Here is a 70867-nt window from a genome sequence, read left to right on the forward strand (position 1 = left end):
GGCGTTAAGCAAAAGAGCTGAGAGACAGGGCCGAGTTCGAGCTCCAGGAGCAGCGCGCGCACACACAACTCGGATCGGTGCCCCGGGCAGGGACAGCGATCCCCTTTTCACCCGGTCACTCGCTCAGGGCGGGCGGCCCAGGCTGGGGCCGCTACTGCGCCCCAAGCTGGAGGAGGGAGGGGGTGGAGGGAGGTGAGAAAGAGGAGAGAGGAGGGAGGAAGAGGAAGGGTGAAGGCGAGTGGGGGTTTGCGGAGTCGGGCCCCGCCCGCGCCCGAAGCCCGCGCGTGCGCGATGGCCGCCTAAAGCGCGCGCCGGGCGGGGAGGGGAGAAAGGCAGGGGGTGGTGGTGGGAGGGAGAGGGCGTGGCCTCATCACTCGCAGGCGGGGGTAGGAGGAAGGGGCGTGGCCTCTGCGCTCGCAGGGTGGAGGGTGGAGGAAGGGGCGGGACCTCGCCGCTCGCAGGCAGGGGAGAAGGAAGGGACCGGGCCTGGCCGTTCGCAGGGTGGAGGAAGGAGGAAGGGGCGGGGCCTCGCCGCTCGCAGGGCGCCCCGCCCCCGCCCCCCGGCGTTCCGCGGTCGCCCTGACAACCGGAGCGGCGGCAACGGCGGCTGGCGCGCGGGAGTCCGGCGCCGCCTCCCGGCCGCCCCGCCGAGCCGGCAGCCTCCGCCCGGCTTCGGCGATCTCCCCGCCCCCGGCCCGCGCGGAGGGACGGCCCAGCTCTCGGCGGCTCGCGGGTCGCCGTCCGGGCGCGCGCAGCCAGAGGGCGCGACTATGCCAAGATGGTCCTGCAGGCACGGAGCAGGCACCGGGAGGCCGCCAAGCCGCCCCAGGCGCCGCCGCCGCCGCTGAGGGGGGCTCCGGACGCCGGGGAGCCGGGGCCGGGGCGCGCGCCGCCGTCCCCCGGGCGCAGGGGCGCGGCGGGCCGGAGGGGGCCCCGCGCGGAGCCCGGCGCGCCGCCCGCGGGGGGCGGCCTCGGGGGGCGCCTGGCGGCCGGGCTGCGCGGGGCGCTGGGCCTGCGGCGCGCGGGGCGCGGCCGGACCTGGAGCACGCTCGTGCTGGGTGAGCAGCGCCGCGGGACGGGGCTCGGGGCCCGCGCACGCCGTCCGCCCCCTTGCCTCCCCTGCCCTCCCTCCCTCAGCCTCCCCTCCCGTCCGCCCCGATCCCCGTCCCAGTCCCCGCCACTTCGCGCCCCGTCCGACTTTCTTCCCGGGACATCCCCAGCTCCGTCTCCTCCTCCCCCCCCCCCCCCACCGCTTCGTTTCCGCTCTCCGGTTCCCCTCTCCGCCGCTGGCTGCCTAGGCTTGGGGGAAAGAATGATCCTGAGTCCACCGGTGCCCGGTCCGGCCGCGCCGAGCCGCCGCTGACCGCCCGCCGCGCCGGCCACACGGCCCCGCCGAGCCGCCCAGCTCACCGCCGGGCCGCGCGCAGGGCGCCGGCTGCGCGGCCCCGGTCCTCCAAAGTTGCCAAACTTGTCAAGTCCCGGCGGGCTGCTGCCCTTGGCCCAACCACCGCCGCCGGTGGCGCCTCGAGATCGCCCTGGACCAGTCACTTTCCGGGTTCCGCCGGGCTCGGGACGTCCTCGCCACCTTCTCTCTCTTCTCCCTCCCTCTCCCCCCCCCCACCCACGTGGCCGGCCTGGGGTGTGCGACACCGAAAGTTGTAGCCAGGGTACTTAGGACCGACTTCCTTTGTTAGCTGACCGCGTCCCAGCGTGGGGAGTTGTGGCCGTTTGGGTGAGTGGTCTAGTTGTGCTAAGTCCACCCCAACCACGCGCCCGCCCTGCCTCGCGCGGAGATCGCCTTGAGGGGCTTTGGCCCCGGAACGAGTTCATTTGTAACGGGTCCTTCCTTCTCCATCTTTCGGACATCCCTCCCCCCGCGGACTTGAAGTTCCCTTAGGCCCCGAGTTCAGGCTGGCACAGAGCCGGCGGCCAGCCAGGGAGGGAGGTCGCAGCCTCTGCTGGAAGTCGCTGGACTCCAAAGGCCGGGAACTGGTGCCCTCAGGCTGGGTCCTTGTGCCTCCGGGACTGGGGGGATTGCCCCCGGGAAGGGGGGGCTTTCCTTCTGTAGAAAAACGGAGTCGTTTTAGCGCTTCCTGGGCCCCCTCCAGCGGCGAGCCGGCAGACCCACCGTTTGCTGCTTGAGTTCTCTGGGAGGCAGCACAAGACCAGGGATGAGGCCCAGCGGAGAAGGCTCGGCCTCGGAGCCATGCAGGGTGGTTTATATCTCAGGCTTCTGCCTTCCTTTCCTCCTCGTGTGGCCCGGTGGTCCTTTGCACTGACGAGTTTTAGTTGCCATCATAAAAGCAAAGGTGTAATCCTGATTTGAGATCTCGGCCCAGAGTGGCTACTGTGAATAGTGACTGTGCTTTAGATTGCTTCCCTGAGTGACCTTACTGGTCCAAGAATAACAATAGGGTGTCTGTTACCTTTTTGGCGTATTTTTCTTGTAACTGCATTTCCTTTGAATTTGCTTCTGTCAGTGGACACACATGTGGATTTAGCCATGTCCATACGGAGGTAGGATTCTGTGGCAGGGTGGCACTTGGCTTGCTTGTCTCTTCAGATGTAAGGAGGGTGGATGAACTTTCAGCCATGAGCTGGAGAATTCCTGCCCTAGCTGACCATCTATGGTGAGGACACAGGATATCTCACAGCTGGTCCTAGGTGCTTGTTCATCCCTGGGCCTGTCCCCCTGTAGGACCTGTTCCTTCCCCATCCCGTGCTTTTCAAAGCATCCAAGGAGACAAGGCTTTTTCCCTTTTTCCCTGTGGGAGTGAGGGCGAGGTGAGAGGTGAGCCAATACAGCATCCTGCCTCCTGGGTGGAGCGCTAAAGTGTATGTATGTGTGTGTTTGAATTTAATTAAGCCTGCTAGGTAGGTATTCTACTACTTAAGTACCGCCTTAGTCCTTTTTGCTTTCAGTAGTTTTTAAATAGGGTTTTACTATTTCCTGGGCTGGCCTGGACCATGACAGGCACACACCAGCACACACAGCTTTGTATTGATTGAGAAGGAATCTTTCAAATTTAATTTTTAAATTTAGATTGCTCAAGTTGGTCTGGAACTATGGGCCTTCTGATATCAGTCTCTGGAATAGGTAGGATTTTAGGCATGAGCCACTGCACCTGACTAGAAGCAGTTATTTCCAAGTGTTACACACTGTCTGAAGTTCTTTTCCACATGTGCTGGGCACTGGTAAATCACTTACCAAGGTGACCCTTTCCACTGCTGGGCAGTGAGAAGCATTGTTATAAAGGCTATTCTTACACTCGGACATTATTTAAGGGGAGCATTTACAAAGAGAGTTTCTTGAACTGCCTATTTTTAGACATTCCAACACAGGTACTCCCTGTGGTCTGCCAGAGGTGGCAGTGGTGTAGAAAGAGCATGGACAGTTTCTCAAACTTTGTGACTACAGCCCACAGTAAACAGTGCAGCCTCTCCTGCTTTAGTACCTGGGCATCTGTGTCCTCACCTGTGTGTCTGTGTTCCAGCAGGCAGCAGATTTAATAAGGGGCTCTTTGCAGAAGTGTGAGCAGGTGTGAGGAACCCCCAAGTGATATGGAAGCACCCCAGGATTTGCTGCCATGCCCTTGTCTGCACTGCAGAGAAGGCGTGTATGGGAGCAAGGTCATCCAAGAACTGCCTCAGATCAGTCTTCTGAGTAACCAGGATTACAGGCATGGCTTGGATGAATGTATGTGTACTATATGTGTTCATGCCTCTTAAATGTTAGTGACGTTGACATTTCATAGAGACTACAAACCCATGTATTTGTTTGCCAGTGGTGGGAGTGGGGATAGTTTTCCTGTGTCTCGGTACTAGTGGAAAGGTCTTTGATGCCACGGAGCTTTCCTGAGCAGGGTTCAGATGAATGGCCCATGTTCTCCAGTACCCTGGGTAAGGGTTGAGATCAAAGGTAAGGTCTCTTGGCATTATCGGCCTGTTAGGTTGGGAGTTCTAGATCTAAAATCTTTCAGTAGTCAAAAGTCCTGGTGATGTGAAGGCAACCTGTAACATTGGGAGGGGCCCTGGAGGGATGATGCCTGAGCACTGTGTGGGAGCATTCGCTTCCTCCATTGCTTATGGCTAACCTGTCAGTGTTTTGTCTTTGCATAAGTGATTTTTGTGTGTGTTGGTGTTGGGGCTTGAATTCAGGACCTGGGTGATGTACCTTAGGTACTTTGCTCAAAGCTGGCACTCCACTTGAGCTACAGCTCCATTTCCAGCTTTTTGCTGGTTAATTATAGAGAAGAGTCTCACAGACTTTCCTGCCCAGGCTGGCTTTGAACGGTGACCCTCAGATCTCAGCTTCTGGAGTGGCTAGGATTACGGTTGTGCAATACCAGCAGACAGCCAGAAATAATTTTTGAAAACTACAGATTCTGAATTTTAAAAATTGGGTTGGCTGATTTCTTGGCAATGCTATAAAAAGAATAAAAGAGTAACTAAATGTCACATTTTTCTTAATCATTTAAATTAAACAATAAGCAAGGGATGTTTGCAGTTGAGAGGGACATCTTAGTCCTGAGATTGGAGTGGTTTATGAGGACATGAGCGTGTTAGTGCATGCATGTATATCTTTTTCCCTCCATTGAGTGGACATCGCTTCCACACTTTCCAGGCATGTATTATTTTGGTTGTATATTTATCTGACTATTTGTTTTTAAAACACAGGCATTGCTTTCTTTTCCCAGTAAGGAGACATTACTTTATGAAAGTTATTGATGTGTGATACTCTTTGATTTAGAGTCATTTGTGTTCACAGCAAATAAAGCTGAGACTTAAAAGAATTAGAATTTATTGCTTTTAAAGCATGTTGGGTAATTGTATTGTGGCCTACTTTAATACTTGTACATAAATTTTTACATTTTTCTTACTCCTTACCTTCCTCTCTGGAAGCCTGGTTGTATTCTATATGGAGTACAGGCTCCTGTGCGCTGCTACTTTCCTGTTCACTTTGTCCTTGATATTGTGGCAATTTCTGAGGCATCTCCCTGTGCATCTGTGTGCTCTTTGGTGAACTGTAGTTAACAGTTATGCTTGAGCTCAGACAGGAAGTGGGACTCTTTCCACACGTGACCTCGTCTGACAGGAGAGAAAGGGCCTCAATCTTCCTCCACAGGAGTCCTGGGTCATTGCTGCTTAGAACCAGAAAATGCTGTTAGAAGATGTTAGCACCATGAGAATGAAGAGTTTCTCATTTTTCTCTTAACTGTTGTAAAGTACTGTTTTGCTCAATGACAGATTTTTGCAGGAGATTCCCATTCAGTGAAGTAAACCAGTTTCATGTAGACTTGTGAATTCTAAAAGTAATCCTGCTTCTTGGTTTGAAGCCCAAGATTTTTGTTAGGAAACTGAGTTCATTCCTCCCTCACCCTCCTGCTGATTACCAATTCTGGTGGGCTTGGGGGTGGGGCCAGGGGGTGTCCCCTTCCCTGTGTCCCAGGTCTGCCTGTCAATCTGCCCCTGGGCTCTGTCTCTGGGGACCTGGGGTCCAGGCTGGGCCAGGCTGGGGATCCCAGTGGAGAGCTGTCGTAAAGAGCACCAATGTTGTTGTAACTAGAAGCCTGTAGTCAGGTGCAGCTTGTGCTCGAGGAAACTTAACTGTGTACTCAGTAGTGCAGTGTTCCATGGGACGGTGAGATTGGTGATTTTTTTTTTTTTTGCATTGTGCCTCTTGAATTTAAAAATGAATAAGGTTTATTGTAAAAATTTAAGTAAAAAGTAGTATTTTCTTTCTACTTCTAGTCCTGTGGCATAAGCCACCAAATGATTTTTACTTTGAGTTCCACTTTGGTGTTGCTTCCAGTCTTCCCCTTCTAATGGCTCCTGTATGGTGTTTGGCAAATAAGAGGTCACTGATATTTTGCTGAGTGAGTATGAAGTTGCTGTTCAGTGTCTGCCCCGCCTGTGTTAGGTACTTGTTTCTAAACCCAGTGTCCTCTCGGTGGCTCAGGCTTGTAATCCTAGCTATTCAGAAGACAGCGGTTCAAAGCCAGCCTGGGTGGGAAAGTCCGTAAGACTCGTATCTCCAATTAAGCACCAGAAAACCAGAAGTGGTGCTGTGGCTCAAGTGGTAGAGTGCTAGCCTTGAGCTGAAGAGCTGAGGGACAGTGCCCAGGACCAGAATTAAAGCCCCATGACTGACAAACCAAAACCAAAAGAACAAAACACCCAGTGTCCTCCCAGGCTGTCACTTTAGCCCAGTGCTCCACACCTTATACTTTGGCATGCTTGTCTGTGGAGAGGCCTCTGTAAGGTGGGCATATTTCTTGATGCAGAATACTAACTTAAATTTCTGTTTTCTTACAGCTGCCTTTGCAGCCGTGTTGCACTGGTGAGATGATTTTTAAAAAAATGTATTTTGTTCATGTGTTTAAAATTTCCCATAGCTCTTACCCATCTGTTGGAAGAATGAGTGTGTATGACATGTAACATAATTGTCTGGAAAAGTAGTTTAATTGATATATCAGGGTCAGAATGATATAATTTTTTAATAAAAAAGATATTCATTATTAAAGAGGCTATATTTGATACTCTTAATTTGCTTAGCATTAATATAGTGTACATGTTGAGAGGAAGATTAATTTTTTTAATCTTTTGGATAGACATGAATTTCATTAAACAGGCATTTCTGAAATGGTAACTCAATGACATTTACAATTTAATTTATATTTTATTATATCCACTCACTCTGTCATTGCTCTGGTGCATTTTAATTTTAAAATTGGAATGTGTTTTCTTCTGAAGAGAAGTTTTAGTAGGGATGCTAAGACATAATGGGTGGAGAGCATACAGATACCCTTGTGTTTTACTTCTGTTGCAAAGTTATCTACCCATTTCTACATTTACTTTTGCTTTTAAAGTTGCATTCATAAGTTGATTTGCTATTGTAATTTTTCCAGGTGTCATATAACACACCTCTTTGAAAATGACCGTCATTTTTCTCACCTCTCAACACTGGAACGGGAGATGGCTTTTCGCACTGAAATGGTTAGTTTTCATGTGGTATTTTATTGTAGCATGAAGGGATTTTTTTCTTTCTTTCTGTTTGTGAGGAGAGTCTTGCTGTGTAGCTGAGGCTGGCCTCCAAATCGGTACTCTCCAGAAGGGTGGAACCATACATGTGTATCAACACATCCAGCAGGGGAATCTAAGATGTTTAAAGGCTTTTGTCATGGACATTTTCACAGGGTTTTTCCAAAGTAAAAGGAGTAGACAACTCTCCCCTACCTTCTTTCAGCTGAACACTGACAACCACACTCTTCCTCAGCCCTGTGGTCATCACATGTTGAAGGAAATCTGGATGTTACAAGACAGACTTTGGTTCACCACAATACCATTGTCATACTTAACAACCACCAGTATATATCTCAATATTATCAGATACAAATCAGTGTTTAAGTGACCTGATTGCCACATCAAAAAGTTGATTTGTCTAAATCAGGATCTAGTATCATCATGCTGCATTGACCTGACATATCGCTTAACTTGTTTAGTCTGAAAATACCTGTTCTGCCATTTATTCATGAAGAATCTAGGGATTTTTGTCTTCTACAATTAGCTAGAGTAATTCACATTGTTTATTATGTTCTTCTGCCTTGAAAACTGATGGATTCAGTTCCCGATAGCTGCAGATTTTACTTCCTTAGCAGGAACACTTCCTAGGTGGTAGTGTGCACTTTTGGTGGTGGCATTGCCAGGAGCCAGTGTCCTGCTTTCGGAAAGGTTGGTTTAAGCCATGGCTTTAGGAATAGTTTTGTCAGTCCTCCTTGGAGTCCAACCATCTAGGCTAGCTGCCTTGGCAGGATTGCCAGATGGTGATTATGTGTTCTGTTACTTTTTCTGCACTTATTGACTAATTCTATAAAGAACTCCCCTAGTAATTGTTTAGTTTTTCTCCAAGGCACACTTCTTATGGAAAGACAGGAAATGCTTCTTTCTTTTCATTTGCCACTTGTCAGAAAAGTGACCAGATCCTCTGGCATCTTGTAGTCAGAACCACTGGAATTGCTTCTGTTGTTACCCCTGGTAATTGAATGGCTTTTTCATCCTGTTGTAGTGGCACGAGTTCCCTGGTTGGTACTGCCTTGGGTGCTAGCTCACTAATGTTCCTGCAGCCACCTTGCTTTCCAGCCCTGTGAAATGCATCCTTTCCAGACCCTGCACAGTCAGTATCCCAGGACCCTTAACATCCTTCAGAGCAAATCTGTGGGTTAATTTAGGCCCCATGATTTAGTTGCTCCACAGTCTTAAGTTATCGCTGCTGGACTGGCCATTGTGCGTAGTCCTCTTTAGTGAACAGAATTAGGTAAATTGTTTTTCAGAGAAAATGAATCCTCTGTTTATACAGTAAGCCCACCTTAGTATTAGACTTTTGCCCTTGTCACTTTTTAGGCAGCAGGGAGAGCGTTGGGCAGGGTATTCAGTGGCCCTGGTAGCCCTTGCCACATAGCACATCAAACTGAACTAGAGCTGACTCACAGCTGATTTGCTGGGATGGAAAGTGATCTGAACAATTACATTGGGAATGAAATGTGTGCAGACCAGTGTATAGCCTTTTTGACACTGAAGAGTGTTGTATGTAAATCTGGAGGAAAAATGACAGAGGCCATTTTGGGTTAAGAGGGAGCAGCTTTTGGCTTGGGACATGTTCCTGATACCTGGAACATCTTAGCTCCATAATAAATCACTTTGTTATGAGGTAGGTTTTCCTTACACATTAGTGTGGATTATATAATTTTCTTACATGAAATACATGACACTGAGTTTTATATATGTACATATTTGAGTGTTGAAACTGTTTTTGAAGCTCTTTTGCATTTAATTATTTCAGTTAAAATGAGGCTATTCTCAAATACGTATTTTTTTGCAACATAAGAATTTATCAGTGATCACAGCCTATGAAATTAACTGTAGCTATTACTTGCTTGAGTGCCTTGGTTTTTTTTATTTTCATTTTTTAAATTTTCACAGTGTCTGTAAATATTTCTTCATCTAAAAACCTAACCATACATAGCTGTGTTGTAACTGGAGTGGCCTTGTTTCAGGGCCTGTATTACTCCTACTTCAAGACCATCGTGGAGGCGCCCTCCTTTCTGAATGGGGTTTGGATGGTTATGAATGACAGACTCACTGAGTTCCCCCTTGTCATTAACACGTTGAAAAGGTTCAACCTTTACCCTGAGGTAGGCCACTTTGCCAGTGGTGATTTTTTTCTGTCACTTTTTATAAACTTCTTTGTATATTAAATGCTGAGTCTGAGTCTACCTTGTAATTCAACCAACCTTCCCTACTTTTCCTCCCTCCCTCCCTTCCTCCCTTCCTTCCCTTTTTTCCCTCCCCCCCTTTCTCTTTCTCATTTTTTTCCCAAAGAAAATTGTGTCTGGGAGGAATATGGAAGGTCACTGTGATTGTGGGAGTTTCAGGGGACTGTGTGGGAATCATGATTGTGGTGGTGGTGAGTGGTGGTGGGGCTGGACTGGGTGTACAGCTAGCTCGGAGGGGAAATGGCCCTCCTAGGAGGTCAGGGAGGAACATGGAGAGAGCAGTCACCTTTTGGCTTTTTGATTCCTGCCCTGACTTTGTTTTTACACATCCTAAACATTCTCCAGGGCCTTGATGAAATGGGTAGCTAGGCAGTGGCCCCGTGACTGACTTCTTCTTCTCTGTCCCCTTCATGGCCTGCTATGGCACTGCAGTCCTCTGGCTGTGCCTATCTGGGCCTCTGCTTGGCGCTGCCCCTGTGGGCCCTCATCCATTTCCCACCCAGGGAGTGGAGTCCCCCTTCTATGTTCCCTAGGCCAAATGGATAACCAGGGTGTACACCTTCTCATGAAAGTATCATGCTGAGTATTTTTTTGTGAGCATATCCAAAGTGACTTTATATGTGGAACAGGAGGTGTGTAGTTTTCTATAGTCTTCTGTTTTTGAAGGCTATTTATAATATCATTTGGGTGCTGGTGGCCTAGGAGTCTGAGATCTAAGAATTGAGGCTCAAAACCAGCCCCGAGCAAACAAAACTGAGTACTTACCTCCAATTAACCAGCAAAAAAACCAGAACTGGACCTACAGCTTAAGTGGTAGATCACCAGCAAAAAAGCCTAGCAAGAATGTTAGTTCAAGCCCCAGTACCAGGGTGCATATGCACACATGTACACACATACACACAGTTTCTGACCCTCTTCCTGTGCCATCTCTGTGTCACTGCATCATTCTTTTTTTTTTTGGGGGTCCGGTCGTGGGGCCTGAACTCTGGGCCTGGGCTCTGTCTCTCAGCTCTTCAGCTCAAGGCTAGCGCTCTACCACTTGAGCCACAGCACCACTTCTGGCTTTTTTTCTTTTTGCTTGTATGGTACTGAGGAATCGAACCCAGGGCCTCATGCATGCAAGGCAAGCGCTCTACCACTGAGCCACCTTCCCAGCCCACACTGCATCATTCTTAATGTTTGCACTGTTCTGCCATTGCTCTATAGTCCACCTTTTATGGAAATTGTGCTAGGTTCTACCTTATAGTATCTTTGTTTTATTATAAATAGGTCATCTTGGCCAGCTGGTACCGAATTTATACCAAAGTCATGGATTTGATTGGTATTCAAACTAAGATCTGTTGGACAGTCACCCGAGGAGAAGGCCTGAGTCCCATCGAGAGCTGTGAAGGTAATATCCTCAGTCCTATACTGCAGCACAGTTTTCTCACCCTGCTTCAGTGATATGAACAACATTGTATTATGCTTATAGTTTTGGCAAGTCAGAAATCTGGGCAGCTACAAGGCTCATTTGTCTCTGTGATTTGAAGGCCTCTTCCAGGAAGATCTGCCTGGCTGGGCAGAGGGGGCTGAACCAGAGGCCACTTTACTCATTTTGTCCCTGAGGTTGAACTCAGATAGGACTGTCAGTTGGTGCAGCTCATGAGGCCTTTCCTTGGGTATTGGGTTTTGAGTAACTGTCAGGCTGTGCGAATATGGATGAGGACTGTGCTGGGTGTGGCTAATGCCTTTCACAGAAGGCTCTTGGTTTTGCTTCTGCTTTGTGCTGTTGCTTTATAACTAGACTCAGAACAGGCCTAGACTCCATGCAGCTACCCTCCTCTCCTCAGCTCTCTGCACAGAGTGTCCTGCCTTTATATGCCAACCAAGGCAGCCATTTGATTTATCTAACAACCATTTTCCAACTAGATTCCGTTTAATATGAATTGCAAGACACATAAAGACATTTGTGGCTAGAACATATGTTTTGTTTATTTTTAAAGGATTGGGAGATCCTGCTTGCTTTTATGTTGCTGTAATTTTTATTTTAAATGGACTAATGATGGCCTTATTCTTCATATATGGCACATATTTAAGGTAAGCATATTTTAGTACATATTTATGATATACTATAATAATAGAAACAGTTCATACTTAATAGCCATTAATAATTTAATGTTCTATTTTACAACACTATTCCTAAAATATCTATTTGTAGTTATAAAATTATTTTGCATTTGCCTAATTTTTAACACACTTAAAATGGTTTTAGAGGCTTAAATATAGCATATGGTGAGGTTATTTATATAAGTTTTAGCTGTTTGTTGGTATTTGGGCATAACCATTATGCATTATTTTCATGAAGACATAAGGGAAAACCACTTATTGCCAAATGATATTAATGGTATTAATGGCTCTTATCTTTCTAACATCAAGGAAGTCTGTTCTATATTAGTACTTATGTGACCTATTTACTTTACTGTTCAGCATTCCTAACACTGAAATAGACATCTTAAAGGCCTTACGTTTTTTGTTGACAATTTATCACACTGCCTTTGTTGCACTTCCTGATGCCTGGTAGTTCAGATGTAAGGGCATCTGGATTTGGTTTTCAAGTTGGGATAAGGTGAAAGTTTGAATTTGCCCTTCCCCCATTATCTTCTGTGTCATGGCACACCAGTTTCTCAAGAATCTGTTGTTGGTAGCTCAGAGTTGTGATACATAGCAGTTACTCTGTAAATGCTTCTCACCTAAGGAAGTGATCCAAGTAAAATACATCTCCATGTAGATTTAAAGATACTTTGGTGCCAATATTTCTGACTTGAGTATAAGAAAGCTCTTTTAATTATTAAATTGAGAGAATAAAGTGAAAATGCCAAGTTTGAAAGGTGATGTGGAAAGGTCTCTTTATGCAACCAGACACATAGAAGCACCTATTTACCCTCTGGAGAACGCCAGGCCTGCCTTGGGGGACAAGTTCTTTTGCTGAGGACTGCCATTGTTTGGGAGATTAGATTTCAAGTAACAGAAATTAAATCATGAAATAAAGTATCACTGAGAGACTGCTAACCTAGTTATGCTACTTTTTAACTGAAAGAATCTCTAAATACTTACCAAGTAATCCACACTGAGTCTAGGACTGGTATGGGGAACTTTGGCTTGCTGTCAGTATTGGCTATATGTGCATAATTGTGTAATCTCATTTCTTACTGTAGTTGTTGTGCTAAAAGAAGTGTGCAATTAGGTCAAGTACACATGGTATTCATGTATGGAAATAGTAGTGAAAGTTTTTTGTAGAATTAGTGTATGCTAATAGACAGTTTTGAAATCTACTGTTTGAATGGCAAGAGGGAGCATGTAGGTCTTTCTTACTGGCTGTCCAGACTCTGCTCCCTGTATCAGGGCCACTGGGCACAGCTGGCTTTAACTGGCACCTGCTGCTCTGGCCCCTTCTTGCTGCCTGCATCATAGCATGTGTCTTTATTTTCCCAACTTTACCTTTGTAGTTGGTGGGCTTTTTCTGAACCCCAAATAATCTCTAGCCCTAGCCAAAGGCAGCTCTGATGAAAGTGGAAAAGCAGATTCAGTTTCTCCTACTGTAGCTCCTGTTATACAAAATACACAAGACATCAATGACCACAGGTCATTGACAGGGGAATTCTCTCCACCGCAGCCACTCTATCTGCACTGGATACTAGCTGTGTCCCCTCAAGTCCATCCTGACACTACCCACCTGGAGATGGTGTTAGATGCCCCAAGTGGAGGGCTCAGACTCACAAGACTCCCCCAGTGCCAGTCCCAAGCCCCAAGTGGCCAGCCCTGTGCGTCAGACTCCCTGTGGCTATAATGAGAGTCCCCAAGACCTCCTTTTGGGGTTTATTAGGCTGCTCACAAACCTCCATGAAACCTGCTTATGTCCACCAGTTTATTTTATGATGTGACAAACGATGCAGGTCAGAGAGATGTGGGAGAGGCCTGAGGTTGGTGTGGAGCAGCCCTTCCCTCTTCCAGTGAACTGCTTCCAGAAACCTCTCTGTGGGTGTTCTCTCCATAGGTATCGATTCATCCATCACTGGCCATTGATGAACCATTTAGCCATGAGCCCCTCTTCCCTCCCTGGAGATGATGAAAAGTCCCAACCTTGTAACTGCTTCATCTTTCCTGTGACCAGTCCCCAGCCTGAAGTCACCTTGGGGCTGCCATCCACCAACCAGCTCATTAGAGTATAAAAGACTTGTCACTTTGGAGATGACACAGTATCACAGCACCTTCCCAGCACTCCCAGCAGAGCGTGGACGTGTGGGATATTGTGGGGTGCGTTTTCCAGAAGCTCTGCCTCTTCCCTTGGTCTCTGGGGGCAGAGTGGGCAGTGGTGTTAGTATGCAGCTCCTGGTGCGTGTATTATTCCTGCTCAGAGTTTCAGGCAAATAGACCTGGGAGAGAGGTGCCAGGTCAGGAATGTGAACTGTGAAGAGCATGACTGTGCATCAGCATTCCTCTGCCTCTGTGCCTGCCAGGCCTCACTTCTGCACAGGCTGTCCCCAGTGAGCCTGCAGGTGGGCCTGGACCTCATGCAGGGCTCTAATCAGGAGCTCAACACCTTAGGACATCCATTGGCAAGATCATAAGTCAGTCCAGTTAGTGGGAATGTGGTGTGGACAGTAGAAGTACCAGCCACAGCAGGACAGCCTCAGGCTCTGACTTCTCCACTGTGCATCTGGCTTTGAGAAGGAGCTTTGAGAGGGAACGTAAGGCTCCTGATTTATGTGAGCAGTCAGCATGTGGGGGCTGAGGTAAGATGAAGGGGAGAATGTGGCCCAGGCTTCCTCATGTGGGGACCTTAGCTGTGATAACTACATGGTGTGCACTGTCTGTCTGAGATGGCATCTACTGTCTACGATAGCATGAACTTTCTGTCTGCAGTGGTGCGCACTGTCACTGTCTGTGGTAGTGTGCATTGTCTGTGATAGTTTTGCACTGTCTGCAGTGATGTATACTGCCTGTCTACGATGGCATGCACTATGATGGTGTCCATTGTCTATCTGCAATGTTGTGCACTATCTGCAATGGTGTGCACATCTGTCTGATGTTATACACTCTGATGGCATGCACATCTGTGCAATGACATGCATGCAAGTCTGTCTGCAGTGATTTGCACTGTCTGTAGTGGTGTGCATGTTTGTCTGCAATGGCATGCACGTATGTCCTTGATGGTGTACACTGTCTGAGATGGCATGGACAGTTTTCTGTGATGGTGTTCATGTTTGTGATGGCATGCACATCTGTCTGGTGTGCACTGTCTATGATGGCATGAATGTCTGTGATGGCATACACATCTGTCTGTGATATTGTGCACTATCTGTGATGGTGCACATATCTTTGATGGCATGCACATCTGTCTGTGGTGTGCACTGTGCGATGGCATGAATGTCTATGATAGCATACACATCTGTCTGCAGTGGTGTGTATGTCTATGATGGGGTGCATGTCAGATGGCATGCACATCTGTCTGTGACAGTGTGCATTGTCTGCAATGGCATGCATATTCATGATGACATGTATATCTGTCTGTGATGGTGTGCACTGTCTGCAATGGTATGCATGTCTGATGGTATGCACATCTGTGATGATGTGCACTGTGCAATGGCATGTACATCTGTCTGCAATGGAGTGTATGTCTGGCATGCACATCTGTCTGATGGCATGCATGTCTGATGGTATACACATCTCTCTGTGATGGAATGCATGTCTGGTATGCACATCTGTTTGCAATGGTGTGTATATATGAAGGCGTGCACATCTGTCTGAGATGGCATGTACTATCTGTGATGGTGGACACTGCCTGCAATGGCGTACATGTCTGTGTGCAAAGGTGTGTATATCTGTACTCTTGATGTCTTCCTTCATTTGTCAATCAACTTCCATTGCTGTGATAAAATACCTGAGAGAAGCAACTTGCAAGGATGAAGGACTTTAAGTCTTTGCCTCACAGATTCAGACAGCTAGGGTTGCTGGCTTTGCCTCTTCAGGCCTGTGGCTGGCCAGAAAATCTGGAGGAGATTGTGGTAGAGCGAAGCTGCTCCTCATGGTGGTCAGGTCTCCAGTACTCCCAGGGCACACCCTCAACAACTTGACTTCCTTCTACCAGTACCCAACATCTCCTTCAGCACCACTCTCTGGTGGGCAAACTGTGGCAGCACAGGACTTTGGGGATGTTAGAATCCAGACCCTGACACCATCCCACTGGCTTTCCTTCACTGCCACCTTGTCTTGCTTAGTCTTCTTTCTTGGTTTACTTTCTTACTTTAGAGCATTTCTAGTAATTTTTGAGAGTGGTTAACAAGATATATGTACTTATATAGCTTTGTTTATTTGACAATGTTTTCATTTTGTCTTGATCTTTGGTTATAGGGATGAATTATGGATTCTAGACAGAAACCGTTGCCTGAGTAAAGAAATTACTTTTTTTCTAGCTGTGGTTTCTACCTTCTAGGTCAGATCTTTCTTGGATAATTAACATTCCTAGGCTGTGATGATTGAGACCAAAGGAGAGAAAATAAGTTGTAACGAAATGTTGTATAGGGTAATAATGGGCTCAGAGTGGGAGATTAAAGGAGAATTGTTGCGAAGCTGTCAGTGGGGAAGGAGGGAGAAGGCCTATGTGAATGTAGGAGACACCATCTTGTGAGAATGGTTGCCAAGCGGCTGGAAGAATGTCTGCCTTTAGAAAGTATTTTTTTGGTTGAAGTGAATGGATAAAATACTTTATCATGAACTTGTGAACATTTCTTGCTGCTTGTCCTGATGGCCACTCTGCCCCCTTTTTTGAACAAACATTTACTCTTGCCTGTCTCTACTCAGTTCTCTCTTGCTTTATGGCATCTGTTCAGAAAGCCTGGCCATCTGCAGCTGTACTAGTCTGCAGAAGGTGCTTTTTTTTCCACATGTGGACCGAGCCAGCCCTAAGATGATGTCTTCATCTTCTGCCGTCTGTGCTTCTCTTATGAGCGTTGGTCACAGGAGGCTTAGAGTGGCTCCTTCACAATAGACAGTATTTAACATTGGTCTTATTTCTGGCTATGTTACTGAAGGGCCTGAAAGTTGGATATGTCCATCCACCCCCTTTTCATTTGGCTAAATGCTCTTTTTCTCTGTCCCCCGTCATCTTAGCCAAGGCACCCACGAAGCCACTCTGCGTCTCAGGCTTAGCTGTGAAACAGAAAAGAATCACTTTCATTATCAAGTGCTCACTTGATAATACAAGGTGTCCAACCTTTTTTTTAAAATATATTTTTATTGTGAAAATACTGTACAGAGGGGTTACAATTACATGGGTAAGATAATGAGCACATTTCTTATCAAGCATTGTAGCCTCCTGCTTTGTTTCCCCTTCCCGTCCCTTCATATCCTCCCCCACTTCCATCTCCCCCCCCCCACCAAAGTTGTAAAGTTCGTTTTTCGACATAACAGGTGTCCAACCTTTTTAAAGAAAAAATTTAATTTAAAGAAAAGTCAAGCACTTACTGTTTATATGGGCTGAATTTTTGACTAACAACATGCTTTAAATAGACTGAATTGTACCATCTCCAACTTTTCCAGCTATGTGTTTTCCTGAATGTTCTATTAACTTGGCCTGTTAGCATATCTTTAATCAAACCCATTTGGTCTAACAGTTGCATATGAATATTTAAAAGATAAGTATTTCTGTTTAGTATGCATAAATTGATGGAAGATACTGGTTGAAAATATTGATATATTTTTTTTTCTCCAAGACCTGCTCCTTGTTCTGTCTTTGGTATTTAGCGAAGGACAGGAGCACTCAGGCTGTGTTCTGTCCTGACGCTGAAGTACATGTAGACACTATTACTTCTTCAAAGCTCCTCTGGAGCTGGCTTTGCTTGTGTCGGGGGACACCCCAGCTTTGTCTCACCAGGCTTCCCTCGGCTCCCCCACCCCATCTGGTGGGGGAGCTCTTTTGCACACTGTAGCCATGTCATTGTCCTTGTGTCTGTAGCAGCACAGCTGTGCACAGAGTTGGGGTGAGAGGAAGGACAGTGAAAAGGGGCTGCATGGAGGGGCAGCAAGGCTGGATTGTGAGAAGCATTTTGAATACTTTGCCATGGGTAGCTTTGAGTCTGAGGAATGGGCAGCCAGTGCAGAGTGTGTGAATAGTGGTAGTGTGGTTGGATTCTTTTATTTTTCATGGTGTTGAGCATGCTGTATAGTGGGGGGGGTGGCCTAGAGAAAGGGGAGGCCTTACAGAGGCTGTTGCAGGCCTCCAAGTAGAGTGGGGGAGGAGGGCACTTAGCCTCCCATGGAGGAAGCAGACTCTAGGAAGGTCTGAGATGATTCCAGTGGGGGCAGGGAGTGTTTGGACTGGAGCCATGCAGCAGTTAGTCCTTAGCCTCCCTAGAACCCAGCAGCATGGAGGCTTGGTAGAGCAGCAGTTCCCTGACCTTTGCTACAGAGAGCATAGGGGAGTTTGACAGCAGTGTTCTGAAATAGTGTTTGGTGTCTGCTGCAGACTGAGGATCATGGCAGCTGCCAGGAATTGGAAAGGTCACGATCTAGTAGGCTAAAGCTCCTTAGTACTGGTGGGTGGTAGGCTAGGTGTTTATTTGTTGCTGGTAACAGACTGGAGAGGATCTAATGGAGAACTATTTCCACCCTTCTTGATTCTCATTTCCTATCCATGTCTCTATTTTTTTGTCCCCTTCCTGGAGTGCACTAATGATTCCATTTCTGTCCCCTTCCTGGAGTGCACTAATGATTCCATTTCATAGCTTCAGTGACCCTTCCCCATCAGCAAATCCCTTCCCCTCTGTAGAAGGAATGTTTTGATTACATGTATTGATTAGGAATAATTACTACTAATTAGAGAAATAATAAGATTCAGAGAGCTGTGAACAGCATACTCTCCTTGAAGCTGGGCACCCTTAGGCCTATAATCCTACTTACTCAAGAGACTGAGATCTGAAGATCATGGTTCAAAGCCAGCCTGGGCAGACAAATTAGAGATTCTATCTCCAATTATTTATCCCCAAACTAGAAGTAGATCTGTGGCTCAAGTGGTAGAACACTAGCCTTGAGAAAAAAGTTCAAGGATAGTAACCAGGTCCTTAGTGTAAGCCCCAGGAGTAGTATGCATGCACATGCATGCACACACACATGCGTGCGTGCATGGGTGCGCATGAGCGCATGCACACACATATATTCCATATGTTTATAGAGAAAGATTTGGAAGGATAGACATATGGAGAGACACCACTGTCTCTTATGGGTACCCAGGATTGGAGAGGGCAAGAAGCAAGAAATCATGATTCAGAGGAAATTTTGTACTTTTTGTTTTGTCAGAAAAAATTTCAAACTGCAGCTTTTCTATTGATGCAGATGTTGGGAGCTGTTCCCCGAGCCTGCTATCCACACTGCTTCCTTTCTGCCTCTTTATCTGCGCTCTTCTCCTATGTTCGGCACTCGTCACTATTCCTTTGCTATTCCTCTGTTACCCATTGAGGCTGATAATGGGCAGAATGAAATTAGGCACTCCTACAGTTAGAGACCCAATTAATCTCAGTCAGTCCCTTACTCTCAGAGGCTCAGAAACCCTCTTGTCCTTCTATATGCCTCCTTCTAGGTCAGGTGTGTGCCAGACCCTAGGCCTGCAGGCCTTTAATGCTGTCTCTTTCTCATAACAGCAGATGGCTGTGCTGCTTGCTCTGTAGGGGAAGTGGAAACTCCACAAATTCCCATGCAGTCTGGGGCTGCTGGGGGTCCCAGCCCTGCCTGTCTCCTGCAGGTTGGGAGAGGGGACATGTGTTGACCACATTCATGCATCTCCAAGAGTAAGAGTCAAGGCCTGTGATGGCCTCTCCCTCATTCCCTCTTACCTCTGACCTCTGCTGGATAGAAAGAAGGATTTGAACAGAATAATAAAAAAGCAGCATGAGCTAAACTGAGCCAGAAGATCTCAAGGGTGAAGATGAGGGAAGTGATGGTTTGGCCTTAATTCCTCTACCCAAGCTGTGAACGGGCAGGAGCAAATGGTGTATTCTGCTGTGGTGGGTTCTTAGCCATAGTGGCCAGCCTGGTTGTCACTTGGATAGTTGAAACCAACTGAGGTTGTAGAATTTTACCTGTATACCAGTATATGAAGGTGTGTGTATGTGCTGTTCCTGGAAAACTGCAGAAATATAGCCCAGGGACAGGTGGGAGTAGTGGAACAAGTCTAATGTGCTTGTATGATTTTGTGTTTCTGAGAGAAGACAGTGTTGGCTTCCCACTTTTCCTAGTGTCTATCTTATGGAGCCCTTGTCTCTGCTTTCCCCATCCTTTCCTAATAGCAACAGGTATCCCAGGAAAAGAATTTGTGTAAAGTGGTAGAACACAGATAAATGCGTGGCACTAAAGAAAAAAGAGAAAGAAACAGCTGGTGTGTGATGTGCAGTAATGTGACTGGAGAGTCCTCCATTCCTTCAGTCTGTTGTGCAGTAAAAGATGATTGGTAAAGGATGAAGTGTGTTTTGTCTAGTGATACTTTGAAGGAAGGAAACTGTTGTGTAAATCAGCACAGGAAGTTGTAGCACGGCAGAACTGGTTGTTGCTAGTAGAAACTGCGATCATGTGCATTATTTTACTTTTAAGGACTGACCCTTCATCTCTGTTACTGAGTTACTTTTCTTTTCCTCTTTTCCAGTGGCAGCCGGTTAGGAGGCCTGGTTACTGTGTTGTGCTTCTTTTTCAATCATGGAGAGGTAGGTAGTGAACAAAATTGCCTTCAGAATCACCCCTGGATGATTTCTTCTTTAAACTTAATTTCTCTCTACTTGCTAAGAAAGCACTCTACCACTTGAGCCTGCCTCCAGCCCCCATTTACTTTTATTACTTTCAGGGTAGGGTTTGCTTTGTGCCGACTGTTTGGACTGTGATCCTCCTGATGTGCTTCCCCATGCCTCTAGGGGTGACAGGCTTGTACCAGTGTCCCAGTACCCTTTCCCTGTAGCTGGAACAACAGCTGTGTGCCATCATGCTCAGCCACTGGTTGAAATGGAGTCTTAAATTCCATACCCAGCCTGCCTTCCGCTGCAGTCCTCTGATCTTTGCCTCCCAAGTATCTAAGATTACAGGCCTGAGCCACCACACCCATTCTTACTCTTTTGATCCAAAGTTTAAATTATGGTGTTCACTTTAATTTCATTTTAATGTGTTATGTTATGTGGGATCTAGTTCTCACTGATCCGAAGAAATAGTGGTTCAATGGGACTTTCACATAGTTCCAGAACCATGAAAGCTCATGTTTCAGGCATAACATACCTTTTCAGTGTATCCTTTATCCTTTCAATCTGCCTTTGTCCCGTGGCTTTCTAGAGAGAACAGCATTGTGATGTGTGTATCCCTGCTTCCGGCTGCCTGGCTGGATCCTGCCTTTGCCGAAGTACCATGTGTGAGAGCACTGTCTTTTGCTCTCAGCATAGTTTCCTGTGTGTAAATGGGTATCTCATAGGACCCTATGAGATGACTTTAGATACAACTAAATTCCTGCATGCAGTGTGCTTAGAACAGTGTTTGGAGCAAGATAAGAAACTAGAATTGTTAGCTTGACTTATTATTCTTATTTGTTATAGATATTACTAATAGTTTAGTTCAAGTTAAATTCTAACCTAAATGCAAAGTGCCAATGAATTTCTTCTGAATTGATCATAGTTGGCAATAAATGTCTAGTAACATCTCTCTTGTGACTTTTCAGGAGGAAAAGTCACTTTGTATAAAGTGACTCATGTTCTTCATTGAGAGTCTTTAATGTTTGGTTTTGTACGTGTTACAAATCTCTTAGTGAATAATCACACACAAACTTCATTTGGCATAACTGATAGACTGTTTTAGTCTGTGAGTTACTAGTGGGTCCTCTCACATGCACTTGGAATTTAGAGTCACAGGAATGTAAGCTCTGGCCTGGTAGATGACAGTGCCTCACAGTGTTGGCAACAGCACAACTGTTTATTGGTGCAGTGAGCCAAGGAAAGTCTGTGGATGCACATTGTGTGGTGCACACCAGAACATTCTGTAGCACAGACTGTGAGCACGACTGAGGAAATGGGAAGTAGCTGTGGAATAATGGAAGAAGGGAACATTGTATGTTAGCAGTAAGATGTTGGAGGAAGGCGATGCTTGGCCATTTTGGAGCCAAGAGAGTTAGAAAGACCACTCACTGTCATGCACAAAGGCCCACTGTGTTACTCCCCCGTTCTCTGGGGCTGCTTATAATTTCTTAGATTTTTGACGCTCATTTATATGAGCACCATTTCTTTTCATTTTCTCACAGTGGGATTCAGATGATTCTGTTGTTGTTTTCGGCTGATTTTCTTTTCATAGTTTTCAGGTGGTTTATTTAAACACAATATTCATTACTTTCTTAGGAAAAGGTAACTAAATGTCATTACAGTGACAATTTTAGCTTTATTGGAATAGCCAAATTACTGTATTTTTATGTATTGAGCTTCAGAAGGTGAGAACACTGGCATTTTTGTGTAAGGTCATGCATTAGCGTAAGAGCATCGTCAGTTTGGGGTAAGATACTAGTGACAACTCATAATTGAAAGTTTGTAGATTTTTGCATATGCTTTGGCTTTCAGATGAGATTTTTCAGACCCTATTTCTTTTGAATTGTGAATCTGTGGCCTAAACAATACGGCATTGGAAGAGGAGCAGGCACTCATGCCCTCTGTGGCTAGTGGCAAGTGTTGCGCTCTGTACTCTACATTTCTGTTGCTTATCGATGGGTACTGTGTGTGTGAAATCTTTATGTGCCCCAGATTGTGACTACCTATTTTTAAGTTCTATATTGACCGCTTTTCCCTATATTGTATCTAAGATAATATGCAATATACTTTTCAAATTTTCCTTTTCCCTTCCACATGGTTTTGCAAGAGAAAGCTTTGGCCTTGATGAAGGTACTGTGAAAATGTAGCACAGATAGACAAATCAAATTATTTAAAACAAAAATAGAAGGACTTCAAATCTGAAACTTGAAAATGCAGTAGCGGGCTTATTAGTTGTCATAGTAATGGTCAGTGGTACTTTGGTTGTCATAGCAATGGTCAGTCATACTGAGTTACATGTTAGAAATCTACAGGTGTCCTCATGGACTGAGACTCCATTAGAAGTTCTTGTTAAGATGGAAGTTGATGGTTTTCGCTGCCTTTTCTTTGTTATCAGATCTCCTCCTTTCCTTGTTGTAACATCAGATGTTGAAGCATGGATGGTGCTTGCACTGTGCTGATGGACAAATGTCTATTGAGTACATAGAAAACTGAGGAAGGGGGAAGTGTAACAGGAAGGGGAGGAGAAAGAGGACTGGAAGGAAGGGAGGAAAGAAGGCTTTCTCTATTTCTTTTTCCTCCGGTATTTTACTGAAAGAAATTTAAAATGTACCAAATCGTGGGTGTGCTTTGTTGTTTACCAGCTTTAACATTTTGCCACACTTGATTGTTTTCTGTCTCATACACCTGTACACATGCTCTTGTACTTTGTATTTGTTGACATCCCTTGTACTGCTCGGTAGGTTACTGAGATCCAAGGACATCAACCAACCTGCAACATCTCAGCATTTAACACTAACTGTTAGACAGTATCTTCATATAGTCTGTATTCTAATTTCCAGTTGTCCCAGTAAGTTCCTTTTTGGTTTTGTTTTGGGTCAAGTTATCACTTTATCCTGAACATTGTAAAGACAGCATAGACATTTTTGAGGGGTCCAGGCCTGTTGTTTCCTACAGGTCCTTCTCTGTAGCCATTCTCATCCTCCAGACGGGGTCAGTGGGTCTGACCTCTCCTATGACTGGTTCTGCTGCTTGGGGCCTTGTATAAATGGAATCATTCTTTCTCTTGACATTGTTTTATGAGTGCTCATTTCAGGGTTCCCTCTACTAGCAAAGTACAACCACATGGGTTTCTTTTATATCCTCATCAGCATTTATTTGGCAGTCAAATGTGGCAGTGTCTGCTCATGGTCTCACTTTGATTTCTCCTGATGATGTAGGCCACTTTTGTTTTTTTTGTTTTTTTGTTTTTGGGTCCGGTCGTGGGGCCTGAACTCTTGCGCCTGGGCACTGTACCTCAGCTCTTCAGCTCAAGGCTAGCGCTCTCCCACTTGAGCCACCACGCCACTTCTGGCTTTTTTCTTTTTGCTTACGTGGTGCTGAGGAATCGAACCCAGGGCCTCAGGCATGCAAGCCAAATGTTCTACCACTGGGCCACCTTTGCAGCCCCTGTAAGCCACTTTTGTATTGCTTATCTGCTTTACATTTTAATGGTGGGAAGTGCCTACTGACATCCTTGCCCATTGCCCATTGAAGAGAATGCAAAATCTTTGGTCCATGGGGCTCTGATTTGTGCAGTTCTGTGCTGGGTATCTTTTGCGAAGGTCTTTGTGTGGCTGTAGCTGCCTTCTTGGGTTTTATTTTGCTTGTTTGTTGTTTGTTTGATGGACAGAAGCTTTTATCAGTGTTTAGTCCTTTTTGAGTCCTGATTTAAAAATCTGCCAACCATAAAACATAACGATCATCTCTTAAGTTCTCCTCTAGAAGTTTAATTGGCCTAGCTTTTGTGTGTCTGTCTGTGATCTGTCTAGACTTTTGTGTTTAGTCTGAAGTCAACTCAAGAGTCACCTTCTTCACTTTCCCAGTGTGGGTGTCCAGTTAACCCAATACCATTTCTTGAAAAGTCAGTGGTAGTTTGGTTATAGATAGGATGATGGTATATGTCTTGACTTTGTGTCTGGCCTCTCAGTTCTGGGTTTATCTATATAAGTCTATATCATACTTTCTTGAGTGTTATAGCTTCCTAAGTTTGATGTCTTATACTGTGAGTCTCCAGTCTTCTTTAGCATCATCAGAGCTGTTCCAGGTCCTTTGTGCTTCCATAAATGTAGAATCAGCTGTCTCTACTGCTTTGTCCTGCTGGGATTTTAAATGTGATTGCTTTGAATCCCTAAGTCAGCTTAAGGAAAATTGACATCCTAAATCTATCAAATCAAACCTTCTAATCCCTTACACATAGATATAGCTCTTCATTTGTTTCAGGCTACTTCAGTTCTTCTCAGAAATGCTTTGTGTACTTTCATGCCTTTGATAGTGTAATTCTAATGGACCTTGTTTGTTCATTCTTGATTCCTTTGATATATTCCTTCAACCTTTCAGTGCTTTCTTTGTGGCACAGTGTGTCCCAAAGTTGCCTTGTACTTTCTTGTCTCCCGGTACTGACCCAGTTGTTTTCTAAGCCATGGATCCTATTAATGGGAAATGGTATTTAGAGACCCCAGCCTGGGCAATAACTTCCAATTCCTTAGACATGAATCATTTCTGTGTTCTGGAATCTTTGACTAGTTATGCTGAAATAGATTGTGGATTGTTATAACCTGTCCTGCTGCTGGCAGTCGATGCAAAGGAAATGGCTTGTTACACAGGAGATACCTGCGCTCCCATGCTCACTGCAGCACAGTTTGTACTGGGTGTGGCTCATGGAGGAGTCTATGGGCAGATGATCCGTCCTGTGAGCCTTCTTCAGCCATGTTCTTGCTTCCCCTTTTCCGTGTTTTGCTGGTGGTAGAAAGTCCAGTAATGTGGTTTTGATACCCACGGGTGTGGGGAAAGCCCCCCTCGTTGTGCTTACAAGCAGCAGCTTGCACTTGAACTTTTCACTCAGCAGACACCGCAAGTGCATCACACTCTCAATGTTCCTTTTCAGTGCACCCGGGTCATGTGGACGCCCCCTCTCCGCGAGAGCTTCTCCTACCCATTCCTGGTTCTCCAGATGTTGCTTGTGACTCATATTCTCAGGTAACTGGGACCTGGGTGTTAGGTTATGTTTTGCCTGAAGTAGATTCAACTACAATTTCTTGTTTAGGTTATATAATAGAAAGGGTGGTGAGTCTGATCATGGTGTCTGCAAGCATACGTAGATATGACAGAATGAAACCCTCATGTACAACTCAAAGATGCTAATAAAAACTAAAGTTTAAATGTCAGCTTAATAAGATGATCTTGTATACTGTGTTAGTAAAGTTATTTTACAAGTACAGCCTAAAACCACTTAGTAGAAAAAATGTCTGTGCCTGCCCTTGGGCCTCCTTCCTTAGTGTCCATGGTGACTACTGAAGGAGATTAAGTTGACTTTAGTTCCACATCTCTACTTTCCCAAGTCTTTCTGTTACCATTGCCGCCTCTTACAGACAATGGATGGAAGGTGTGCTAGACTTGAATCTTGTAAGATATAGTTTTATGGAGCCCATGTTCCAGAGCCATTATACTCAGGTGCAGTCACAGGTAATTTACCTTTCTACATTTGTTTAGCATCCCTGAGACACAAAGCAGGGATAGAATTCTTGCTGGAAACTCAGGGCTGGGTTAGACCTTGGGCAGCTGGCCTTTAGCTAGACTCAAACATAGAGGGGCTCAGAACAGTTTCCCTTCCTACTGACAAGTACTGAGTTTGATATGTTATCTTAGTACAGAGGGTAAAATAAAACAAAATTGAGCCCTTGAGAAAAATAGAGCATGGGGTGGGGAGAGGATGGGAAGGGATGGAAAGGGGAAACAAAGGAGGAGGCTACAATGCTTGATAAGAAATGTACTCATTATCTTGCCCATGTAATTGTAATCCCTCTGTACGGTATTTTCACAATAAAAATTAAAAAAGAATAAAGTACTGCTCTAAACCAAAAAAAAAAAAAAGAAAAGAAAAGAAAAATAGAGCAATGCATGTTAAAAATCGGAAGCTTACCTTGTCCTGAGACCATGATGTAGTGTGCTGAATTTGGAAGAACTGTTGAGGTCTGTTATGCAATGTAAGCCATGTCCCTCTCTCAGAGGACCTTAGCCCTGCATGGCTCAGTCTCCCCAGTCATGAGCCCTACCTCTCGGAGGACCTTAGCCCTACGTGGCTCAGTTCGATCTTTACACAACCTTTCACAGGTGGCATGGGTGGTAGCTTTTGCATTGAGAGATTTTAAAGTCCTTCCAACTCCAGCCCTATTGCTGTCCATACATCCTCTATTCTAAGACTCCAAGCTCCTCTTCCATCTTCCCATAAGGTGAGCCTCTGAATGTATCATCTTTGGTTCTGCCCTTTGGTGTTGGAGCTCCTTGAGAGATAGTTTCTTTTTGGACATTGCTACCAGAACTGTTGTACCAAAAAGGCCTGGAACCCGGTGCCAGTGGCTCACGCCTGTAATCCTAGCTACTCAGGTCGCTGAGATCTGAGGATCACAGTTCAAAGCCAGTCTGGGCAGGAAAGTTTGTGAGACTCTTATCTCCAATAAACCACCAGAAAACCGGAAGTGGTGCTGTGGCTCAGATGGTAGAGTGGTAGCTTTGAGCTGAAGAGCTGAGGGACAGTACCTAGGCCAAGAGTTCAAGCCCCATGACCGACAAAAAAAAGCCTGGATTCACCTGCAGACACTGCTTTTCTGCATCTTTGTTTTCCAGCTCAGCTTTTTTCTCCAGTGTGGTACAGATACTAAACTGTTTCTCTTCTGCCTCTGCTCCCTGAGAGTAAACTTTTAATTTTCCTCTCACTGTTTCCTCTGATCTGACCTGGAGCTGTGGGGATTGCTGCTCTAGTTGCTGAGCTCTGCCTCCTTTAACCCACATGGACTGCTGGAAAGCTGTTAGCTGAACTTACTTCCATGTAGTTCTGTAAGTCAGAGGTATTGGCAGGCTCTCTTTCTGGGGAGAGAACCTCTCCTTTCTCAGCTTCCAGCCGCTGCTTGCATTTCTTGGCTCATGTGTCCTTCCATCAGGACAGCCAGTGATGGTCATCCTGTCAGTCCACTGTCTCCCCTGCTGTCCCTCCTCCACTTTGCATCTTTGGGACTATCTTGATTGCTCCCAGCGACAGTCTGGAGTCTCTTCTTTAGGCAGGAAGTCTTAGTGACATCAACCCCATCTGCACCACACTTTCCTGTGCCTTGCCACATAGTGCACTTAGCAGTTCAACTCCCTAAACGGGAGAGATATCTTTGGGAGCCATTGTTCTCCACACAATGGGTGCTCAGTCTCAGGCCTCTAGGTTTTCTGTTGGTCTCCTTCCAGCTGCCTCTGGTGCTGGTTCCCTCAGCCTCCTAGGTCATTGTCACAGCTACACCCGCCTACTCGCCTTGTTCTTGGCTGAAAAGTTTTATTCAGTCTTTACTCTCTCTAGGGTTTTCTCACCATTGTTGGATCTAATCCTTCTCTTGATTCCTTACCACATTCACAATCACCTTACCACTTCTTGCAGGTACTGCAAGGTTTTATTCCTTTTGGCAAGCTCCCTTCTTGCCGGGATGGCTACTGCTGTGGTCACTGTCCCTGGTCCTTAGGCATGGGGATGGTTTCCATTTTGTTGAAAGTGACAGCTGTGCTCCCAAGCTCAGTCTGTATAGCTGGGCAGCCACCTCTGCCTTTTTAGGACTTATACAGACTTCCTGCCTTTCCGCTAAGGGGTCACAGCCTCTTCTGGGGTCCTCACCATCAGCTTCTGGCTCCTTTGCTTTGTGTGTGTGTGTGTGGGGGTGTTGTGGGGCTTGAACTCTAGGCCTGGGCGCTGTCCCTCAGCTCTTCTGCTCAAGGCAGGTACTCTACCACTTGAGCCACAGCGCCACTCCCTGTTTTCTGGTGGTTTATTGGAGATAAGAGTCTCATAGACTTCCTACCTGGGCTGGCTTTGAACCATGTTCCTCAGATCTCAGCCTCCTGAATAGTTAGGATTACAGGCATGAGCCACTGGTGCCCAGCTACTTCTGGCTCCTTTGGAAGAGCAACCATTTCTTTGTTCAGGGTTTCCTGTGGTGATCACCTTATAATTATAAAGGAAGCAGAGATGAGTGGCTCAGGTCAGCCAAAGCACAGTCACTGGAGAGTGAAATGCTGAGAAAACAGTCAGTCATGAAAACAGAAGGACCGTCCCATCCTAACTTTATAAATAAGACCGCCACTTATCCTAACCATTTGTAAATAAGGTTAGCAGTACATTTTGTTTAAAAAGTTTGCTTTGTACATTTTTGAATTCTACGTATTTTTAAAGATTCAATTTAATATGAGCCCTGAATTGTCTGATAACATAGCCTTCGTTTTCTTGTTCTTGGAACTATACATGTTCTCTGTCTATGACTGTGGTTATGGTGTGCATGTTCCTTGCCTGTGACTTGGGTCATGGTATATGTGTTCCTTGTCTGTCTGTGTCTTGGGTTGCAGTGTGTATGTTCCTTGGCTGTGACTTGGGTCATGGTATGCTTGTTCCTTTCCTGTCTGTGTCTTGGATTGCAGTGTGTATGTTTCTTGTCTGTGACTTAGACCATGGTATGTGTATTCCTTGCCTCTCTGTGTCTTGGGTTGAGGTGTGTGTGTGTATCTTGTCTGTTGCTTGAGTCATGGTATGTGTATTCCTGGTCTGTGTCTTGGGTCATGGTGAATATGTTCCCTATTTTATGTCTTGGGTCATGTTGTGTATGTTCCTAGTCTGTCTGTTTCTTGGGTCACAGTGTGTATGTTTCTTGTCTGTGACTTGGGTCATGGTGTGTATGTTCTTTGTCTGTCTGTTTCTTGGGTCACAGTGTATATATTTCTTGACTTTGGGTCATGATGTTCCCTGTCTGTGTCTTGGGTCATATTGTTTTGTTCCTTGTCTTTGTCTTGTTCATGGCCTGTGACTTGGGAACGTACATGGTGTGCGTGTTTCCTGTCTTGTGTCATGTTGTGTGTGTTCCTTGTCTGTATCTTGTTTATGGTGTGTATATTCCTTGTCTGTGACTTGGGACATACATGGTGTGTATGTTCCCTGTCTTGTGTCTTGGGTCATGGTGTGTGTGTTCTTTGTCTATCTGTGTCTTGAGTCACAGCATACTGTCACAGCATCACAGTGTCCTGTATGTGTCAGGTGTGGTGGTGCTCACCTTTAATTCAGCACCCAGGAGCTTTGTGAGTTTGAGACCAGCATGGGCTGGCTGCATAGCGAAACCCTGTCATGACAATGACAACCAAACAAAGGGCTTACTGGATTATAACTTAAAATTACTCATTGGCTAACCTGGCCAGGCTTCCAGTTATACGGAAATAATAAATATTTACTTCACATAGAAAATTGAGATTGAGTGTCAGGAGGTATAATTCTGACCCACTGGTTCCTTTTATGTTCAGGGAGTTAGAACCACATCGTGTAAGACTCTTAATTTGCAGTTTGGAGCATGTTAGGCCATTTTGTGGTTAAGTTTACTGATAGTTATTTTATCTTTCAAGGGCTACAAAGCTTTACCGAGGAAGCCTGATTGCGCTCTGCATATCCAATGTGTTCTTCATGCTTCCATGGCAGTTTGCTCAGTTTGTACTTCTTACTCAGGTACCATGTTTATGCTCTTACATTGACTTAGCACAGTGGTTTTGATGATGTGAACTCAGTTGTATAATATTGTCACAGAAATAGTATATGTAGAATTACAAAACTTTTGCTTAATGTTTTTAAGAGAAGTTAGAGCAGCAAATGTGTGCAATTCATTATTAATGAATATTACTTATTTACTAGGAGCAGGTATTGAACGCAGATTTTAATTTCTTTGCTATTTATTGTTAATAGGCTTGGAGGATATGGAGGGCTGCAACTTTTAAATAAATGTTTCTCTTAAGTAAACTGTATTTCTTTTATGGATTTCTTTGTGTTTAGTCCCTGAGGTAAAAACCCTTGGGCCCAACTCTCTCTTGTAGTATTCCAGTTAATGGAATGATAGCTATGTGTCTGTTGATGTCAACCAAACAACACTAGTGGAGCCTGGTGCGGTGGCCAGCACACAGGAACGAGTATATTTTCACAGTCACATAGAGCCTAGTGTATATGGGAGGAGGAAGTCAGCCAGGATTTGTTACCTTTGTGAGTACATTTGTCAGATAAAAGGAAAACTAAAGCTTACTTTCTGTGTAAGTCATTCCAGTAAAGATAATCTTTATTCTTACGGATATTTGTTTAGTATGTGATATTTTATTTTTAACATACTTTCTCTTTAAATTTCAGATTGCATCCTTATTTGCAGTGCATGTCGTGGGGTACATTGATGTAGTTAAACTACGGAAGATCGTTTATATACACATGGTAATTCTTTTATCTTTTGCTTTCCGCTTGATCTGATTTTAAACTCCCAATCAAACTAGCTGTATAGAATTACAGTTAGTTTCACAGTGGATAAGTGTCATTTCAGCACTGTATGCTGTCAGTTGACTTTGTTTTACTAGGTCCCACAGAATATTTTAGTTTGGTCTTTTTATCTGATTGAGGCTGTGCCCCCTTTTGAGTTTTTGGTTAGACATTCATAAAAGTGAAGCACAATGTGCTGGGTTTTACATCTGTGGTGCCATCTGCTCACATGAAGTGAAGGATTGCTCACAGGCATCTCCTACCCACATGTGGGACCCACAGGGACTAGAACCAGAGACCAGCAGTCATGTGGCTGAGCTGGGAGCAGGCAAGACAAGCCTAGTGATCAGTGTCTGCACAGTGTCAGTCACATAGCAATGAAGATGGCAAGGACTAAAGAAAGAAGAAGAAACAAGTCTAGTAGGGCCTGTCAGGAGCCCACATGAGGGTAGAAGACTGAGGTGGAAAGTGGGAATGGGCGGAGTAGGGGGACAGGGAACTAGCTACTGGAGATTACAGAGGAGTGTGTGTGTGGGTTTGCTGGAACGGCCTTGTGGCTTGGTGACTCAAGGGCTGGTTGATTAATGTTGATGAATGTTTGTCTCTTAGAAACACTTGTTTTCTTTCTGTCATTAACTCTTTAATATAAATTAGGTGGTTTCTTTTCCTAGTAATCTTAGTGATATTATAATATGCCATTATTAGTTGTTTTTATTTACTTTTTTTAGATTTTTTTTTTTTTTTTTGCCAGTCTTGAGGCTTGAACTCAGGGCACTGTCCCTGAGCTGCTTTTGCTTAAGGCTAGCACTCTAGCACTTGAGCCACAGTGCCATTTTTGACTTTTTCTGTTTATGTGGTACTGAGGAATTGAACTCAGGGCTTCATGCATGCTAGGTAACACTCTACCACTAAGCCACATTCCCAGCCCCATTATTAGTTTTTATTCTCTGGTAGTTGATTGATGTAAAAGCACGTTTAAGTGTAGAGAGATTATGAACAAACTCATGTATCATCCACCCAGGACATGCTGTTTTAGTTGTTTGTTGGGTTTTTTGTTTTGTTTTGAATCTCTTAAGAATGGGATTGCATTCTTGATGTCTTTCTTAGCATGTTTGTAATTTGTGTATAGAAAGGTCATTGGCATTTGTATTTGATTTTGTATTCTGCTATTTTGCTGAAAGTGTTGAGGTCTAGAGGTGTGGAATCTAAGATCTTTTATATATAGCATCATATTATCTGCAAATAGTGAAAATTTGACTTCTTCCTTTCCTACTTGTATCCCTTCTATTTTTTCTCTTGCCTTATTGCCCTGGGTAAGAATTCAAACACAATGTACAGTGATATTGGAGAGTAGGGACCCCTATCCTCTTCTTGACAGTAGAGGAGTTGCTTTCAGTTTTCCTTATCCATTGTAATGTCAGCTTGGTTTATTCTAACAGCTTTTGTTATGTTGAGGTATGATCCTTCTGTTTCTGCTTTCTCTAGAGCTTTTATTATGGTAGAATGTTGAATTTTGTCAAGGGCTTTACCTTTCTCTGTTGAAATGACCATGTGGGTTTTTATACTTGATTATTGTACTATATTACCTGTATTGATTTGTGTGCATTGAACCCTCCTTGCATTCCTAAAATGAAACCAGTTTAATCATGCAGTATGCTTTTTTTTTTTTTTTTTTTTTTTTGGGTCCGGTCGTGGGGCCCAAACTCTGGGCCTGGGCACTGTCCGTCAGCTCTTCAGCTCAAGGCTAGTGCTCTACCACTTGAGCCACAGCACCACTTCCGGCTTTTTTCCTTTTTGCTTATGTGGTGCTGAGGAATTGAACCCAGGGCCTCAGGCATGCAAGGCAAGCGCTCTACCACTGAGCCAACTTCCCAGCCCCTTGTAAGGCTTTTATTGAAGATTTTGCATCTCTTTATCACGGAGTTAGGTGCAGAGTTTTCTCTTTTTTTTTTTTGTTATGTCATCTGATTTTGGTGTAAGTGTAGTACTGACTTCATCAAATGAATTTGGTAGAGTTCCTTCTTCTATTTTATGGAATAGAAGTAGTAATAGTAAAAGAAACAGTAAGAGAAATAATATTCTCTAAAATAAGCATAAGAAAATTGCACAATTGGTCTGAAGAGAACTTTATACTTACTATGATATGTGAGAAGACTTTTAAAAAAGAGAGCAATGTATGGTGCCTTTAAGACAAATACTACTCTAAGTGTATATTATTAAAGAAACTAATCTTAATAAAAATGTAGTCTTCAAAACTAAAGCTAATTCTAAAATTCACATTGGAATATATCCATACACACACATATATATGTAAATAAAATATGAAACTTCCAGATAATATGGATTATTTTTAAAGGTTTGTAAATAATCTTGAATAGCTAAAGGAAATGACAACATAAGATTATAGAAAATAATTGTGAAACAAAAATACTTCAAAGGTTAAAAAATGATCTGGAAAAAATCCTTTAGTATGTTTGATGGATAAATATGTATGTCCTATGGTATATAACAGTAACTTTTAAGAAAAACAAAGCCCAACAGAAAATTGTACAGTACTCAAAAACAGCTCACACACACAAATAAACAACATACACAACAGATAAAAAATCTTGCCGTTTTTCATTCCACCATTAAAAACATAAAAAGATGAAGCAATGATATATTATTTTTTCCCAGTTAGATTGGAAAGTTCTTAAAGGAATAAGCAGTGCGTACCAGAGTATATAAATCAGCAGGAACTCTCCTGCCCTGGTTGTGGGGAATCAATTGATAGGGAGCCATCTGTTAACACTCTTTAAAATTTGAAATGTGTGTATCTTTGGTCCATCAACTCCACTCGGGCGGTTTACCTGCAGTGTGCCACTTGGTGGTGTGGACATTAGATGTGAGAGGATGAGACAGTGTGGAGGTGAGGTGGAGAGCTCTGGGTGCTGGTGGTCCTCAGAGACAGGGAATTGTGTCACCTTTGCAGTGCAGTGCTTCTCTCCATCCTTTAATAGAATGAGTTAGGCTGGTTTGGTGATATGCAAGTGTGCCTTCAAATAAAACATGAGCTAGTATTTCTTTAGTTTGGTGCCTCAAAAGATGCACAGGATACTGTAGATGGGCTCTGTCTCCATCCATCCCTAGGGAGGGAAACCATGGGTTCTATCTTCATCCATCTCTAGAGAGGGAAGTTATGGAATGTGACTCCATCTGTCTTTAGGGAGGGAAGTGATGAATAGAGAGTGGATTCTCTTCATTGTGTATCCCCTTTCAAATGATTTGAGTTGTGGCCCTCATATGCATATGCCCTTTTCACAATGAACGTCACTGCTTTTGTTTTATGTGCACTAAATTACACTTTTCTTGGATTTTTCCAGATTTCTCTTGCACTTTGTTTTGTTTTGATGTTTGGGAACTCAATGCTATTAACGTCTTATTATGCTTCCTCCTTGGTAATCATTTGGGTAAGTAAATGGTCCTAAGAACATGGTGGGTTTTTTTGATAAGTTGATCACTGGCTTGGGATTTGTTAGTGGGTTCAGCAAGAACCATTTCTAGCACATCTCTCTGTGTGATGGAGCTCGTTTTCATTCCGGGGCACCATTGACAGTTGAGACCAGAAAGCAGGGTACTTGTCTTCAGTGGCCCTAGCCTGTGCTTCCTCTTCCCTCAGCTTCCCCCTCTTCTCTGTTTTGGTCTCAGGGAGGTTTGTTTAGAAATGTTTTTATTCTTCTGCTTCCCTTTTCCTTTTCTCTCTTAAGTTTCAGTCTAACTATAACAGTCTGAAGGAAGTTAGACCTGCAGCAATGGTTATGCTGATTTTCAGGGGATTCTACTACCCCATTTCTTTGCAAATTAAGGTTACACCTCAGCATTAAGTGGCTTTCACTTTCACACTGGCTTACCACACTGTCCTGCTGTGAATGTCTTCTGCTTTTTGAGTTATCATTTCAGTTACTCAGAACATTTTGGAGTTGTGATTTTTAGAACCATTAATAAATTTGGAGCATTTTATTTAATTCTTATTTGACAACTAGTAATTTAATGCCTATTTCCTGAAAATATGCCTCTTCCCAACCTGGGCCACAACCCTCTGTAGGTATTCAAGTCTAGTATATTTGGCTACAGTAATCAGCAGTAGCAAGTGGGGAGGAGGTGTGACTACATGTACACACATAGCGCATGTGACAATGTTCTTAGTTCTGTACTCTGCACTATGCTGATGAGCCTGCTGATGAGCCTGTGTTTGTACACAGGGAAGCCATTGAATACTGCATGTAAATAAAAGCTAATTATAACTGTGTTTGTACACAGGGAAGCCATTGAATACTGCATGTAAATAAAAGCTAATCTAAGTGCATTTATCAGGAAATGTCACTGAGTTCAGTTGAGCACCTGTAGGCACATCTAATCTTGGTAGTTTGCTAGGTGTTTCTCACTGTAGTATGATTCCAGTGTAATGGAGTGTATGTACGCATACTTCAGATATCTGTATGCCAGCAGTGATAGAAGGCAGTATGCTCATGCATGCATGCTTGCATTTGCATTTGATCACTTGAAACTTGAATAATGAATGATACTGTATTTTATGTTCTTTAGTCTTCTGAAAGCTTCCAGTGTCAAGTTTTGATCCCTAACTATTTCGACTAAGTTTATCCCCCTGTCATGTAATTTGGGAGCCCATGTACCTGGGAAAGACTGGATATTACAGAGAAGTGTTTAGATCTATTGAAATATGATTTGTAGTTTATCCTTAGTAATGACCTATGTTAGGAACTTACAAATGGAAATTCTTGGTTCAAAGATAGACTAGATTTGTGTCTACTTGGGTAATGAACTTACATTTGGTGATTCTTGATTCATATGTAGACCAGGTCTCTGATGCCCAGGATTATGAAATTATAAATCGTGATTCTCCTTTTCACTTTGCAAAGTCACTAATTGACCTAGTGTACTTGGGATAAAAAAGGCAAGTGTTCAAAATAAGCATGGTGTTGAAGTGTAGAGACTCAGTGGTGTGCTTAATTTTAGATTCCTGCAAGTCTAATTGTTTGGAATAATTGTAAGTATTAACTTTTATGTTCTCTATTCAGGGAGTACTGGCAGTAAAACCATACCTTCTGAAAATGAATGTGTCTGAACTTAGTTTATGGGTAAGAACCAACCTATTAAAATGTTGTAATGCAGACATCACTTTAGAATTCATTGTTGGGTTTATGTTTTATTCCTAAGGAAGTGACCTAGGTATGTAGTGCAGGGGATCCAGGTTTATCACATGCTGGGGGTTCAGTTTAATGTGTGTAGAGGAGTGAGTGATCTGAGGCTGGGTCAAGGGTGTCCACTTCCTGTGTTGTGTTACCACTCTTCTGGTGGGAGGGGCCACACGTGAGCCTTTGTGGAAGGAGCATGCCACTGCAAGTCCTGTTGAGAACCTATTTTTAATTAGAACCTTTCATTCAGGAGCAGCGTTATTTTAAATTAAGGCAGATCTTTAGTAAGATTCTCTTGGAGATAGAAGTATACTTAGGCACTTGAAGCAATGACATTAGTTTTGTTTTGTCTTCTTTATCTTTTATAGGTCATCCAAGGATGTTTCTGGCTATTTGGGACCATTGTCCTCAAGTATTTGACATCTAGAGTTTTTGGCATCACAGATGATGTAAGTACAAACTTGCCTAAGTGTAGCAGGCTTCAGAAAGACCCAGGAGGCAAAGCCTAACTTATTTGGATTATTAGTGTAGAACTATTTAAACCAGACTCTAAAATGACATCTGTTCAGCTTTAATATAAAGAAACAAATGTGGTTATGTTATAATTCTTAGTCATTTCTTGGTAGAATTCTCTTTGTTTATTGATCCTTCTATATCACAAAGAGATAAAAAATTTGAAACAAGAAAACTAGAGCTTTCCACCCATATTTTATGATCCTGCTTCCAGCCTCTGGCTTCTCTCAAGCCCTTTAGTCGCAGATTAAGGCCCCTCCTTCAGAGCACTCTGACACCTGCTTCTCTGGCTTAGCACTTGGGACAGGTTCATTTATAGTCATCATGGCTAAATTTGTCCAAGTTGGGCTTTGTAAGAGCAGTGTTTTGTTTGTTTTGTTGTTAGGCCAAGAGAGAGAATAAACTGAGATTTCTGTTTTATAACTGTTAAGCATTCTTTCTGTGCATAATAGCTTTGCCCTTTTTGGTTTTGTTGGTGATATGGTGTTTGACTCCGGGCCTCATGCCTTCTAGGCAATGCTCTACTGCTTCATGCCTCCAATCTCTTGTTGCACTGTTTTTTAATACTCTTTTTAGGTTCTAGCTTTTAGCCTGGCTTTCTTGGTATCATTTCACATGGCTTGTAACTTATCATGTAGGCCAGTGATTGGTCAGTGTTCATTTCCACCTCCTTGTGATGTCTATGGCAGCCTGCTGGTTTCTGTCCACTGACTGGGGTTGCCCCTCCAGGCTCTGGCAGAAACAAGAGGTCACCTGCCATCCTTCTGCTTCCCTGCTGACTGCATGGCTATTAGGGGAACACCCCTGAGCAGGTGTTTTTACACTGTCACAAATCAGCCTGTTCCAGAATCACACTGCTCCCTAATCCCAGCATGAGCCAAGCTGAGTTGTCTGAGCCATGGTGGACAGAGCCACCCATGCAGGAAATGACTCAGCTTCTACTCAGACTCCATCCAATGCCTTGTTTCTTCTGCTTGCTTCCTAGAACCTGAAATGGCCATTTGTGACATTTCTGTCTCGTTCTGTAGTTGGTGTGGGGTGGGGAATCCACCCTCAGTCTGGAAGCCCACAGTCAGGCATGGTTGGTGGCTGCACAGTGTTGTCCTCCTGGCTATGAGTTCTGGTCAGCGTTGGGGGCACAGATTCCTACAGGGAGATGCCTGCACACACAGCTGTCTTCTTGGAGTGATTTTGTCTGGTTTGGTTTCAAGAGTAATGTTAAGGAATTGCTTAATCTCCATTTTCAGAGAATGTGTGTAGAATTGGTCTCTCTCTTGAAATGTTAGAGATGTACTGCTAAAGCCCCTAGGGCCAGGAATTTTCTTGGTGAGTAGATTTTGGTGGAAAATTGAACTTCCTTAGGAAATGGACTAATTCATCTACAGTGAACTTGGGTGGTTTGTGTCTTTGGAAGAACTTGCCCATTTCATATATGCTTATATATACCATGCTTTTGTTTGTTTATTTATTTTTAATCTAATTATATTGTCAAGGTGATGTACAGAGGGGTTACATAAGGTTATATAAAGGGTTACGTAAGGTAATGAGTACATTTCTTATCAAACATTGTTACCCCCTCCTTTGTTTTTCTCCCACTTTCCCTCTCCCCCAATATCTTCCCCCCAAGCTATAAAGTTCATTTCCAATATGTTGTCTTGTGAGTATTGCTGTTGCATTGGTTTTCCTTTTGTCCTTTTTCTCACAGTTTTGTTGTTTCCTCTAACCTTCCCTAATTCAGATAAACGTATATACAATACACAGGGTACTATAATCAAATACAGTGACAACAAGGGATAAGCCATAGGGGGAAAAAACGCAAGAAAAGAAATAACTTCACTAGAACATTACAGATAACACCACCAAAGAAAAACCTCTTGTTTCCATATCTTAGTGTTCATTTCACTTAGCATCATCTTATATCGTCATTTGTACATAGCTATTGACATATTGTGATCCTCTTCTAGGATTACCTTAGACATATACTAATTATTACAAATAAGGGAAACCATGGAGCCTATGTTTCTTTGGTCTGGCTTACTTCACTTAATACGATTTTTTTCCAAGTCTGTCTATTTCCTTACAAATGGGGTAATACCATTCCTTCTGATGAATGCATAGAATTCCATTGTGTTTCTATACCACATTTTCTTGATCCATTCATTTACTGAAGGATATCTGGATTGGTTCCATATCTTAGCTATGGTAAATAGTGCTCCAGTGGGTATAGTTATGCTGGTAGCTTTAGTATGGCCTTGTTTGTGGTCTTTTGGGTAAATGCCCAGAAGTGGGATTGCTGGGTGATAGGGGAGCTCTATGTGTAGTCTTTTAAGGAACCTCCATACTGCTTTCCAGAATGGCTGAATAAGGTTACATTTCCACCAACAGTTTAGTAGCATTCCCTTTTGGTTATATCCCCACCAGCATTGGTTGTTATTAGATTTCTGGATAATGGCCATTCTAACTGGGGTGAGGTGGAATCTCAATGTTGTTTTGATTTGTATTTCTTTTATGGCCAGAGATGATGAGCATTTCTTCATGTGTCTATTGGCCATTCTTATTTCCTCTTCAGAGGAGTCTCTCTTTAAGTCTTTATCCCACTTATTAATGGGGTGGTTGCTTCTTTGAGGATTAGTTTTGGCAAAGTAGCAGGGTATAAAATTAACCCTTAAAAATCAATGGCTGTTCTGTATGTCAATAACAAGAAGAGTACAGCTGAAATCAGGAAACCAACTCCTTTTGTAATAGCCCCACAAAAATTAAAATACCTAGGCATTCACTAAAGAATTGAAGGACCTCTATGATAAAAGTTAAAAATCTGAAAAAGGAAATTAAAGCAGAACTAAGGAAGTGGAAAAATCTCCCATACTCTTGCATTGGGAGGATTAACATTGTGAAAATGGCAATACTGCCAAAGACTATCTACAAATTCAATGCACTACCCACCAATATCCCAACATCATTCTTTTTCTTTTTTGGTTGGTGCTGAGGCTTGCACTCTGGACCTGGGTGTTGTCCCTCAGCTCTTTAGGTCAAGGCAAGCATTCTATCACTTGAGCTACAGCACCACTTCCAGCTTTCTGGTGGTTAATTGGGGATAAGAGTCTCATGGGCTGTCCTGCCTGGGCTGGCTTTGAACCATGACCTCAGATCTCAGCCTCCTGAGATTATAGGCGTAAGCCACCAGTGCCGGGCTGCAACATTATTCTTTAATGAAATAGAGAAAGCAATCCAAAAATTCATATGGAATAATAAAAGACCTCAAATAGCAAAAACAATCCTTAGCAGAAAGAACAGTGCTGGAGGAATATCAATGCCAAACTTCAAACTCTTTATTATAAAGTGGTGGTAATAAAAATAGCTTGGTACTGGCACAAAAACAGGCCTAAGGACCAATGGAATAGAGCTGAAGACCCAGAAATTAACCCCACAGACCTATGTCCACCTAATCTTCAATAAGGGAGCCAAAAAAATAAGAGTGGAAGAATGACAGTCTCTTCAACAAATGGTGCTGACAGAATTGGTTAAACACCTTTAGAAAACTAAAGTTAGATCCCTGCACCAGAATCAACTTCAAATGGATCAAAGTTCTTAAGGTAAAAGTAGACAGCCTGAAAACATTACAGGAAAGAATAGGAGAAACACTAGGGCTCCTTGGCAAGTTGAAACTTTCTTAATAAAGACCCAGAGACACAACAAATCAAAGGAAGGTTGGACAAATGGGATTGCATGAAACTGCAGAGCTTCTGCATGGCACAGGACATAGCTAGCAAGATAAATAAAAAACCCACGGACTGGGAGGTCTTCACTGGCCATACAACAGACAAGGACTTCATATCTAAAATATACATAGACCTCAAAAAGAAATTAAATCCCCCATAACCATGCTTTTAAAAGAGTTATTACCGGATGTAGTTGGCCAAAATTCCTATGGAAACTTTTGTACATATGGGAAATGGTCTTCTGTGTTCTTGGCTATGAAAGTTAAATTTTCACTTTTCTGACTTGAAAGATACTGTAGTATGTATCTGTCATGTGCAACATGATGTTTTGAAGCAGCAGCATGAGGGGGAGGATTGAGCTAGCAGTGGGCAGGTGTGTCAGCTCACATTGTTAGTGTGTGTTTGTGTCATGATGGGAGGGCTGAGCTGGTAGCAGGGAGGTGTGTCACATTTCCTATGTGTGGTGCATCATCCCTGAAATTCATGTGAATTTTATCTTTTTTTTTTTTTCTGTGGAGCAGTGTTTAAATTTCCCAATGAGCAGTGTCTGCTCATCAGTTTAGTTCCTTCAGTGTTTTCTAAATTGGCTTTTCTGTGGTTATTGGTCAGCACAGTTGTTTGTGTGACCTGCCTGGCTGTTTATGGCATCATTATCTCTTTCATGTATTGTTTGCATTTGGTTTTATGAAACACTAAAAATATAGCTTACATTTCTTTGTTTCAGATTGACCTGTTTTATTTTCTTTGATTCTTGTTATCAACTTTTCTACTTTTAAGTTGATTTTTTGTAGACCATATAAGGTTGGACTTTTTTCCCCGTAAGCCAGTTTGAGCATCTATCTTGTGATGAGTTAATTTAAGCTCTTTACAAAGATGGCAGTGTCATTGTGCTGCCATTTTCCTTCCCTGTATTTGGGGTGGCTTCCTTCTAGCTTTGGGTCTCTGTTTTCTTCCTATTGGTTCCTAGATGCATCATCTTCTAGTTCTTCCCCCAAAGATGAAGTGCTTTGCAGTGCATTGTCACTGTCAGCTCTCGTTGCACCCAGGACCTTTTATTCTACATGGGTATGGTGTGTTAGTCTTAGAAAGTCCTCTTTTTTCTCTAGTCTTTGGTTTTGGATAGGGCTCTACTTGGCTTTGAATTCAGGGCTTCGTGCTTGTCAGGCAGGTGTTCTGCCAACATGAACCACACTGCTAGCCCTTTCTGCTTTGGTTACTTTCAGATAGGAGCTTATGTTTTTTTCCCTGAGGTGGCCTCAGCCCCTTATCCTCCTACCTGTGTCTCCCATACAGCTTGGAACACAAACATATGATCATTCTGGGCTTACTTGTCGAGATAGGCTCTCACTAACTCTTGGCTAGGATTGTCATGGAACTGTGATTCTCATGATCTCTACTTTCCAAGTAGCTGATATTACAGGCATGAGCCATTATACCTGGCCTTTTTTAGATCATAATGTACTGGGAAGTTCACTGTAAAGTAAAAGGAATTCTACTTTCCTCATCTTGTTTTTGAGGGGGAGGTAATGTGGCAGTGTCTGAGAGTGCTTGCTGACATACAAACCTTGGAGGAGAGTGGATATCAGTCAGAAGGCAGCTGAGTGTCCTCTGCCCTGGATTCTGCTTCTTCAAGCAGGCTTCCCAGTCGATTTGTGGAATCCATTATGAGTCTGCCCTTTCTTTACCCCATAGTCTGCATTGCTACATGGCTGAGTGAGGTCTGTGAGGTCACAGCCCATGCCTCCTTGACTGGGGGTGGGGGGTGAGAAGGAAACCCTGGAGAACTGAGCACCTTTGGTGCTGGTGAGAGCCTAGGTAGGGGCTTGGGTCCCCTACCTAGTAAAGGGCAGGTGGGAGGTGGACGGGCAACTTGTTCTTCAGCACAACAGCCCAGCTTGGAAACAATGAACAACTCAGTGCAGGAAAATGACTCCTAGAGACAGTGAAGCCTAAAATACCCTGTTATAATAGTTGCCTTAATGTCATTAATAACCTCATTTTATTTTTTACTAGGCTCATATTGGCAACCTGTTAACGTCAAAGTTCTTCAGTTACAAGGATTTTGACACCTTATTGTACACCTGTGCGGCAGAGTTCGACTTCATGGAGAAGGAGGTGAGGTATCACTTCCAGTCTCCTTCCGGGCTTCCACCAGTTTCGTTACACAAAGGTGTCTGGTTATTTCCGGTTCTGCACGCACTCTTATCTCAGTTTGAAGGGAAAACAGAAAGAAAATCTGTCAGCTTAAAAATGATGTTCCTGTTTACATTAGTGGGCCTTGATGAATGTGGCCATTTCATCTGGCAAGTTGGAAATAGGCATTGAGCGCAGCCTCCACATTCTGCCTGGGTGAGCACAGAGGCTTTCAGTTGCCTCCACTCGAAGGCAGCATTAATGCATCAGGCGCTAGCTCTCAGGTTTCCTCTCATTTTATGGTTGTTTAAATGACCTCATTGCTTATAAATATTATCGCGCACACAATTTCATTCCGACATTTCTCTTTCTAATGCTTTATTCAGATGTTTAGGAGGAAGCCAGAGAGCAGGATAGAGCGTGTGGAGACAGAAGCCTGTAGTGTGAATTAACAGTCTTGAACAAGTGTGTTATTGCTACTAGTTTTTTGGTAGAATGCTACAGACAAGTTGTGAAGACAAAATTTGCTAACACATAGGGAAGGACTTATATATACATATACATATATATATATATAATTTTTATTTTTATTTATTTTTTGTTGGTCATGGAGCTTGAACTCAGGGCTTGGGCGCTATTCCTCAGCTCTTCAGCTCAAGGCAAGCACTCTACCACTTGAGCCATGGCGCTACTTCCAGTTTTCTAGTGCTTTATCAGAGATAAGAGTCTCACAGACTTCCCTGCCCGGGATGGCTTTGAACCGTGATCCTCAGATCTCAGCCTCCCTCCTGAGTAGCTAGGATTATAGGTGTTAGCCACCAGCACCTAGCCGACTTTTATATTTTAAGTAAAGTATTATTTTGTAGCACTGAGTTGGTTTGGCTCAAAAACATACATATGTTTGCCATTTGTGTGATTTGTTGTATTTTATCATCTGGGTCACAGTTTCCTTCAAGGAATGTATCTCCCAGCAGTACTTCCGAGGTGCACGCATTCCTACAGTCTGCCCTGCTCTCACTTCAGCCTGCAGCATTCTGGTCCTAGGCATCTTAAAGCATGCTGCTCCCTCCTGGCCTGTGCCTTTTGTTATGCCGTCCATGGTTTATCACAGGATGGCTGGTCAGAGGCGGCATGGGGAGAGTTTAGAGGAAGAGTTACGTTGGACATGAGGTGTCTGTTCACAGGAGGGTACACTCCATCAGGGGGTCCGTGAACATCAGAGAGAGGGGGTATGTCCTTGAGGACTTCAAGCAGGCTGCTGAGGGTTTGTCTGTAACTTCTATAGTGAAAGAAATTATTTATCAGGGCCTGGCATGACTTCATTTCTGGCTCTGTCTCCATGGGTATCTGAACTCCGGGACAGTGCAGGGACAGTTGAACAGTTCAGAGTTGCCAGTTCAGGGCAGGTGCCCTTTCTGGCACATCCATTCAGTGGGGAGAAGGGTAGACCTAGTGTGATTTTTCCCTCACACCTGGTAGGGCTTTTACTATGTATGACGCTGAGCAAAACAGTACTGCCTGACTTCCCTAACTAACATGCAGGTATGGTATAAGAGTGTGGAGGGGTAGGAGATAATCAGAACACACAGAGAGGATTGCAATGTTGTAAGGGCTCTGTTATTAACACCATTAACTAAATATTCCTGTAATTTTTTCTGCTACTAATGAAAATGAGAAAGTGTCTTCCTGTACCCTTCATAAACATCGGTCATTGAGTGTGAGTGCATATGTGTGAGTGCACAGAAATGTGTATTATAGATAGTACAAGAAATGCACAGAGTAACCAGGCGCTAGTGGCTCACACCTGTAATCCTAGCTATTCAGGAGGCTGAGATCTGAGGATTGAGGTTCAAAGCCAGCCTGGGCAGGAAAGTCCATGAGACTCTTATCTCCAATTAACCACCAGATAAACAGAAAAAGCCAGAAGTGGCTCTGTGGCTCAAGTGGTAGAGTGCTAGCCTTGAGCTGAAGAGCTCAGGGACAGCGTGTATGTGTATAGGCCCAGAGTTCAAGAGAACCATGACCTACAAAAACCAGAAATGCACAGAGTATACAAGAAAGCCTTTACAGAGCTCCACCCACCTTGGGTGAGGGAAGAGTCACCTCTGGTTATTTTTTCACTGGACAGTGGAATCTGTTTTCAGTATTTTCAACTCAACGTTTTGTTCCCGTGGCAATGCCCATATTCCCTTTGTTTCAGTTTTCTGTGTAAGTCAGTTTGTGGGCTAGACCCCTGAGAAATGCTCATATTCTGTACTTACACATTTTTAGGAACTCAACTTGATAAGCAATGTTCATATTCTGTACTTGAACATTTTTAGAAGCAGAAGAGTACATTCTTTGGAATGAGCTCTTGTTTTGTTACTCTTGCTCTAATGAGTATCTCTGAATTTCAGACTCCGCTGAGGTATACGAAGACGTTATTGTTGCCAGTTGTCCTTGTGATATTCATTGCGATTGTCAGAAAGGTGAGCTTCTCACTCAATACCCAATTTAGGATTAAGAATTGTCTTGTTTTTATTTAATAGTTAAGAACATACTTGGGTAGATGAAGAACTGTTAGTGTCTTGTGTTGATTTATTGAAACACATTGTATATTTTTGCAATGGTAACCTTAGATGAACATTTATAAACTCACAACTATAAGAGGATCATGTTAACTTTGGATGGTCATGTGTCCTGGAGGATGTGGTCAGATGCCAAATTGACTCAACATAGAGTTACTTATGTAAATTTTTACTGAATTGCTTTTTTTTATAATAGTTTTATATGATAGTTCCCTAAAATATGTAATATTTGTCTGTAAATGATTTCTACAGCTTTCTATAACTTCTAAATTGGTGTTATTATTGATCAAAGAAAATAAAATTAAGATGATCCATGTATTGGTGAACTCAATGACATGTTTAGGCCTTCTATACATGAAATTCGCAGGTGTTACTCAGTCTAGAGAGACTCCAGTCTGTGAAGAAGAGCAGGTCTTTAGAACTTGCTTCTGTTAAAATTTTGATTTTTTCCCCCTTAAAACAGCTTTTCTAAAGTCTTTGATAATTTATTTTCAGATCATTATTGATATGTGGGGTGTGGTAGGCAAGGAGCAGTCACACACAAGGTAAGCACAACTGGAGAATGTTACCACTCCTTTCAAGTCAGTAGTTGGAATGTGGTAGCCTCGTACTCAGCCCTTTTCCCTCCGCAGTGTAGTTGTAGCGCCCTCCTCACACCTGAAGCATTGGAGCTGATAGGCAGGGAAAAAGGAAAAGGGTGCTGGTGGGTAAATCCAGGGTTTTCCTCATTTGAGGTGAGACAGGTTTCTAAAGAGCTGCAGAAGTGACAATTCTAGTGTGCAGGTGCAGCTTTGGAAGGCAAAGGGGACTATTCAAAGAAACAAAACTGTCCTATAAGAGTGACTACATCTCTACTCCACATAAAACCACCCTTGTTAGGAGTGACTATAGTTCTTCTTCACATAGAACTGTCCTGTACGGGGTGACTCCAGCTCTTCTTCACGTAGAACTGCCTGTATTAGGTGACTACAGTTCTTCATCTAGAACTGTCTTGTATGGGGTGACTCATCTCTTCTTCACATAGAAATGTCCTGTATGGGGTGACTACAGTTCTTCTCCATGTAGAACTGCCCTGTTTGGAGTAACTACAGCTCTTCATCATGTAAAACTCTCCTGCATGGGCAAACTACAGCTCTTCTTCACATAGAGCTGTCCCATCAGAGATGACTACAGCTCATAAAACTTTTCCATGGAGCGTTATAGAATTTTCATGCAGGTAGATTGGGGCTCGATTGGAAGGGGAGTGACATGTGGACTTCATTTTGCATAAAAACTGAAGTTGCACCATATGGGGTGGAGATAGATTTTACATATTCAAATGATTTAGTTTTTAAGTATCCAAATGAAATAGTACTGTAACCTTCACTCAGACCTAGGAGAAATCAGGTTGAAGGAGCATTATATAGTAGAAAACGGATCACTTCTGAAATAAGCCTGAAACAGTCCTGGCTAATGTAGGATGACCAGTTGCTCTTGGCCTTCCCACCATGGCTGCAAACACTGATGACAAGTGGTCAGAATGTCATGGTGGAATGTACCAAGCAAGTGTATGTATTACATGGTAGGTGCTCAAGAAACTGGACCTGGTAGTTTTTACTTGGCGTGAAAGAAAAAGGAGTTCATTTTACCATTATAGCTGCTCTGAATATTTACTGTGTTCACTATTGTATCAGTATGTTGAAGCCAGATTATCAGATCAGATTACATGCAGCCCAGATTAGAAGGCACAGGAGGCCCGTGGGCTAGTCACAGTCTAGGTCTTAGAGTATTATCAGTGCTTACAGGTGTGTGTTGTCTCTGTCAGACTTCTCCTTTGAACTCCAGGTTTGTACATGTGATTTTAACAGTCTGGGTGTTGAGAGAGAATCTTTTTTTTTTTTTTTAAACAACATCGCACCTCTTGCTGTGTTCCCCTTCCAAGATGCTTCCACACCTCTCCTATCTCTTGGTACCTCTGTTCTCCCAGGCACAACTCAGAAATCAATCTGAGCCTCATTTTCACCCTGGTCTGAATTTCTCACCATCTCTAGACCACCTGTAAACTCTGGCCTTGTCACCTGTGGAATTCTTCTGCCCTTGGCACCACAGTGCCCCCTCCATGCTGGTCCCTGGTGCTGCCATCCCCTCACTACTACTGCTTCTGCCCTCAAACATCTGCCCAGGTCCATCCTCTACAGCAGCAATGGGAGCCTCTGAAATGGACAGTTGCTCTAATCAGTTTTCTACATAACTTTACAGTAAACCAGACCCTCACCTGTCTCTAGGCCCTGAGTCCCTCTGGCATCTCCTCCTTTCACACCATCGCTCACTAGATCTCCATTACATGGAGCTTTGGCATTCTCTCTCCTCTCTGATGGAAATGCTCTTCCTGCAGGGACTCCGGGGTGCCCTGCTCAGCTCCACCAGGCCCCACTCAGAGGTCACTGGGTGAGGCTGATTAGTGTGTACTTTTCTAACACTCACACCTTTATATCTTGCACCTGTTACTGCTTTTCGCAGCACTCATTACCATGAGTTCTCTACAGAACACATGGCTTTTGCCTTTGTATTATTTGGCTTCTATGCAAGCTCTTTGAGGTTGAAGATGCTTTTCTATCTTGTTGCTCCTCAAAATTGAGTGGATGGATGGATGGATGATGGATGGGTGGATAGATATTAGATGGACAGATGATGGATGGATGGATAGGTGACAGATGGATAGGGAGGTGGGTGAGTAGATTGACGGATGAACAGATGATGGATAAATGAATGGGTAGGTAGGTAGATGGATGGATGGATGATGGATGGATGGGTGGGTGGGTTCCAAAGGATTCATTTTAGTTGAGAGGGATGGTAACAAAACCACAGATGTGAATGTTTTCTGTGAGGAAAGAAACGCAACTCAGTGGCAGGGGAGGGGGAACCAGGGAGAGGATGCTAGTCGTGGGGAGCCAAAAGTTTCTCCGGTGTTAGGAGGGTTCATTCAATGGAGGTGGAAGGGTCATGATCAAGCAGGAAGAGTTGTTGTCAGGGATGAGAAATGGGACCAGCCAAGAGAGACTGTGTGGTATGATACAAAGAGGACCATCCAGGCTTTAATGTAAGGGATGGTGTGACTGCCTAGACAAGAGTGGGGGTGAAGGCAACCTGGCACTAAGCATGCATCCTCTGACAAGTGAGAGGTGCTGGCAGAGGTCAGGGCGGCCTGTGGTGGCTATTTATACATGCCACAGCTAGTATTGAGTGCCTCCTGGAGGGAGAGGGTGAATGACACACATTGTCACCACTGCAGCTGCAGCCGGGGGAGGGGGGAGAGGGGGGGAGGGGGACTGAGGCCCCACCAGGGGGGATGCAGGTATATGGAAGCAGGCCAAGGGGGTCTTCTTGTTCCATCTTGCTAAATACTACCCATGGTGAATCTGGGACACCATGGCGTGCGCAATGGACATAGTAAATTGCCAGGTCATCAAATATTCAGGATATAATGAACCCTTGTCATGTTTAAAATAAACTGACTTAAATGCTTTTGTAACATCAGTTTCATTATATCAGTTTGTTGTCTTGATTTACATAATGGGACTTTGGGGAATTTTCAAGGTAAAAATTCAAAGAACTGATATGCTTGGTAGTGATTACATGTTTGTTTGTTTTTTCCATTTCAGGAAACACCTTCTTGATCATGGCGAGGTAAAGGCAACATTACTAACCTTCACTTGTTTTAGGGCCTTTCTAGTTGCAAGATTCATGACAGTTGTCATTCATTGCCATAAGATAGCCCAGTATGTATTTATGAGAATACTGTCTGCAGATTCACTGAGCTTTCATTGGCCAAACAGTGAAGTGGGGTGAAAGCTCTCCCTTCTGGTAGAGAGCCCAGGCAGGTGATTCTGGGTGGTGAAGGCCCAACCTGGCCTGTCTGTCCTCCTCCTGGAGGCCCAACCTGACTGTACTTCTAGACACCTCACCTGGCCGTCCTGGCAGATCAGGCCTGAGTGAGGTCTCGGGCAGCACTCATTTCTTTTGCCTCAGTCTGATGGGAACATCGTGGGAAATGGAAAAGTGTGGGTTCCACTAAGGGCAGGCTTGACTGAGCAGACTGGAAGAGGTACTGCTCAAATGGTACAGTTTGAAACTAAACTTTAAAAGTTTAAAAACATTAGAAATTTCAGAAATCAAAGAAGCATTTGTTTTTGTTACTAAAAAACCTTTCCTGTATCTTTAGCAGTATATTTTTAAATTTCACAAATGGGAGCAAATCATCTTTTTTTTTTTTCTTTTTCAGCTGGTTTATCATGCATTGCAACTGTTGGCATATACTGTCCTCGGCATCCTGATTATGAGGCTGAAGCTCTTCCTGACACCGCACATGTGTGTGATGGCATCTTTGATCTGCTCCCGCCAGGTGACATGATGGTGGGAGTGGAGTCAGAGCTGCTGGGTTGGTTCAGCCAGCCCTGATGCTGAGTGGTTGTCATGGCTACATTTCTTCTTCATGCCTTTATGCTTGTCCTTCCTAAAGGGTATTGAACAAAGCTGACCACTGTCTGTCCTTTGAACTTTTAAAATAGCCCTCAACATATAACAAACACGAAATCAGTACAGCTGAGTTCACTGGTGACCATGTAGGGGCTGAGAGAAACAGAACTTTGCTGTAAAATAATTTTTAATATTACTATCACAAAGAATTTTAACAATTGATTTCCAGTTATGCTTAAAAGTTATATGTTGTGGTTCATTACTAGGCTTACAAGTTTGGGATGTACATTCACTGGGTGTACATTCACTGGATGTACACTTACTAGGTGTACATTCGCTGGGTAGACTTTCACCAAGTATACTTTCACTGAGTGTGCAGTCACTGGGTATCCTTTCATTGACTGCACTTTGACCAAGTGTACATTTCATTGAGTTTAATCCAGCTGTGCTTGTGTACTGGTTGGTTTCCTTAATAACTGCCACCTTCCCTCTCATCCATCAACCAACCAGGAGGAGCACAAGCAGCAGCCCCTAGCTTCAGCTGGTGTTTACTGAACACCAGCACTGGGCCCGAGAATGGAGAGAGGAGTGGTGAATGGAAAAATTACAAAGCCAAAGTGTATTACTCCTTTAAGAAGCTTGAAATCAGCTCTGTGTGAGGAGGGAAGGGAGCAGAGTGCTGTGGCTGAGTGGAGCCAGCTCCAGTCACAGGGTTTCTGTCAAATGGTGGACCTCCGTGAGACAGGCATTACCATTCCATTGCTGCTTTCCAGGCTGGCCCAGGGAAGGTGGCCAGAGGACACCAAAATGTTTCCTCTTCAGTCTTATACTACGGCCGGAAGATGACAGTATTACCCAAGGGTGGACCAGGGCTGTCTGCTCTGCACAAAGTCCAGAGCTCTGAGTGACCTGGTCTTCAGTATGTGGGCTAGGCTTCCTTGCTCCTGTTGTTTTGGACTTCTATGTGTTGTGCTGGGGGTAAAACTCATGGCATTGCACAGGCAAGGCAAGTGCCCTTTTCTGAATCCCTGGCCTGCTTTGAACTTCTTAGTGATTTGCAACAAGGGCCTTGTATTTGTATTGCTCCCCTGGCTTTCCTGGGTCTTGAATACAAGCAGGAGTTACAAGAGGAACTTGGCACTCAGGTCCACCCCACATGCTGATGTTGGCCTCCCTTTGGTCCAGGTCATAGTTCCCAGAACCTCTGCTGAGGGTACGCACCACATCTGGGGCACTGGCCTAGCCTAGCCCTGATCTAGGGGAGTGAGGGGAAGGGTCTGTTGTGCTAATGGTTGACATGTGTTCCCAATTTCAGCTGTTTGGGTGGCTCTTCTACAAAGTACATCCAGGCGCTGTGGTTTTTGCTGTGTTAGCTGCCATGTCCATTCAAGGTTCAGCAAATCTGCAAACCCAGTGGAACATTGTGGGAGAGTTTAGCAACTTGCCCCAAGAAGAACTTATCGAGTGGATCAGATACAATACCAAACCAGGTAAAATAGATCAGACAGTCCCAGACGAGGTAGAGTAGATCACACATGGCACCAAACCAGGTAAAAAGTCATCTCTGACTGAGATTCCCCACACTCACCTTCATGTTAAAATGAAAGGAAATACCCATTCTGTTTAAATGGATTGTGGGAAATGTACATATTTTCTCACTAACTTATTTTGCTGTTTCCATAAATTTGAATTTTAGAAAATGTATCCAAATTTATAACAGTTTAACATTAAGTTTGTTATGCTTTTTTATGAATTCTTAATCTTAGTACTTCACATCTCTTGAGTTGTGGATTGTGATCTTTTATTCATGTGTGGAAAGGAGACTTGTCATCTGAGGACTGAGGGCATCTTGATTGAATATAAAGTCATGTTTCAGAGTTCCTCTGTGCTGTGGAACTTTGCTAGTCAATTTGATAGCCACACACACACACACACACACACACACACACACACACACACACACACACACACACACACACACACACACACACACACACACACACACACACACACACACACACACACACACACACACACACACACACACACACACACACACACACACACACACACACACACACACACACACACGGGAGGCTGGACTCTGTTTCCCATGGAAAATAGCTGAGCCAGGCTTGAGTGTTGACCTCCCGTCAGTGTGTGGCTTCACTCTGCATCCACTGTGAAGTCACCAGGCTGGGTAAAGAGACCGGGATGAGGGGTGCGCAGTGTCTTGAGACCTCTTCTCATTGCAGATGCAGTGTTTGCGGGCGCCATGCCCACCATGGCTAGCGTGAAGCTGTCTGCACTGCGGCCCGTTGTGAATCACCCACACTATGAGGACGCAGGCTTGAGGTGGGTGCACGGGCTGTCCTAGCTGAGTTTTGCGAACCCAGCAAGTATAGGAAGCAGCCACACAGCCAAGGAGGCAGGGCTGAGCTGAAGGGCGGGGGCTGGGCTTCATGGGCTGGCCCCAAGGGCTGATTGCTGACTGGAACCCAAGCTGTTAGGGCTCCACAGGCAACGACTTTTAGAAGTATCTTTGCTTCCAGGTAGAAATAAAGTCAGTCCTGCAACCCAGAGACCCATTAACACACAGTTGTGAATAATTTTTTCTGCCCCACTGCTTTTCTGGAATTTTGAGGTGTACATTGAAATGTTATCCTCTTCAAAGAGGGTTCATCTGGCTCATCAGTATGTCCTCCTAAAATGACCTGAGGTGTTTTTTGTTGTTTTTTACGGGGACTTGCTTTTTTTTTAATACCCTTTTAGTAGTAATAGATTTAATGTTGATGTATACCTAGGATGGGTGAAGTTATTCATTTCCTGAATGATTAAGCAGATTCTGTTAGTACATTATTTTGCCTAACAGTGGGATGTATATTTTATAAATGAAAAACTTTTTCATTAAAAAATCAATTTCTACAAGCTAATTTCCAGAACAATTTTATAGGATGTTTTGTTTTTCTTAACTCTAGAAATCAGACGGAGGACCATGTGATGCTGAGTTTTATTAACATTGGGTGCTGGGGCTATGGCCTCTTGAGAATAGTCTGGGGCTGTGTTTGTTGTAGCCCCTTACATGAGATGGGGTGGTAAAGATCTTGAAAACAAAAGCAAGAGAACAGACCAAGAAACTGAGTTTGGAGACAGAAGCCTGGGTGTCTGGGGCCTGCAGTGCGTGTAGGGCCCTGACCTCACCCTCTCTTGCAGGCCCACCCTCCCATGAGATCCCTGACCCGGGTCTTCTGTCGGTCTTCCTCTTAGTCTAGTCTGTTCTTCTCCAAAATATTGCTGACTGTATCCCTTTAACCTTCAACATTTTCACCCTCTTGTTTTTCCTTTAAAGAGCCAGAACAAAAATAGTCTACTCAATGTACAGTCGTAAAGCTGCTGAAGAGGTAAAGCGGGAGTTGATAAAATTAAAAGTGAATTATTACATTCTAGAAGAATCATGGTGTGTCAGACGATCCAAGTGAGTAATGTTTAACATTAATTCTTTATAATCAGGGGACACAGAAAGTTCAAGACATAGCAGACTGCTGGTATTGTTTCCATGACATACAGACACACATTTGTGCATGCATATACACACATAAATACAAAACATATACATGTCACACACATACACATGTAACATGTACATGCACACATTGGGTGCACACACATACACCACATTTTGCTAAATATGAATGAAAAGCTTTACAGATAATTAGATTTGAATCTTCTTTTCTAACATCACATACCTGGTTTATCATAATGATTTGCATGGATATTCTGCCTTAAAAGGATTATATTAGCATTAATTAATAAATTCACAATTGTTCTTACGTGCCTTGGATGTTTTTCAAAAGCTTTACTTCAGTTAGCTTCATTCTCTGAGCTTAGAGCAGAGTGCTTACAGCTCTAATGGTGGCATGAGGATGCCATGAGAAGGCAGCCGTCGGCTGGCATTTGTATTAGAGACACTCAGCTTCTGACCAAGCTTTCCACCAAATTGGGGTCTTCTTTATGCCTCAGCCATGGGGTGTGGTGGGGGCACCTTTGAGCTGTTGTACTCTGGGAAACTTAAGGTAGTTTCCTCTATGTCTTACTACACCCTCTGGCCTTTTGGTGTTGTAATGCTTTCGCCTTGACAAGGCTGAGGAAATGAAAGATGAAAACCCAGCCAGGTGCTAGTGGCTCATGTCTGTAATCCTAGCTACTCAGACAAGGATGAGATCTCAGGATCACAATTCAAAGCCAGCCTGGGCAGACAAACCTGAGAGACTCTTGTCTCCAATTAACCACCAAAAATCCAGAAGTGGAGCTGTCTAAAGCCTTGAGCAGAAATCTCAGGGACAGTGTCCAGGCCCTGAGTTCAAGTCTCAAGACCAGCAAAAAAGAAAAAAAAAGAAGAAGATGAAAACTCCAACTCTGCCATGTTAGCATTTTTGCTGGTGGTGTCCTTGGTGATAAGAAACATACACTGAACCCTTTTCCAGGACCCTTGTGGGAAGAACTCCTTGGGAGACAGAGTAAAAGTTGTGGTACTTGAACACAGTGGCAGCACTGCATAGGCAAGTTTAACTTAAACGGGGTTATAGACTTAAGAAATGTTTGTAATTGTGTTTGTTATGAGATGCCTGTCCATGAAGGAATGGTCAAAAATACATGGGAGACTTTATAACTATTAAAAAGAATAATGAAAAAAGGGCCACATTCCCAAAATAGTGCAGCAACTTCCATTTCTTCTTACATTTTCAGGTCTGTATTTCTGTACTTTTGTAGTGATCGATTACTTTTAAAAACATTATGTTATTAAAAACAGCCTATTCTGCAGACCTGTTTCTGTCTTCATAGGCCCCTGCCCACTGTCTCAGGATTCTTAACTGCACTGATTTAGGCAGGCAGGATGGGATCAGGAGAAGCATGTGTGTTGCCTCAAGATGCATGTGGTTTTAACCTGGGCACTCATTCCTAGGCCTGGTTGCAGCATGCCTGAAATCTGGGATGTGGAAGACCCTGGGAATGCCGGGAAGACGCCGCTGTGCAGTGTCCTAGTGAAGGAATCCAGGCCCTACTTCACCACGGTGTTTCAGAATAGTGTTTACAAAGTCCTGGAAGTTGTCAAGGAGTGATGCCAGCCCAGCCCAGCCCAGCCTAGCCCAGCCCACCTAGCCGCACAGAGCAAAGCCGGGATGCTGCTAAGTCATGTGTTCCTTTGACTCAGAACCCCCCAGAATTCATGTTTTTCACAGAGAACACATTTCATCTGGTCAACGTGAATGTCATCTGACTAAAAAGATGACTTAGATTGCCTCAGCTGGTTCTCTCTCAGTGTAGCCTTTAAGACTTGCTATGCAAATGATCTATGCGTGGACTTGGCCTAATGTTTGTGCGGGACCAGGCACAGATGCAGACACTGCGTGGGAGCTGCTTCTGCAGCACGTGACCATGGCTTCCTTGCTCTGGCCCCTTCCTGCTCTGGCCTTTGAACATTTCCATAATTCTTGACACTGGGTTCAGGTGATGGGGAGGGGGCAAGTGCCATGTGGAATTTCCTGCTTCTCTCCCTCCCTTCCTCTGGTCTTTGCTCTGTGCCACCCTTGGAATGAAGCTTTCCTGCCTGTGACCAACCCAGCTCTTGGTGGGCAGGACCAACTCATTGGACTTCCAGCCACAGGGCCTTATGGTCACAGCCCCACCCTCACCCCACATTTTTTTTGTCAAATAAGTGCTATTTACCCATTAAGATGCTTACAAGTACTTATTCTTGGTTTAAAAAAAAAGAAAAACAGTAAATGTGTATTTTTCTCATTTTTAGTATTCAAATGTTTATATTTTAATACCTTTAAACCACTTTAAATTTTTTTCATGTTTAACTACAGTTTTAAGAAACTATTTTGAACAACCTCAAATATAATGCATCTAGAAACTAATGTGTATTTGAGTAGACATAATTTATAGTAGACTGTAGCGTATGGTAATTTTTCTTTTACTATTAAGATAATAGAACGTGACTAATTTTTCTGCCAAAAATAAATGAAAAATTGTATTTGTTTTTCCATTTTACTTTCCAGACTGTCTGTCTTTAATAAGACAAAGCCTTAAGCCTTTTGGTATAATTTTGGTTCATAAAAACATTATTTTCTTATGAGGAACTAGTATATTGAATCTTCCCCCTTTATTTTTTCTCTTTTTATTTTGGAAAATTTCCAAACTTGTTTTGAATTCCTTGTTTGGATTTTTGTTTCTTAAAAGTTAGTTTGTATCAAGTGAGAGTCCTCAAACTGATGAAGGTTCATGATTCTGAGAATGGTTTCCAGGTTTAAGTCCTAAGCAAACCACAACCATTGCTGACTTCACATCAATTCTAGTGTTTTTCTCAGCCATAGGCAGACTCACCTCAGTGAGACCTGAGTCCTCACTCCTGGGCCCACAGCAGCGCTGTTCTCTCTCTGCCTTCTTGTGATGGCCACGGCCCAGCCTTGCTGCCTGCTCGGAGATGCAGCACGTGCCGCTGAGCCGTGAGGCTGTGGGATGCACTGTCCATGCCTCCCCTACTCCAGAGCTATCCCCTTCCCGGGACACCCTCCTCCCCTCTCCATTCTGTGTTTCATGGCTCGTGGTTGCTCCTTTGCATTTGTTGACTGTTTTGTTTCTGTGGCTTTTAGCAGATTCAGGGTTCAGAGACACAGCTGAGGGGTTGTGGATTGGGAGCAGCCTTTGAGCAGTCATGTGGAGATCCAGAAAACTGTGGAGTCACCATGCGGGGAGAGTGGGAGGGAAGGTATGAGCTGTGTCCCCTGCGCTTCAAGTGGACACTGAATACCTAGCACAGGATTTCTCCCATAGTACTTTTACCATTACCCTGTGTTCTCATCCTCTGGCATCAGCCTGGAGTACTCTGCTACTCAGCCTGGAGTACTCTGATACACAGCCTGGAGTACTCTGATACTCAGCCTGGAGTACTCTGATACACAGCCTAGAGTACTCTGTTACTCAGCCTGGAGTACTCTGATACACAGCCTGGAATACTCTGGCAGCAGGTGCTGTGGCACAGATACCTGGATGACAACACAGTAGTAACAGGTTCTATGTACCTGACCAAGCAGTATTAAAGCTCAGTGTTTTACATATTTTAGCATTTACAGTATTTTTGCTTTAGAGGAGGGGAGTAAGGATGGTGAGGAGACTGCTGACTTCGCTATTCTGCATCTTCAAAGCGAAGCTCTCCATAGTGAGACAAGTCTAAAACCGTGGCCCCGACACCATGGCTCTCCTGACGGCAGGATGGAGGGATGTGGGGGGAATAGAAGAGTGTATTTTTATGGATTTTATGCCACTTGTTTACATGTACTATATATGTTAAATAAAAAAAAAAATCATGAAAAACATGGGGAATGTGTCTGTCCTGGTGTGGTGCTCAGAAAGGCTGCCTTGGCAGAGCCCATGGGGCTGTGGTCCTGACTTGGAGAGGGCCTGATGACATTCAGGAAGGTGCAGTGATATCTGGGAAGGTACAGTAGCATCCGGGAAGGTGCAGCGAATGCAGGCCCCTGCCCAGAACAAGCACTCCCACTACCCAGTGGTGGCCAGGAGTCGTAGATTATCCAAACTTGTGGTATCTATGGCAAGTATTATCCAAACTTGTGGTATCTATGGCAAGTCTCACATGATTTTTTTCTTCTTCTGCGAAGGACAGATGTATTGGGGATAATGATGGGGGCTGAAAATTTGTTTTACCTTCAATTAACCACAGGCAGTTTGATATCATTTCCTGAATCAAGGTCTGTGTTCTTGACAGCTTTTGCAGGATTCTGGAGGAAAGGCAGCTTTAGCTTTAACTCAAAAACAGTGGGACCCTGATTCTAACATCTTTGGGGTTGGGATGTTCTAATACAATTCTCTTATGGACATCAGAGTTACCTGGAAATTGCTGGCCCTGCCTCAAAACTTTCTGGGTCCATTGTTTAAGGCAAGAACCCCAGAATTTGTGTTTCTTACCAGTTTTCATGTGGTACCTGTGCTGTTCTTGCTGCTTGAGATTGGTATATCTAGGATGGTCAGGCTGGAAGGCCATTCACCAGGCTGCCGAGATCTGGAGCTTATTTTCCTAGTCATTTCTCCTGTCCTAGGGGGACATTCCTTTAACCCGAATTGTACCGCACAAAGAACAGATAAGGTCATTATACCCATAGCCTGTAGGAATTATGAGTGGATCATTTAAATATTTTAAAGCTGTAAACTGGACCTTGTTTCTTTTTCAATTCAGAGATGGGAAGAGAGTAAAAATCCTATGAAATAGACTTTCCATTGTAACATGGCTTTGTCTAGGAGAAAACAATTCAGTGGTGTGTGAGGATTTTTTAAAATGTAGTTGCCACCTTATTATTTTGGTTTTGCCCCCAGAAATCTTCCGTCTTCTCCCTGTATTTGAGATCAGCTAAGGGCCACTACCAGGTCACAGAGGCCCACTGTCCCCACCTCCCCTTCTCTCCCTGCCCCACAGCTGCAAGTTCCCAATTGAAATCAGCAAGACTGCTCTCAGTGCAGAGGAGCTGATTCTAAACTTCATTGCACCCAAACTGGTCTGTGAGAAAGCATATTGGGTGGTGGGGGATAGGGGGCAGGAAATTCTGCAGACTTCTTTCCCATTTCTTCCCGGAAGAGGAATCCAGGAATCCTTAAAAGATGTAAAAGTCAAAAACACTTCTTTTCTCTTAAGGGTTTGAGCCATTGTAAAGTAATGGAGAGGTAAAGAGCTTAGGATAGCACTGTTGATACTAGCATGGTTTTCAAAGTAAATATTTTCTATGTTTAGTTATCTCTAACCCCAAACTAATGATTACATACATATGTCAGGATGACTTTACAATAAATGGCAATGATGCTGGTACTCTGGTTATAAAGGCAGACTCTAGAATGCAATGAAATACCATTTCATTGATTTTTAAGTTACCTCAGTTCATTTTTCTTTTGCTGAATGCAAATTTAATAACTTTAGGGGGGAAAGTTTAATTGAAAAAATTAAGCACATTTAGTTATGCTGATTGTTCTCACAGCTTTAATCCTTATCCATTTATTAAAGATAGAAATGAATATAAGAAATGACCATTACTGAGTTGATATGACATCATACTGTGGTGACTAATTGGAAAAAAAAAAAGAAAAAGAGGATGTATAGGCCAGTTCCTGAGCCCTGGAGTGGCCCAGTTCAGCCTTTTGTGCCCAGGATCTAGATGGTGTGACATTGTCAAGCTGTGTGGCCAGGTCTTCACTTCTGGTTTCTGTGTGTGGACCAGATGTTGGCCTCCGAGCCTCTCCTTGCCCAGAGAGATGCCCTCTGGAACAGTAGCTTGAGTTACATTCCACCCCCGAGACAATGAATTGAGCTTTTTCTACCATTAGACTTCTGTGTAGAATTATTCTCAACCTTACCTGTCCATTGGGATCACTCGAGAAGCTTCAGGCAATACTGTAGATTTTCCCACCCCAGAAGGGTGTGGCCTGAGATCTGGAAGTCTTTGAATCCCAGGTGATGCTACTAGCCAGCTTTCCCAAGCATCTATTCAGTCCAGGACGGAATGTGGGAGTTGCTAATCAACAGTCTCATGAGTACTGAAGGGTTGTTGGTTTTACCTTATATCTATTACTGGAGCATCTGACAGGAGTTGATCAGTCAAGGAAGGATTCTGGGTTCAGTTACAGCTGTCTGCCCATGGCATGGAGCAGGGAGGATTGATAGTGGATACCATTTGTGACACCTGGTTAGGGTGTCAATGAGAAATTGGAAGATTGATATCTCTAGGGGGAAATTTTACTGCAAAAGGTCACCCTGACAGGTTAATGTATGTGGAAAATGAAACCTTTGAAGTTGCTTTTGTTTCTCAAAATCTACTTGGAAGTGTAGTTCAAATGTGACCTCCTCTGTGAAACGTTCCTGACTCCCTGTCCCTCCATTGAATGAACTGCTCTCCATGTGCTCTGGTTCTGCCACCCCAACATTGCATATAGTAAGCAACATGGCCTTCCCCTGGTAGATTGTCCTCTTACAGATGATGTTCTGAGTCCGGTATTGCTTCACACAGTTGCTGGCAAGTCTTAACGACTTAGTGATTTTTTGTCCTATGAGGTGGTAAATGCCAGATGGCATAAAATGCTTATAAAACCCAAAGAAGTAGAAGTTTATATATTCTAGCGTGGAGAAGAAATAATGAGAAGACAGAACATTTTCAGATGAGATTAACATCACAGCAGAAAAATACTCTTGGCCAACAGCTAGGCAAAAATTAATCTCCTGGGCAAGATAGCTTGGAAAGTAGGGGCAAGGGCAGGTATACCGGCCTCTAGATCAGTGAGAATGAACCGGGGCTTCATTGTCCTAGTTTGGGTGCTACTGCCCAGGATAATGAGGCAGACTGGGCAGCAGGAAGCCCAAGGCAAGTAGGGAGGAGGCTTTCCAGAGAGTTGAGAATAGACTGGTGTGGTGGTGTTAGAAACAGATAAGAGCTGGGTCTAGGGGCTCTGGATAGAGAGTGAGAAATGCCAGTCTTCTATGACTGGCGGGAAGGTTGTAAGAAGTATCATACACAAAAGTGTGTGTGTGTGTGTGTGTGTGTGTGTGTGTGTGTGTGTGTGTGTGTGTGTGTGTGTGTGTGTGTGTGTGTGTGTGTGTGTGTGTGTGTGATGCTAGGTCCTTTACATTTTGTGAGAGCAGCAGAGTAGGCAGCTGTGACATCAGCCCCACACCCCCAGTCACAGGGTGATGAGAGTCCGTGGGAGCATCTTGCCCACACAAGGGTATGTTGGCGTTTCTAGGTCTGTGGCTTCTTCTGTTCCCTTGCCTTTTGATGATAATGCACTGAATTTATTTCTGATCCCAGATCTCTTGACATTCACTTTGCATATATGAAAACCATTATGATGGCCCTTGTTATCACTGGAAGATCCCCTTGGGAGCTGAAAGAGTCAATCTGAACTAAATTTGCTGCTCAGAACCAGCTTCCTGAAGTAGGGAAGCTTTGTCCTTCTTAGTCTGTGGGCAAAGCACTTTCTCTTTTTTTTTTTAAATTTATTTTTAGGGGAACAACTGACTTATTGATTTTCCCCCATCCTCCCTCTCATTACCAGCTATCTGACCCTGACTTTGAGGAATTGTACCCTGAGGGGAAGAGAAAGACATTCTCTACTCTGGGCACATCATGTGACATCATCTGTTTGTTGCCATTTAGGTTCCTTTTCTTGGTCCAAAGGTGAGAAAAGGGAGGCTGCCTTCACAAAGGCTGGCATATGGTGGGAAGTGCAGAAGCCAAGATAATTCTGGTTATCTCCTAGGAGATGATCACAGACCAAGGACCATGCAGGGAACTTTGTAGGATTGTGAAAGTTTGGTTACTCACTTCCTCTTGATGTGTATTTGCACGTTGTCCCTTGAATCATGTCACAAGGAGCAGAAGCATGCCTTGCTCTCTCTAGGAGGGAAATCATAGGTTTGAAGTACTAAATGCATAGACTGCCTGGCTGGGGAAGAATCTGGACAGGCAGGCACAGGAACATGGCCTAGAGTAGAGCTTGGAACAGTGTATGGAAGCTGTGATCATCCACGAAGGTCACAATGTGCTCAAGGAAGTGGATCTGAAGCACTCAGGAGGGTCTGACCCAGACTTTAAAACTCCCAAGATAAGAAACCAGAGGAGACTGGAAATTACAACAGGGGAAGTGCTGTGTACTTCCAGGTCAGAGTTCAAGACCTTTTGGGAATGACAAGTCTTAAGAGTTTTGTGTCATAGCTCTTCCTGAAGTGATGACAATGTTCTCTGTCCTTCCCCAGTAATGGGGTCGCTATCTACAGTGGTTATCAAATGCTTGAGAAATGAGAGCTGAATTTGCACAGAAGAACTGCATTTTAGATCTTATTATTTTATTATTTATTATTCAATTCATTTCACCCAATGTTTAAAGAGTAGCTTGACCACCATATAGGCCAGTGTAGCTGTGAGCATCTGATGGCTCAGAACTGCAAGAGCTGGGGGGTCTCTTGAGTAGATCTACCAAGAGAGGGTGGAGGGTTCTAAGACACAAATTCTGAGAGAGGTGTGAGGACATCTCTGCTCTCTTCTGCAATGTGAAGGCTTGACCCAAATTAGCTGAGAAGGAAGTCATTGCTTCCTCATTCTTCCCACTTCAACCTTGGAATTTATTGGACTTGGGAATGGCCACGTCTCAAACTTATCTGTCAGGTGTCAAGGGTTGCCTGCCCAGAAACTAGACGCTATCCCATCTTCCTCCCAAATGGTCAAGTGGGTTCCTTGCTCTCAGCGCCTGTGGTACCTACCTCTTGGATGTGGCTGTTTGCCTGACTAGCTCGACCTGGCAAAAATAGGTGCTTGCTAAGTGTTTCATTGGGGTCAGCAGAAGCCACGTCACAGTGTACCCCATTCTTGCTGTATGACCTCAGGCATCTCAGTTGACCTTTGCACTATTTTGGGGAAGATCCTTCATGACATAACTGGTAGGATTTCATTTCTTTGGCCCGACTTAACATGAATATAGGTCACAATTCCTGCCAGCAAAGAGCCCTAGAAGGAAATGTGACTTCTATCACCAGCGGATTGGTTAAGTGCACATGTTTTAAAATGGGCTAGAGCCGGGACTACAGTCTGGCTTGGTCATTGTCTGGCAAAGACAGAATGGCCCTGGACAACACAGTTAGCTTTCTGAAACATGGTATAATAATGAGCTTGCATAGCCCAGGTGCGAAGTTTCAGTGAGACCTTACTTTTGTCGCTAAGTTACCACTAACGCTCAGTGGTTCTTCTTTGGTTTGATATAAAAATAAAAAAGGTCTAGACAACTGGATATATGTGTCATCTGGCTGGCTTCAAGCAACACCAGTGTCTTTTCTCCAGTGACAATCACCTACCCCCCTCTTCCTGAATTGAGCAGACACCTTGAAACTTTATAAACATCACCAGAAGGTTGTCAACTTCCACCAAGAGAGGGGACGGGGGCACCGGACTGTCCTTGTGCTGTCCATTCCTGTCATGGACATTTCTCTCTGACCAAGTTTCCTTCCTCAGCCCCTGCTCCCTGTTCTTTGCCAGCCTGTCCCTCCCTGAGCTCAGTCCTTCCTTCCTCTTCCCATCAGCCTCTCCCCCATCATGCCTCCATTCTCTAGGTCAAATCCTAAATTCTCTTCATTATGCAGGACAAGTTATTTCCTCCCGGTGGTTGTCTCTTCCTGGGGGGGGGGGTCTTCGTATTTATAACCAAATGTGTGCTTCCGGTGGTTTGTCTCAACCAGAGGATTGGGCTTTATATTAAGTTGAATTTTCTGGCCATCAAGAATGAATAAATAAGCTTTTTTTTTTTTTTGTAATAACATCTTCCTACCTCATCTTTTCTTTATGACAATACCCAGCCTAGATGAGCAAATCAAGGCTGGGCAGGTCTGATTACTAACCATTTGTAACACTGAAAACCTCAGAGGCTTTGTTTCTCTGCATTTCCTCCCAGGTGCTTTGCCAACCTACTCAGAAGCATTTCTTTCTGTTTCTCTTTGCTTTTCATTGAAAAATAGAAATAATTTATCCAGACTCACAGAAAATGGGGTGCAAGTAGGGCGTGAGGGAGCAGAGGGAAAGGAAATGAATCCTTTGTCAAAATGGTTTTGGTTCCATTTCTGCCCCTTTCACTCAGCCTTTGCTTAAAAAGAGCCTGGCGGGCAGGTGGTGGGGTGTCTGTGCTCAGCACAGCATCTGGGCTGTCACTCCCAGCAGAGCCAGTGCTGCTTTCTGAGCCAGGCAGGCAGGTGACTAAGTGATGACAGAAGAATGGCTGCCAGTTCCTCCTAGTAGCTTTACCACCCCTGAGAAGGTGCTACATTGTCACTGTTAGCTTGTCCCTCCGGGGCCTTAGGATGGAATATTTGATTCCTGTCTGGATGGCCAGCCATGCTCTGAGCCACAGAGTTACTCGGTTTTAGCCACCACACAAAACCAAACTTGAGTCCTCCTTAGCCATCATGATGTGAGTAGTTTTCCAGTGCCAGGTGACTCACAGGCCCAAAGCAACAGAGCCAATGGCACATAGACTGAAATGTTGGAAACTGCATGACTAAATACAACTTTCTTCTTTTCAAGCTGTTTTATCTAAGTTATTTGTTGAGCTAGCAGAAAGCTGACCAACACAAAAGTTTAACACAGCTTTCTGGATAAGAAGAGGCTGGCAGGGAAAAAAATGCTGGACTACTTATTATAGAGATTTACTTTGCTCTTGAGCAAATTATTTTATCTCGACGTTAGTGTCCTCACTTGTAAAATAAGGATACTGAAATGGCATTAAAAGATCCAAAGATCTTGAAGTCAATAAGTTGAGGAAATGCCTGGATCAGTCACTTAAGATAGAATATAATGACCATCTTAGAAATCTTAATATGCTAATATGCATCATGGAGTTCTAGGACTAGGATAATATGCAAGTTTTCATAAGCAACTAATTGTCTTCTATAAAACACCATTCAACCCGCTTAATGGGAACAAATAATTATTTCCATTTGACTTCACGTTCCAGAAGGTGAGAAGAAGTTAGAGAGAACATCTGTTTCTGGGGAATAATCAAGAAATATGAAGAGATATGGGCAGACACTAACTTGGTGGATCTTAGCTTATACCACCGACTGTCAAGAAGCATCGGAAGTTATCACAGGCAAAGAAGAGCAACTAAAGATTTAGATAATAAGAAAAACATTTGATCTACTGGTGTGTGTTGTTACTTTACAGCCTTCTCCATTCTTTTGTGTAGATACAAAGTTCCCTTCCAGGTATTCTTTTCATTCTCTCTGTAGAGATTCCTTTAATAGTTTCTCTTTGTGTGACTGAAAGGTCTCATTTTGGCTTTGTTTGGGGATATATTGTACTAGGTATAGAACTTTAGGCTTCCAGTATTTTTAGTTTTTGAGGACTCAAAAGATGTTGCTCCACTTTCATTGTTTCCAAGAAGTTTGTTGTCATTCTTACCTTTGTACCTTTGGGTATAAAATGTTGCTGTTCTAGGTACTTGTAGGGTTTTCCTTTTATTGTTGGGTTTAGCCCTTTGACTGTGATGTGTCTTGGTGTAATTTATTTCATGTTTATTACACTTGGCTTCATCAAGTGGCTTTGAGCTGTGGGTTTAGTATTTTCATCAAATTTAGGAACATTTCAAACCTTACTCTTCAAATATATTCTTTGCCCGCCTTTCTCCCTTTGTAGACTACAATTGCACAATTATGAGGCTGCTTGTAACTTTCTTGCACCTTACTGTGTCTCCTTTTTATTTGGGGAGAAGGGGTTTATCATTAGTTCCTATGTTTTATTTTGGATGTTTCTATTACTGTGTCTTTTTTTACTAATCTTTTCCATTAAAGTATCAAACTCACTGTGGATGATCTCCATTGAACCTTTCATCTCAAAAGTTATGTTTTCAGTTTGGTCTTTAAAAAATACCTTCCTTGTCCATACTTACCTTGTGAACATATTGGAACAGAGTTGCAATAAATGCTTTAGTGTCCTTTTCTGTTTGTTGTACTACTTTGCCAGTTTCTACATGTTGACAATTCTTATAATTATGAACCATATTTTCCTGCTTTTTCACACATCTAATGATCTTTGGTTAGATGCTAGACATTGTGAATTTTTGTTTAGTTTTATATTCCCATAAATATCCTTGAACTTACTTCTGGGACGCAGTTACTTTGAAAGTTCACTCCTTTGAGTCTTGCTTTATGATTGTTTTGTGGGGGGAGTGGTTAGAATAGCATCAATGAGGGATATTTGCTCTCTTCATGTGAGGTACGGCTTTCTCCAGTACTCTGACAATGTGCCCTTGCCAGGCTCACTGGTAAGAGTAGGTACAACTCACTGTGCTGTGTGCACTGGGTGCTTTTCTCTGAACCTTCCAGATGGTTCTCTCCCATATCAGGTGGTTTTCTTATACCCATGGGTTCATCAATGCCCTGCTGAAGGAACCTGTGCAGACAGCCTTTATGCAGGACTTTTCACCTTGGAATTCTATGAGCAGTCTCATCTGTCGTCATCTCCCCAGATCCCCAGTTGTATTTCCTCCCTTCAGAGATCTCACCAGGCTCTATCTAGGTCTTTTTCATGATGTATCCATAACCCCCTGAAGGTGATAGCATGAGGAGAGTGCTAGGCGTCACCTCAGGAGTTAACTAATTGCAGAAAAAAATAAGTTGATATAACTAATTTTTAACTATAATTTTTCTCCTAAAAGTACAAATCCTTGAAGTGGTAGAGCCAGGGATATCATAGTGTTTTTGTGCATGGAGTCTTTAACAAAGTGGGCAGGTAACACTGTTTGTGGATAGTTATTTATTACAAATTCCTCCTGGAGCATGCGACAGGAAATAAATTACAACCCTCAGCAAAAATGGTGATTTATTGACTTAATGCTCTTTGGGGAAGTCCAAGGACTTGGGCCCGGCACACCTATCAATCAGTTTGAATGACAGTTCTAAACTCACATCATCTTATGACTTATAGTTCAAGAAAAAAGGGAATCATCTGCTCTCTAACAGAAGTAATCAAGTTGTTGACACTTCCAGTGTTGTTATTACTGTTTCTAGCAAAACAAATGATTTGTTATCCTACATGTTGAGTTTGTTAGGTCTTGCTCTTCTGCTCTTCTACATGCTCCAAACCCAGCCATTTCCATAGCTGGCTTGCTGCTAGCACACATGCCGTGGGGAGGGGCACAAGGTAGTGCACCTATGAAGTAAGAGCAAGCTATGCCAGGTGACCCTGTGAGATATCTACTTAAAAGATCCAGGGCTCTTGCAAAACACACTTGAACAAAATAAATAACAAAAATAAGTTGGTTGTGGTGGCACACTGTGACTCTAATCACAGAACCTGAGAGGCTAAGCCAGGAAAATCACAAATTCAAAGGTAGCCTGGACTAAATGGAGACACCCTGCCAGGAAATAAATAGACAAATAAATAAGTACAATTAAAAAAATGAATTACAGTTCAAGATTCTAAGATCAAAATACTACTGGGAGAATTTAAACATATTATGGGATTTCATATAACACATAACCCATTGGTTCCTTTCTTGAGAATCATACAGTTTTATTGCTTTTAATTTTCAAAGTAATTCATGCTTATAAAAATTGGGGGGGGCTGATTAAGATACCTTGTATATCTATGTGGAAATGTCAAAATGAAACCCTTCCTTATAAAACTGATGGATGTTACTTTTAAAATGGAGAGAAATTGGGACATAGGGTAACATTTCACCGACTGTGGTAGATCCCAATAGTATTTCAGTGTTTTGCACAAATTGTTTTTTTTTAAGTGATTGATTTGAATTAAAATAGGGCCTATCTGCTCATTCTCTGTCCTTCATGCTTATAGATGAAGTTCAATACTGTTGAATACCAAATCTTGGCATTTATACTTCCAATAGCATGGAACATATTTTTCAATTAACTATGGCATGTGTGCACTTTCAAAGGTCTCTTTCCTCTAATTACTCTCCAGTTACACCATGCATTATGCTTTATTAAATAATATGCACATAATTAAGGTCCAGTCACTTCTACGGTACCCTGCTGCTTCAGAATTCTGCGGTAATATGTATTTTATCTTGATACACTTCAGAGGGGTCTTAAAGATCTTCAAAGGAGGTACAGGTTGCCTGGAACTCATGGTTAATTTGTGCTAATTGTGCTTTTCCATTCCTGCATTTACTAGTCATTTACTCCATTTTCAACAACCTTTTACTGAATTCTACTGTGTTCCAGCTACTTCCAATGCAGCAGAGAAATGACTGAACCAAACAAAGCAGGTTCCTTTCCTCTCAGAATTTGGCTCAGAATTTAATGGGAGATGGGGGAAGGGAAGTGGATGAAATAACTAAAAACTAACTGTGACAAATGCTATCAAGAAAACAGAACATTAAAATCTAGAAGATAGAGAGCAGCCAAGCTTCTCAGCTTTGAACCTTCTGTCTATTGCCTGTACAATGTGGTCCCTTATTGGCTCTTTATAATATGACTTTGTCCAGTGACCTTGCCTGATGTTCCCAGTGTTGCAGGTACTGCAGGTCTCACTCCATTTCCTGGACACATATATTGTAACAAGGTTTGGAGGGGTGGAAAAGCAGTACTGTGTTTGAATTCAGGGCTTTTGTGTTTGTGAGGCAAGTGCTCACCCCTAGAGTCACATTCCTACTCTGTTTGGCTTTTCTTAAAGTTATTCTTCAGCCAGGTGTTGGTCGCTCACACCTACAACCTCAGCTACATAGGAAGCCAAGGTTTGAAGCCAAGATTCAAAACCAGCCCATGCAGGAAATTCTGCAAGATTCTTACCTCCAATCAAAGGCTGTAAGTGGAGGTATTGCTCAAGAGGTAGAGCATCAGCCTTGAGCAAAAAAGCTCAGGGACAGTGCCCAGGCCCTGAGTTCAAGCCCTTGAATCTGCGCACAGACACACAGAGACACAGACACACACACACACAAACACACACACACACACACACACACACACACACACACACACACACACACACACACAGAGTCATTTTTCTAGTCCAGTCCTACCCTTGCTCCCTGAAGCTGGACCCTGAATGCAATCTTCCAGCTCTGTTCTCTATATCTGGAACCATAAGCATGCTGCAAGCCTGGCTTGTTTTTGAGATAGAGTCTTGCTAGCATTTGTCCTGGCTGGTCTTCCCAAGTGCTGGGAATAGAAGCATGACCCACCATCCCCATCTGGAAGCTCACAGATTTTTGACCTGTTGATGACGGGGAGTACGTGAGTGGCTCCAGGCATGACACAGTGACACAGTGTCACCTAATGCAGGCTTCAGTGGTGTCTTTGCAGTGCGGAGTGTGCAGGAGGGTTTGGTAGGAGGAGACAGGAGGACAGGTTGGGGAACATGGATGCCTGTGGGAGAATGTAATGTGATTGTTGTCCAGGTTTCTGTCACAGAATGGCTGTGAGAGCAAACGGGAGTTAGCAAATGACTCCCAGGTGCCCAGCCTTGAAGAATTTGGGCTGAGCCAGTCAATGCAGCCTAAGGGTGGTTGGTGGTGGAGCAGCAGCTCCCATTCAATCAATATATTGATTTTTTTCCCAGAGAAAAGTCAGAAATAATTTCTTCCTCTGGGATTCATTAGAGTCTTACAAGAAAAGTACTGAGACTTCTCACCAGTTGAGAGGCTTACTTCACAATTCTCTCACCCAGAGTCATGCAACAGTGTTCTACAGGCTGAAACTAGCTTGTGGACCAACAAACAAGTTCATGTACCCTGCATCTTCAAACAAGGAAATTCCCCCACAACCATTTCTGATTTGCATCTCTCTTGGAAAAAGAGAGAATATCTCCTAATAGTTGGATAGGACAATTGACTCAAACTGACTGCTGACTCTCTTCTTTCAAAGGCTTCAGTGCCCCTAATTGACCACAAGCCTCCCTCCTCCTTCCTCCCCTCATGCCATCCCAGCTCAGACCATGAAGGCTTCAGTGGCTGCTCCTACACTCTCATGTCCCACCCAAGAGGGCTCTCTGTCCCTCCCATGCCACTTGGTCCTGGGTGCTCTGGGTGAGGGGAAGGGTGTGTGTGAGTCAGGAGGAGGATGACATAAGGACTCTCCCGTCCTCCCCCTCCCCTCTTTATCTGGAAGTATACCTTCAGTGGCAGAGGCCATCTGGGTGGCAGCCTTGGACCCTGGCCAGGTTCATGAATTTCATGAACATGTCTGTACTTTCAGAAATCAGTGTAAAAAATGTTACTTAATGCTCCAGAGACCTCACTGGAATCAAATATGCAGGGATCCTTCTCTCTGCCAGTAAAGGAGGAAGAAGGAAAATGTCTCTCCTCGAATGTCTGTCTTGTGATCTGTGCATGAGACACCACAGCTTCCTGAACAAGGTTATTATTTAACCTCCCTTGACAACTGGAAAAACTGAGGCACATCGAGTGAGGACATTTCCTGTCCAGCTTGTAAGGGGTCAGGGGAGAGCTGGAGTACAGGTGTGTTGTTCATAACTCCCACCCCCAACTGACCCCACTCTAAACCAGGACTTGTGAGGTACCCACCCAAAGGGATCCTGTGCCGTGTGTCCTGGGTGGCGGAGCAGGTGGCAGAAATGAGGGCTTGTGTCACTGAAATGCTGTCAGGTTCTGCGTTCTGCACTCTGGCTCAGGGCAGTTGTGAGATGAGGCAGAGGTCAGCTTGGTACAGAAGGTCTTTCTCCCCCCCACTGGGCTTTGTTGATCACCCCGGGAGAGCCCCCAGTGTTGGCAGCCTCAATTCTGCACCTCTGTGGTTAGAGCTGCAGTGGCCCCAGGCCCCATGTACTATGAGGCCTTGATCCTCAGTTTCATGTGAGTGGGAGGTGGCAGAAATGGAAGGTGGGGCCTAGAGAGGTCTTCTGGTCATTGAGGACATGACTTGAAGGGGACAGTGCCTCCCGCCTTCCTCTTTTGTCTCATGCCTGGACCATGGGCTGAGTCCCGCTCTATAATTTGCTTGGGCCTCACCACAGGCCAAAGCTATGGAGTCAGGCAGTCACGGCCTGGCAGTTTTGTGAACCAAAATAAAGCTTCTCTCTGAGTAAGCTGACTAGCCTGAAGCACTGGTTCCAGTGACGAGAAACTGACATCCCTCCCCCTCACTGTTTGAGGCCATCTTGATGGCAGGGCACTGTGGGTTCTGGATACCATAACTCTGTGATAGTCTTCACGCTGTTCCCCCACAGGCTCTGAACTTCTGGTTCATGAGGAGAAGATGGAGACACACCGGTAGCAAGTACTCAAGTCTGACTCACACAAATCCTCTGTTCCTCCTGTGCCAGGATGAACCACAGCTCATGCCTGGCTGGGTGCAGGCACTGAGGGAGTATGGCTCCTCTCCTTAACTCTGATTAAAGTAAAATGAAATATTTATGTAGTCCAGTGAAGTGAGACTCATTTACAGAAGGTGGCCACACCATTCACAAGTCAGAATGAAGAGTGTGGTATGACTGTTGCATGGCTACATGGATGATGCTCTCTCCAGGACCTAAGAAGAAACAGCCTGACTCTCAGGGAGGCCTTTCAGCTCTGGAAGGTGCTGTACTGTGTTAGGCTAGGCTGTTCTGCAATCCCAAATGTGGCATCATCTACTGCTTTGCACTCATGGAAAGATAGATTTATAACGAAAATAGTATATATTCTCTATAGAAAATCTTGGGAACTGATGAAGGAAATAAGAAAACCCTATCTTCCACCCAGACGTGTGTGTGTGTGTGTGTGTGTGTGTGTGTGTGTGTGTGTGTATGCATGCATGCATGTGTTTGTATGTTACATGTTTACATGCTCCATGTATAAAGATCAAATCATGCCATTTGGTCTATGCTACAAATAGATGAGAATGTATATTTACAAAGTTGGACTTGTACTATTTCTAAATGTTGATGTTTAGCTACTTTGTGTTTAATCATTCAGAATAACCACCTAGCATTATTTCTGGATAAATCAGTTCATTCCAAGTTCAGCTATGTTTCATAATCACCTGGGGAGTCCAAACAACCCCGGGGACTTCCTTGCATACAAACACAGCAGAAACCCTGGGTTAGGGGTTTGCATTCTTACAGGCCTCCCTGGTGGTTCAGGCCCAATCTGTCCTGCCGTGACCCACATGTCACACTCAGAGCCACGGGTGTTTCCATGTCAGCTAAACCATGAGATGGCACCAGGCACAGCGCCTCCTCCTGGTTAAAGAGTTCTCCAGGCTTTCTCCTTGGATGTAGATAATTGAATTGGCTCCTGGAGCTGCCATGGCCAGGGAGTGGTGGGGAGGAGGAAGGGAGAAAGAAAGAAGAGAGACCCAGGGGACAAACAAGATC

The 70867-nt window shown here is 43.9% G+C and overlaps 1 protein-coding gene across 3 annotated transcripts; it reads left to right on the forward strand.

Moving 5' to 3' along the window:
* The first annotated feature begins 763 nt into the window (after positions 1-763).
* Dpy19l1 (dpy-19 like C-mannosyltransferase 1) lies at positions 764-56360 on the forward strand. 3 transcript variants are annotated; one of them, XM_070014249.1, is made up of 22 exons: positions 764-1058; positions 6316-6340; positions 6909-6996; positions 9054-9191; positions 10542-10662; positions 11255-11348; positions 19945-20002; positions 24993-25084; positions 29522-29621; positions 30288-30365; positions 33770-33856; positions 35486-35545; positions 35971-36051; positions 41848-41949; positions 44364-44435; positions 45030-45079; positions 48176-48200; positions 48796-48915; positions 50305-50479; positions 51245-51344; positions 52339-52464; positions 53953-56360. In XM_070014249.1, exons 1-22 carry the CDS (start codon positions 779-781, stop codon positions 54107-54109), a joined length of 2229 nt encoding a protein of 742 aa, XP_069870350.1. In that variant the 5' UTR covers positions 764-778; the 3' UTR covers positions 54110-56360. The 3 variants fall into 3 exon arrangements, with proteins under 3 accessions (XP_069870350.1, XP_069870351.1, XP_069870352.1); XM_070014250.1 differs by lacking the exon at positions 764-1058 and adding an exon at positions 2947-3919 and having other exon boundaries at positions 53953-56359; XM_070014251.1 differs by lacking the exon at positions 764-1058 and adding an exon at positions 5473-5876 and having other exon boundaries at positions 53953-56359.
* The last annotated feature ends 14507 nt before the right edge of the window (positions 56361-70867 follow it).

Source organism: Dipodomys merriami, unplaced genomic scaffold (genome assembly GCF_024711535.1).
Source record: "Dipodomys merriami isolate MVZ:Mamm:240054 unplaced genomic scaffold, mDipMer1.0.p SCAF_94, whole genome shotgun sequence".
NCBI lineage: Eukaryota > Metazoa > Chordata > Mammalia > Rodentia > Heteromyidae > Dipodomys > Dipodomys merriami.

Coding starts and splice junctions, on each gene's coding strand:
- Dpy19l1 (XM_070014249.1), top strand. CDS start 779: ATGGTCCTGCAGGCACGGAGCAGGCACCGGGAGGCCGCCAAGCCGCCC. Junction 36,052..41,847: donor TTTTTGGCATCACAGATGAT/GTAAGTACAAAC, acceptor ATTTTTTACTAG/GCTCATATTGGCAACCTGTT. Junction 45,080..48,175: donor AAGGAGCAGTCACACACAAG/GTAAGCACAACT, acceptor TTTCCATTTCAG/GAAACACCTTCTTGATCATG.